Source organism: Thermobia domestica, chromosome 12 (genome assembly GCF_964235325.1).
Source record: "Thermobia domestica chromosome 12, izTheDome1.hap1.1, whole genome shotgun sequence".
In the NCBI taxonomy this organism is placed as follows: domain Eukaryota; kingdom Metazoa; phylum Arthropoda; class Insecta; order Zygentoma; family Lepismatidae; genus Thermobia; species Thermobia domestica.
The window spans coordinates 99128139-99200227 of NC_137465.1; the positions used below are offsets into that span (position 1 = coordinate 99128139).

At 36.8% G+C, this 72089-nt stretch overlaps 3 protein-coding genes across 3 annotated transcripts; 2 read left to right on the forward strand and 1 right to left on the reverse strand.

The window, feature by feature from the left end:
* The first annotated feature begins 1427 nt into the window (after nt 1-1427).
* On the forward strand, nt 1428-40887 carry LOC145666052 (uncharacterized). Its single transcript, XM_081733150.1, has 6 exons — nt 1428-2802; nt 12249-12460; nt 12822-13181; nt 37737-37972; nt 39918-40089; nt 40856-40887. Exons 2-6 carry the CDS (start codon nt 12253-12255, stop codon nt 40885-40887), a joined length of 1008 nt encoding a protein of 335 aa, XP_081589276.1. The 5' UTR covers nt 1428-2802; nt 12249-12252.
* LOC145666544 (uncharacterized) lies at nt 9686-12227 on the forward strand. The gene has a single exon (XM_081733857.1). It carries the CDS (start codon nt 9686-9688, stop codon nt 11816-11818), a length of 2133 nt encoding a protein of 710 aa, XP_081589983.1. The 3' UTR covers nt 11819-12227.
* A 9880-nt stretch (nt 40888-50767) lies between the features above and the next one.
* Nucleotides 50768-52245, reverse strand: LOC145665757 (uncharacterized). Its single transcript, XM_081732885.1, has one exon. The coding sequence runs from the start codon at nt 52102-52104 to the stop codon at nt 50833-50835; it is 1272 nt and encodes a 423-aa protein (XP_081589011.1). The 5' UTR covers nt 52105-52245; the 3' UTR covers nt 50768-50832.
* Nucleotides 52246-72089: the final 19844 nt, after the last annotated feature.

Below are 72089 nucleotides of genomic sequence, written 5' to 3' on the forward strand. Positions count from 1 at the left end.
ATTTGCGTAGATGAAGCACACGCACATAATCCGTGATTAAGAAGTGCACGTGCACATGTGCATTAGCATGGATGAAGCACACATTTATATATATATATAACCAGTGATTAAGAAGTGCACGTGCATATGTGCATTATCATGAAGCACACATTTATATAAGCCGTGCTTAAGCTTTATATGCACGTGTGCATTTGCGTAGAATAGGCACACGTACATAACCAGTCATTAACAAGTGCATGTACACATGTGCACTTGCATGTATGAAGCACACATTTATATAACCCGTGCTTAAGCCGTTATATACACATGTGCATTTGCGTAGATGAAACACACGCACATATCCCGTGATTAAGAAGTGCACGTGCACATGTGCATTTGCATGGATTTAAAACGCATTTATATAAGACGTGCTTAAGCCGTTATGTGCACATGTGCATTTGCGTGGATGAAGCACACGCACATAACCCGTGATTAAGAAGTGCATGTGCACATATGCATTCGCATGGATGAAACGCACATTTATATAACCCGTGCTAAAGCCGCTATGGCCACATGTGCGTTTGCGTAGATGAAGCACACGCACATAACCCGTGATTAAGAAGTGCACGTGCACATGTGCATTAGCATGGATGTAAAACGCATTAATATAACACGTGCGTAAGCCGTTATGTGCATAAGTGCATTTGCGTGGATGAGGCACACGTACATAACCAGTGATTAAGAAGTGCATGTGCACAAGTGCATTAGCATGGATGAAGCACACATTTATATAACACTGCTTAAGCCGCTATGTGCACATGTGCGTTTGCTTAGATGAAGCACACGCACATAACCCGTGATTAAGAAGTGCATGTGCAAATATGCATTCGCATGGATGAAACGAACATTTATATAACCCGTCCTTAAGCCGTTATATGCACATGTGCATTTGTATAGATGAGGCATACGTAGATAACCCGTGATTAAGAAGTGCACGTGCACATGTGCATTATCATGGATGAAGCACAGATGTGTATATCACGTGCTTAAGCCGTTATATGCACATATGCAGTTGTGTGGATGATGCACACGCACATAACCCGTGATTGAGAAGTGCATGTGCACATGTGCATTAGCATGGATGAAACACACTTTTATATAACCCGTGCATAAGCCGTGATATGCACATGTGCATTTGCGTAGATGAAGCGCACGCACATAACATGTGACTAAGTTATGTATGTGCACATGTTCACTTGCATGGATGAAGCACACATTTATATAACCCGTGTTTAAGCCGTTTCGTGCATATGTGCATTTCCGTAGAATAGGCACACGTACATAACCAGTGGTTAAGAAGTGCACGTGCACATGTGCACTAGCATGGATGAAAAACGCATTTATATAACCCGTCATTAAGCCCTTATATGCACATGTGCATTTGTGTAGATGAGGCATACGTACATAACCCGTGATTAAGAAGTGCACGTGCACATGTGCATTATCATGGATGAAGCACAGATTTGTATATCACGTGCTTAAGCCGTTATATGCACATATGCATTGTGTGGATGATGCACACGTACATAACCCGTGATTGAGAAGTGCATGTGCACATGTGCATTACCATGGATGAAACACACATTTATATAACCCGTGCATACGCCGTGATATGCACATGTGCATTTGCGTAGATGAAGCGCACGCACATAACATGTGACTAAGTCATGTATGTGCACATGTTCACTTGCATGGATGAAGCACACATTTATATAACCCGTGTTTAAGCCGTTTCGTGCATATGTGCATTTCCGTAGAATAGGCACACGTACATAACCAGTGGTTAAGAAGTGCACGTGCACATGTGCACTAGCATGGATGAAAAACGCATTTATATAACCCGTCATTAAGCCGTTATATGCACATGTGCATTTGCATAGATGAGGCACACGTACATAACCCGTGATTAAGAAGTGCACGTGCACATGTGCATTATCATGGATGAAGCTCAGATTTGTATATCTCGTGCTTAAGCCGTTATGTGCACATATGCAGTTGTGTGGATGATGCACACGCACATAACCCGTGATTAAGAAGTGCATGTGCACATGTGCATTAGCATGGATGAAGCACACATTTATATAACCTGTGCTTAAGCCGTTATGTACACATGTGCATTTGCGTGGATGCAGTACACATTTATATAACCCGTGCTTAAGCCGTTGTGTGCACATGTGCATTTGCACAGCTACTGCACATGTGTATGACACATTCGTAATACCGTGCAAGTGTATTTAGTTTCATTCTGCTAATATTTACATTAAATATGGCTATAGTATTTTTAATTGAAAGTTCAATTTTTTAAAAATTATTATATTACTCATTCTAAATAAACAATATAATGTAACCTGCATTTTTCGAAGGCTTAAGTACATTCGAATAAATATTCAATCAGATAAATCGACACGCTATAAATAGGCTCTCTCAGTAGCATAAAAAATGTGCAGTGTTCGCTTTGATGTAATAAATGACGTGAGAACCGAATAGACATGTGTCTGATTATATACATACAAAAAGATATGTAAATATAATAATCTTAATAAGATTATTATTGTTTGGAAGTAAAATATTATTTTTCTCTATTCGTTATTAATTTAATTTTTATTTCGAATCACGCATGCGCACTGGTTGGAGCTGTACAGCTGTACACGTGTATTAGCCATGCACGGCGCGCTTATTTGTGTGGTCGGGTACGAGCTGTGGTGTGGTGGTGTTTGTCCAATGTTGTTGAAGGCGAAGAATTCAACATTATATTATAATCAGGTGAGTGATGAACTTAATTTTACTGTAATTTGTAAAATTTAATAAAGCACCCGTTTAAATAATAAAATTGGTGTTAATGTTGCCGTATACACATGCATCCTGTTCTTCTCAAGCAGTATTTATTAGTTGACATTTTATGTTTTTGGAGGGGACAGATGAATAGAATAGAATAATTTTATTGTCGTTAAACAACATTTGTTGCACGGTAATAGTATACATGCAAACCCCCTGATCTGCGTTTCTTCTGTGTTCTATTACCACTTCTACATGAAATACCATAAATTTTCTACGTAGTGCAATAGTAAGAAGTATCCATGTGCACAAGACATGCGATATGCGTTAAATCCAGTGATGTAATGGGGCGTATACGGGAGTATACGGCGTATACCCACCTACAATTTTTGCAGTCCAACGTATACTCACCTTAAATTTATGACAGAATGAGCATATATTGGGGTGCGTATACGCCAAATAGTCTTCCGTATATGCTAAACTTTTGAAAACGATCGAGCGTATACATACCAAAAATTATAGCATTACACCACTGGTTAAATCCCCCTTCCTCCACACACACATAGTCATAGATAAAGTACAAAGGCACTACACATGCAGATATGAAGTACAGGTACGTTCATTATTATTTCCGTATCAGTCGATGAGTAAATAAAAGTCGCTTTACCCCCTTCGTAAGTTCGTACATACTCACTGAATAATCCCTAAAAATATGAGCGTCCTGCTCCTTCGGAAACTGAAACCGCAGCTTCATATATACTATATCCCACAGCTGTTTGAATAAGCCAATATTTACAGTGTTTCTCAGTTTCTATTACACATACCACGATTTCTGTAGGTAGAAGATTATACATCTTCATCGCAGTGTATTTATAACTCTTTTGTGTTTTACTTAACCTGAAATATGGTGTATCGAGGTCATCTCCGTATCTTGTGTTATAGCAATGAATTTTATTTCGGGTACTGATATTTTCCAAGTTTTCTTTAATATACATGAGACAGCTATAGATATACATTGAAGGCACTGTCATGATTTGCATCTCTTTAAAGAAAGATCTGCAAGAGTCATTATCACGTAGTCCTTTTAACATGAAATAAATTATGCATACATAACCCTACATTTGAAAGGAGGTAGTGTTCCAACGGCAGAACCTCCGAGATAATTTACAATCAAATCAAGGTATGCTAGTATCAATACCAAATCCAGAATGGGAATTAGGGGTAATAGTTAAAATAGGGAAGGTTCTAGATTACTGGTCCCCCATATAGATTAGTAGCTGGGTAGGTTTCTTTCTGTACTAAGTTTATGCATTTAACTTATACAGTATTGCCGAGCGAGCGTTAGCGAGTGAAGGCGGGTTAGAACCCCGCAGGGCACGTTGTTTTCTGTCTTTATTACTGCTCAATGGGAAGGGACCAGTAATCAAGAACCTTGCCGTTAAAATAGAACCTGATCGTATGCATGTATTTTTCTTGAGCCATCTTTTAAGAAAGGTATAAAGGCATTACTCGAGCAAACGGTTCTATGAAATTTACACGCATTTATTGCATTTTCCGGTTTCTTTTTGCAGAACATGCACTAAATGAGGAGCTAATGCATAAACCACGAACCAACTTGTCTAGGTGGCCACTAAAAAGCACGAATGCTATCTAACCGAATCAGGGCAGGAGCGCAGCAGGAGGCCCGAGCGGATCAAAGGGGTGCGTTCGTAGGGAGCAGGCGGGTCAGCAACAAGGGCATACGCATAAACGAGGATAGTGAAAACATACATTAAATATCTGCAATAATTTTTACCTTCAAAAGCACTTATATAATAGTAGTAATTCTTAATTTCAAAATGGCTTCACTGCTTTCCCGCGTACAAATGGTCTGCTGCGAGGAGAAATTCGTATGCTCTGAATTTTTACTTTTCTACACTTACCATGACGCTTGAAAAACTATAATACGACGCTCTTTATCACACGTATCGACGCTCTCTAATCGTATGCTTACATTATATCTATCGCAGTCGTCCATTGCTAACACGAACGGAACTTTCCCGCAGTTTATTTTCACCTTCTTCGCATTCTTGTATTCTTCCGCTTCAGTAAATAGTTACATGTAGAATACGTTCACTACCATTGAAAATGTATTTCAATATGATATCCACTGACAGAAATTACTTATATTTACACTCTGCTTCTTTTACGAAAAGTGTTTCACATCGTATTTTACCTATAAATTTTGTTTTCGGTAGAACCGCCTGCTCGAGTGAACCCATACAAGCATTTTTTTGAAGACCTTACTGCAACATGCAATATTTAAAAAGGATATCTGAATATAGATCGAATTGATTCAGGATATAGCTTAAGGGCAACTCTTTACTGTAGGTCTCACATGTAACATCTCCACTGTGACTTACTTCACAAAAGATAACTCGGCGAGGCAGGGTTGGTTTAAACCAGCTGGTTTTTCAGAGAAAAAAAATGGTTTAAACAAGAAAAAAAAAAGAAAAATGTTTAAATCGTGTGAACTTTATGGTGACGTTTCCACATATCAAACCATCCGCATTACGTTTATCTACTTTTCACCTTTTAATCGAGGGGTCCCGTGTTCAATTCTCGGTCCATCTTTCAGGTGTAAAGCAAGTAGCAATTCGAGGTGTCTCTTTAAGCGAAAGTCTTCTCCGTGATAACGTTGGTATTTCATAAGGAATTTAAGCCTAAACATACGAAATGAAACCAAGTTATATATTTCTACTTGTTTTATAAAGAAGCCAAGGCTGCTTAAACATATTGATAGAAATTGGCAAAATTTATCAACTGCCTACGTAGCTTCCAACATCAGCTTGGATTTCACTTTGTTTTAATTTTATTGAATATCTACATACCCAATTTTTAATTTAATACCTCAGTTTTAGCCTAGTGATTATGATATGTTGACCTTCAAATTTTACACACAAATACATTTAAATAACAGGATTTTCCCAATGGAGTTTCCCGATTTATATATATAATTCTGTATAATGTTTTTACTTGTGTAACTGTTTGTCTTTTAGTCCTTCTGAAATGACTCTTGACCAGGGATGGCCACAAAGTTCCGGTTCCAGAACCGGTTCTTAGGAACCGGTTTCAGACTTGGATCCGAAAGCCCCCAAAGACCCGTAAAGGAGCCACAAATTTCACCTTCAAAACACTGCAAAGAGGACCATGCGCTTGTGCTCTGCCCGCCCAAACTCTCTTGTGCCCCCAGAAAAAAATTTTGGTCCACCAGTTTTTTTTTGTTTTTATTTTGGTCCACCAGTGTTTTTTGTTTTTATTTTGGTCCACCAGTGAGTGTTTAGCCAAATGAGTTGGCCAATTTGCCTGTTTAACCATTAAGTTTGCCAGTTACCCAGTTAATTTAGCTAAATGAGACAAGCGGCCGCCACCTGGGTGCCTGCCTGTCGCTTCCACCATTTCATCTAGCACACTGTTCACAGCCTTCCAGCAGCTCGTGTTTAGTGTAGGGATCGTCACAAAGTTTCGGTTCCAGACCTGGATCCGAAAACCCAGTTCCAGAACCGGTTACAGACCTGGATCCGAAGAACCGGTTCCGGACCTGGATCCGAAAAACCGGTTGTTGAACCGGATCTTCTAGAACCGGATCCGTTCAGACCCGAAAAACTGTTCCAACAGGAACCGGTTCTGGCCATCCCTACTCTTGACAATTATAGCTATTAACAAGCAAGCTTATGTAAAGATCAGTACAACGTATTTTTATCAAGAGTCCTTCGTGAGTGAGTCGGCAATCACATTTGTGACCAGTTAACCCCGGTTTCGTGTCCAAATGGACAATTTCTCTTGGATGTCTTTGAAGCTAGAACAGCTGGGGGATAGCCCAGTGCCTAGAATAGATAACTTGGTTTCAAATTTTATGCCCGAATGCAATCTCTTTGTCAAACCAAGGACCATGGGAGGGGGACCTCTCATAATTTGTACGTGAGAGATACTGGCGACCATCATTTTTGTATTGGCGAGTGAGTCTGACTTTGAAATTTTGCGCCCTGTTGTCTGTTATGCTATTGTCATTTTCTCTCTCTCTCTCTCTCTCTCTCTCTCTCTCTCTCTGTAATAATGCACGAAATTTGCACTTCACAAAAAAATCAAAGCTCTGTTCAGTCATGTCTTTAACCCGTTATGTAGATTCTTACAAAAAATAAAGTAGTACGAGAAAAAGCACAATCTTATCAAAAAAGAGCTGAGTTTGAATGATTTATGAGTGTTATCTAGTTAGGATATTTTTTCCTTCACTGCTATTAAATTTTTCATAGTCACTTATGAATCTTTGTAAATAGTGAATTGAAAAAATGAAATGAAATCTTTGAGTTTTACGTCCCACGGTTATGCCGGTTAGGCTAAAGGAGACGGTGATAATGAGAGATGAGTAAAATGGTGGAATGAAGAAAGTGGGAGAAAACGGGAGTACCCCGAGAAAACCCACGAGCACGGTGTTTGTCCACCACAAAGCTCACTTGGCGGGGGCTGGGATCGAACCCGGGACCCCAAGCACCAGAGGTGAACGCTCTACCACTGAGCCACCGCGCCTCCCAAATAGTGAATTGAAACTAAATTGTCCACAATAATGTAAATGGATTGTGTGTGCTAGATTTGACTTTAAAACTTGTTTTGAGAACACACAAAATTTAAATTTGAACATATTACAAATGTGATTTGACGCGAAATAACTGTGTAGTAATATGTAAGAATGATATGGTAAAAATTGAAGTGTTTCCTTTCATAATACTTTCATTTTCTTAAATGTGGGAAACTAGGTCGTATCTACATACTATAATTTTTCCGCTATTTTTGGAAACTAATAGGAAGTTTTTAATTATGTATACGACAAACGCCATGAGATATTTATTATTTGTCCACACGGGCCAGTTAATTTATATATATTAGTATGGCGCTAAATACGTTGTACAACTGTTAGGTGTTACACTACCGAAAACGTGAGAAAATTAACTTTAAGGATCCATGGCTCCAGTACTATGGGACCAATCGTGGTCGGGTCAAAGCGTCACATAGGAACTAGTATGTGTCCTATCCAAATATCCACGTTTCAGAATCGTGCGGCATTTGCGCATCAATTTCTGTACAGGCAGTTGATTAGTACTTCAAATTTCCGGAGCATTTCCGAAATGCCTCTCTAAGCTTTAATGCGCAAATGCCGCACGATTCTGAAACATGGATATTTGAATAAGGCACACACTAGTTCCTAAGTGATGTTATGCAGGGCTCCCAGCTGTCCTATTTTCCTATTTTTTCTTATTTTTTTGGAAATGTGTGTATATTTGTCCTATATTTTAATCTTTTCCTATATTTTTAGTGATTGCATTATTAAAAATACAAGCCAAAGACAGTTCCAGTGATGATTTAAGTTGCTACATATTAGCAATATGCTAAATAAGTCATAGCATTTTTTAAGGGACAAGTCACTAATCCTCACTATTACTTTTTTTTAAGAAATTTGCTCTTTACTATCCTCCTCTGTTCATTTTTTTTTCTGTTTCCTATGTGCTTATTCTTCCTCAATGAAGCTTAGCTGAGGAACCTTACCGTGCTCCAGACTCTTGTAACGCAAGCTGTGTTAGCATTTTCTTTCAGCAGTGTGTGCAGCAGTATTGTTTCGGCATTAAGGTGTGTTGGTATTCACCAACATATCCCAACGTCTTCCAATATTGCTGTACATAATATGCAAGGTCCACACGCGTCCTGGAAACCCTGGAAATAAAAGTGTTTCGTAAAAACGTCCTGAAAAGGTCATGGAATGCAGAAAAATAGTGAAAATCCTGGAAATGCCCTGGAAATTATTTATGAAATGGAAATGTCCTAAAATTTGTTGTATAACAGTTGTTAGAAATGTGTATATATAATTTGCAGGGCTATGAAGAATAAAATGCTGTTATATTATTTATTTTAGAGGGAAATACATTGATCAAATAATTCAATATTTAATTAGATTCAAGTATTTCATTACACAGTTATTTTTTATAATAAACATTGCTTTGTTTAGTAACTTTTTTTTTGTTCAAGTTATTTAGATAGCAAAGCTAATATGAACCAGCTATTTATATATCAAATCATTTATTTCAATCATTTTTTTTTTCAAAACAATAGCAGGTCTACTAAAGTAAGACTATCCATGGCTTTGGATTGATTATTTTAACAAAAGAAACACTGATCAAAGCTTAAAACACACTTTATTTTAAATTATAATAACTGTTTCGGATATCTAACATATCCTTCTTCAATATGGAAAATAAATGAAAATAAAGGTCTACTAAGCTTAATAAGTAAAATGTTGTATATGCTCTTATTCTGTATTAATCTAAATCGTGTTTCCAGTTGCTCACTGGAGTGAAGGGTGGCCTTTTCTTACAATACATTTATTTATTTATTTTCGCTTCAGAGCACAATGTTCTATTGTATAAACCAAACTGTTCTATTTTATAAACCAAATTGTCCTATATTTTTTCAATGTCCTGCTTGGAGGGCTGTGTTATGACCCGACCACGATCGGTCCCATAGTAGTGGAGCCACGAATCCTTAAAGTTAATTTTCTCGCGTTTTCAGCAGTGTTCAACACCTAAATGATGCATTTTTCGCCCTATGTTTATTGGAACTTTTTCTTTATTTTGCTCTCAGGAATCACCCCTCTGCTTTTGTACAACGAATTTAGCGCCATATTTTGTATATATATATATATATATATATATATATATATATATATATATATATATATATATATATATATATATATATATATATATATATAATGTTTTCTTATTAATATCCATTATGTTATGCTTGTTTTCTTCTAGTTGCTTTTTCTTCCTTAACAGGCACAATGTTGCGAAAGAACTTCACTGATTTGTCTCGTTCTGGGAAGAAACGGAGGCTGGAAAAAATAAACTCAATTGATTTCCCTCTTTCTTGTACGACGCAAAATATTGAAAGTGTTGCCTCCAATCTACAACAGAATATTCTGGAACCTGCAGAATTTCATAACCAGCCTTCAACTTTAACCCGTCATTCACAGACAGATAACTTTGAAGCACTTTTGCCTTCTATTACGAATGATTCATTTCCCGAATTCTACCACCATGATTTGTGTGATATCAGTTCTCAAACCCAGTCTCTCTGCCAGTCTGATTCATCTCACTCAGAGAAATCCAAAGATAGTGATTCTGATTCTCAATACAATGATTTCGTTGTGAATAATGAATCTACATTTATGAAAGAAAAGCTGATTGAATGGGCAATTCAATACAAAATACATCAAGGGGCACTTACAACTCTTCTCTGTATACTGAAAGCACACAAATGCTTTACTGCCTTGCCTTCAGATGCCAGAACTCTATTATCCACTCCCAGAAGTGTTGCTATTCATGCGATTGAACCGGGTAATTACTGCCATATCGGTTTATCTGTGTTTCTGGAAAAAATTTTAGAGAAAAAGACTGAAAATTATATTTCTCTCTTGGTTGGTATTGATGGGCTCCCATTATTCAGAAGCAGTAGAGGAGAATTTTGGCCCATTCTTGTGTCTATTTCCAACACACCAACCTTAAAGTCAGTTGTGTTTCCTGTGGGAATATACTATGGAAAGGGCAAACCTCAAAGCTGCGCAGAGTTTCTTCACAAATTTATTGTGGAAATAGTACATTTAATTGAAAATGGAATGTTAATTGGAGATAAACTAATAAAAGTTGTAATAAGTGGTTTTGTTTGTGATGCCCCAGCAAAATCATACATTTTGGGAACGAAAGGACATACAGGCTATTCTTCATGTACTCGGTGCAAGGAAGTGGGTGTCTGGTGTGATAATAGATTGGTATTTCCACACTTGAATGGTCGACCAAGAACACACGAAGGCTTCTTGCAACAAGAAGATGAGGACTTTCATCGTGCACTTTCCCCTTTGGTACAGATTCCAGGCTTAGATTTCATTAAGAGTTTCCCTTTAGATTACATGCATGTTGTATGTCTCGGCGTAATGCGAACGTTACTTTTTAATTGGGTTTTCGGTGCTGCTCCACAGAAATTCCCAGCGAGAATTCAAAATGCAATCTCATCATCGCTTATATCAGTTTCAAAGAATATCCCATGCGAATTCAGCAGAAAACCTAGAAGTTTAAGTGAATTGAAAAACTGGAAGGCAACGGAATACAGGCTATTTTTGTTATACACTGGTCCTGTGATATTATCAAAAATACTACAATATGAATATTTGAACATTTATAGACACTTCTTAAGTCTTTCAATCTCAATGACTATATTATTAAGTCCTCAGTTGTGCTTTCGTTATCAACAATATGCAAAAGATCTTCTGATTCATTTTGTTAAAATGACGAAGCAAATTTATGGATCCAGACTTCTAACACACAATTTCCATGCTCTATTACACATTTCTGATGATGTTACAATCTTTGGGGCTTTGGACAATTGTAGTAGCTTTCGCTTTGAGAACTTTTTGCAGTTCTTTAAGAAACAGATTCGAAAGGGTGAGAAACCTTTATCACAGGTTGCTAAAAGACTTGGAGAAATTATCCATTCGGGTAAGTGGTATAATTCATCTTCACAAAATTTTCCAAAATTCACTGCTCCACATTCTCTTGGTCCCATAATAGAAGGATGCGATTCTGCTCTGCAGTTTAAACATGTTGCATTTGAGTCCTACAGAATAAGTACTTCCCCTCCAGACTCGTGTTGCCTTTCATCAGATGGAAGTATTGTTGTGGTAAAAAACATTGTTTATTCTAAAAATTCTGAATCTTTTGTTATATTATGTCAGAAATTTGAGGACAGAAAAGACTTTTTCAAAGATCCATTTTCTTCAAGCTCCAGTTTTGGAATTTATAGTGTTAGTAGATTGTCAGACCATTTATTTGAGATACCCATTTCTCAAATCTCTCAGAAAATGATACTGATTTCTCATGGTTCCTCTCAGGTTGTATTTTCACTTATACATACATGTTAATGTAGGTAAATCATAAGGCCACTTTATTTACAAAGTTATTTGCTCAGAAAAAAAAATATATTTTTACTCTTCCCTTAGTACTTCTCTAAGATTTTGTTTATAATTTTCCTAGGTTTATTTCTTTTAACTTTTTCAAATTTTTTATATGTTTATTTTTTAGCGTACATATTCCTTTAACTGTAATGGTCTTGCAAGATGTTTGTCATAACCAATTTCTCACGTCATGTCTTGCTGGGTAATAGATTTCTCACTTGTATTTTTCGTTCATTATAGCAGTTTTGTTACTTATACGAATTTTAACGAGTGCAAAATGAAAATCAAATCTTTTATTGGATGTGTGAAACTTCAATTTGTAATCTGCATATACAAGTGTATTAAAAATAAATTTCAGTAATAGTTTTTACTTTTTTCTGGGCTTATTTATTTAAAGGAAGATGACTTTCAAGAATTATGCTCTTGTAAAATTTATTGAAGAGGATGATGCACTTGGAATTATAGCAGGCCTGTGGATACACGAGAGTGGCACATCTTGTAAATACCCGAATGTTCGTTCCAATGATAGCTTGTATAAGCTTCTAAAGAAATTATCTCCTCCAGAGGATGATTGGGCTCCATGCGCAATTAAAATTCTAAAGGAGTATGGTAAGCCACCTTTGCCATTTTTTTCAAGACATTTATTTAATCTTGTAAATTTATATCTGTGAATCTTCCAGATGTTATTTCTAAATCGCTGCGTTTTCCTAAACATGACATTTAAGAAAATTGTGACATATCAAAACTAAAACTTGGCTTAATTATTTTACATTGAATGTGCTTTTTACATTTCCAATAACTAATATTGAATGTGAGGAAAGAAACTTTAAATCATCGTTGAGCAAGGAATTTATTTCGTTTCACTTTAATTCTACATTGAATACTAATGTGAATTCATAGAGTATTTCAGCAGAAGCCTTTGTCTTTTCGTACTTTACAAATAGCGTCTCTCTCTCTCTTCATTCATCAGATACATTGGAGAAAGCAAGGCAGCATTTGAGTAAAGCAGAAGAGACCTCTCATCTTGAATCAGATGAGGAGGAATACAGTAGACTCAGAAAGAGAAAGTTGAAACAAGTGATTTTACCTGGGGAAAGTTCTTCTGATGATCATGAGGGATTCTTGATGCGAGAATCAGTAAATGTAAAGAAAATAGATATTCCCTATCCAACTCCACCAAACTCTTCTAGCACAGCAGAGGAAGCACGTGCCTGTAACTTTCCTCACTCTGGTGATGCAGACCAAGTATCTGCTTCAAGTGGTACACCTGCAAACTGCTTCACATCCTCAGAGAGAAGTAAGAGTGACCGTTCATCTTCAATATGTGAAGGTTAGTTCAAAGTTTTATTTATTTTTTGGAGCGTCAAGCTTTTTCTAAAAGTACGTAAAGCTCGCGGTTCTCATGTATTCCGCAAATACAATGGGCTAGTTATATTTAAGCTGCTCATACTTAAAGGCTAATTAATTATATTTTTCATCCCATTTAATTAGCCTGTCAAGCTGTGCTTACGTATATTTCATCAAGTTACCTTGATGTAGCTTGGCTCAAACAATGGAGCACAATCGTAAAAAAAAAAAAAAAAAAAAAAAAGTTGAAATGTCTTACAAATTAGAAAGTATGTCTTCGTATATATTTTATTACGATCTTGTAACTTTTAAACCAATAGACACGAAGCACTAAAATTTTGCACCCTTAAAATATCGGCAAGGAACGGAATTTGACATTGTAGCTAATACCACCAGACTAAGTGTTACCAGCCCAACATAAAGTTACATTTTTGATGTGGCACTACGTCAGCTTATTATAAATTTCAAATCTACATACAAAATCAAAACATTCAATTCTGCATTTTTTGTTCAGTGTTGCAAACTAAGGATGCTACGATGTCACAATAAATCCGAAAACATCTCAATTTTGGTGGTCTGTAGAACCGTAACAATGGAAATGAAATGGGTGGGGCAGTGCACATCGGAAGTTCGTTAATGTAGAATTCTATGATCAGGATATGGCGTCTTTCTAATAAACAAATCAGTTAAAAGGAATTAAAAATTTGATCATTTTCTAAGGGCTTTATTTCGAAAAAGTGTTGAGATAAGTATCGTTGATTATGATGGTTACATATTTTAAAAATAATGCCGTTTATAGCAATTTGATATATTAAACCGTTCCGGAGATATAATGATTGTTGTTAAATTTGACGATACATCTTAAAATGACGTAGTTGCAAGAGTTTTAAAATGAGCGTTGCTTTTCTTAGTTTCTTTGACACTTAACCAATAGTTTCTGGCAGCTGTTACTAATACAGGTTCTTGCGATTTCATGATTTTTAGCAGTATTGTCAACTTTATTTATGATATTTCCCGAACGATTAGAAATATACAATTGCTGTAAACGGCATTATGATCTTTAGATACTTTTGGAAAGAATCTACGTAATTAGATGTGATACTTATCTCAGCACTTTTTCGAAATAAAGCACTTTGAAAGAAGTCAAATATTTAATTCCCTGTAACTTTGTTTCTGTTCATTAGAAATGCGCCATATCCTGATCGCAGTATTCTACAGTAACGTACTTCCGACGTGCATTGTCCCATCCGTTTCACTTGCGTTGTTACTGTTTTGGGGGCCTCCAAGGTGGTTTTTTTTTTTTGACACTGTAGCGTCCTTAGTTTGCAACACTGAACAATAAGTACGGTATTTTGTGTTTTTATTGTGTATATGGGTTTGAAAATTGTAATTACCTGAGGTAGTGCTATTTGGAAAAAAAGTACGTTTATGTTGGGTTGGTAACACTGTTAGTCTGGTGGTATTAGCTAGTATGTCAAATTGTCACCCTGCCGGTATTTTAAGGGTGCAAAATTTCAGCGCTTCTTGTCTATTAGTTTAAAAGTTACAAGAGCCTAACAAGAAATGAACCACCCTATATCTACCTATCTATAGGGAGTACAAATTACTTCAGTTACAAAAGATGTCTCTGGCTGTTTCATAGTGATAGTTTCTTTCGGTGGTTTCAGAGGTTAGACATCTGTCAGTACTTTTCAGTTTATAATGCTTTGTTTGTTGGGATTCATGCAAAACCCCGATTGTCACTGTTGAATATGGGAACTTCTGTGGTAACTGAGCAGCATTTGGGGGAGGTGTTAAGTTTTCTGCTTTAATTGAAAGAAAAGTGCAGCTGAAGTGCATCGAATTCTTGTAGAAGTTTATGGTAACAATGGTCCAACTGATAAATCATGTAGGGATTGGTTTCGACGTTTCAAGAATGGTGATCTCAACGCTGAAGACAAGCCTCACTCTGGACGGCCATGACAAGTCGAAGACAAATAATTAGAGGGATTACTCGATGAAGATCCGAGTCAAACGCAAGAGGAACTTGCAGAATCATTAGGAGTTACGCAACAAGTAGTTTCCGTATAGCTGAAATCCATGGGAATGATTCAAAAGCAAGGCAGTTGAATGCCTTATGAACTGAAACCGAGAGACGTTGAAAGGCGATTTTTCACTTGTGATTCAAAGACAATAAAAAAAGGGTTTTTACATCGGATTGTTACTGGGGATTTTATATCGCATGTCAATCGCTGCCGTTGACCTCAACATCAATGCCAAAGCCAAATATTCATGGTTCGAAGGTAATGCTGTCTATCTGATGGGACCAAAAGGTGTTGTCTACTATGAGCTGCTACAACCTGCGATTTCATTACGGGTGATTGGTATAGGCTACAATTGATTCGTTTGAGCCACGCATTACGAGAAAAACGGCCGGAATACGAGCAAAGACATGGACAAGTTATTCTTCTGCATGATAATGCTAGGCTTCATGTCGCAAAAGTTGTGAAAACTAACTTGGAATCCTTCAAGTGGGATATTTTACCGCACCCGCCGTATTTCCCAGGGGTGGATAACTTAACGTAACTGTAACGTAACGAAAATAGTTCTCTGTAACAAAATTATTGGTTATTTAATGTAGGTAGGTACAAGGTATAACACCAATTTTTGTTACGACACCGTAACGTTATTCGAGCATGTAACGTTATTGTACCGTAACTAATTGAAGGAACGAATCTGTTTCGGGTATTCCTTTCACGCTTGGTGGGAGAAAATCAACAACTGGTACCAGCTGAATGAGATTCTTTCCTCTGCGGGTATCTAATGGAACGAAAATGTGTGGAACAGAAGCTATTTCGTTACAAAGACTATTTGCCACACGAGTAACACAGATGAACAGACAGGTTTGGTAAAGGTATTGTGTTCATCAGTTACAGATCTTATCAGATCTTTGGATAGTTCCTCGGACATGGTATCAATTGTATTGTTCTTCAGAGGGTGACACTGAATTTCGTTCTTCAGGTGGTGATTCATATGTTGTTATTGCAAATATGAAGTAGAGACAGGGAGAAAAAAGACATCGATTTCTGTGAATATCATAGGAGGAAGTCAGTCACATACAAGGAAAAAGGCAGGTGGAAGGGGATAGCAGGGTCAGGGGGAAGCACAGAGTGAGACAAAAGTAGCAAAGGGGAGGGAAAATAGACAATCTCTTTCATTCTTCATCTTGCTTTGTTTTCATAGCGCTCTTCGCTGTCCACAACAAGAGTAGGATTAATTTATGTAAGAACTGTTCCATGAATGGTGGGCGCAAGCCTCTGAAAATCATATTAGTATTATTAAAACAAAGCCCACAAAATAGCTAGGAAATTGTGTGATGCATGGCCACGTCATTGGCTATCAATCTGCATTAATTTTTGGATATTTCACCGTTGTTTGCTGATTCTTAATCCAGGCACATCCCCAATTTGTTCACTATATTGAATCAAACTATATTATTATTATTATTATTATTATTATTATTATTATTATTATTATTATTATGTCTAGCGAGCATAGCCTAGTGGCTAGCGTTCTTCCTTCGCAAAAGGGAGATCCTGGGTTCAAAGCTTGTGGCCTGCTACCGTGACCGGTTTTACCAGCTTTTTTCGTTGTTTCACAAAGTGAATGTCGGGATGTTATCTTTAAGCATAAATCCTGCCTGATTTTCTCCTTTCCTTTTTCCATTATTGATGTTAAAATATTCTGTTGTAAATTGGCCTTAGAAGCTGCATTTGAAATATTTTACATAAATAAATGAATGTTTAGAGCACGCCAGGCGCGCGCCCAGAATTTTTTTTGTTTAGAGGGATCCGAAGATTTTTGCAGGTCTAATACGTATATGTAGTATTTAATCTGTGTTATTCAACACCCGAAAAGACGACAAGTAATTGTTAATTAGTGCCTCTTATTAAACATGATAGAGCTAAAGATATTAAAATTGTTAGGCTATGTCAATCATTTCGATGACAAAGAAGTATACTTATAGTAAGAAAGTTCACAAATATTCGTCGATTTGCGAAGTTTTGTGGGGAGGAATCTGAATCCTGTGGATCCCCACATAGGCCTTGGTTTCGATTCCCAGTGGGAGCTAAAGTACTTTTCCGGCGTTGATTCGGTATCTTGAGACAATGGAAAAGCTTACGGTAGACTAGCGGAGTCCGGTTACGTGCTATGTGCCTTCCTTTTACTTAAGGAATAAGGATTGTTGTTTGAGGTTGCAATTCATCAAGTATAAAAGGGGGAAGGGAGTTAGTAAAATCAATCTCATGTTGAAAGTTTACACATGTAGGCCACATGGAAGACAATATTTCAATATACACTATGTAAAATATTTATATGTCAAAACTTGGTGTATATTTTCGGGTCGCGGACATAAGCTCACCGGCATTAAGCTGACCTATGTTAATGCAAAAGCGGACAAAAGCTCCCCGGACATAAGCTCACCACTAATAATATATTTGTATTATAAGATATTTACGAAATAAAGAATACAATAATGATAAGTAATTACATTTATAGATTAACTAATTTAATTGCAAAGGAAAATAAACCTGAATAAAATAAATAAGCAACGAAAAAATGACAGACGGAAAATATGACAGAAATTAAACTAGACTTTGAATATTAATATGAAGTAGATTTTTAATATTAAAATATAAACTGAAAACAGATCTGGACAAACAAAAGAATACTACTTCCTCTTACTGAAGAAAGCAATCCAACTCCCTCCCCTGTGCTGATACTTTCGTGCAGGAAAGTTTGCAGCACAGAAATATCGGTAAACGAAACTTTGGTGAAAGGATATCTCCTTGTTATTTTTTTCCACACTGGCTGAAAGTATCTCAGATATATCTCATTTTGCTTTAGAAAAACGTATGCTGGGTATGACGATTTATTAAAATATAGACTTTGACTAGTAGTAGGGGCCTAAGTCAGTAGAAAATAGCCCGGATATTTAAATGTGGGCTTTGACTACTAGTAGCCCTAGTTCCTCAATAGAAAGTAGGCTATATAACTAATGTCATATAGGAGTTATCAGACATCAGAAGAAAATATTAAGATGTTGCAGAGTTCAAATCTTAAGGCTGTCATCATACTTGCAGACCAATACTTATCAAATGAATCTCTTTCTTATTTACTAAGAACAAAACAACAACTTATGAACAATAAAAGAAAACAAAGAAAAAGAAAAAGAAAGCTTAGTGTTAGGAAATAAGAAAGGATCTTGCATCGTTTGGCCTAATCCTCGTTTCGCCTAACCAATTATCTGACACTTTTATGACAGATAAAAGATAAGCTTTATGTCCGCCATTTTAGGCGAAATAAGGATCCTCGTTTGACCTAATCCTCGTTTTGCCTAAAATGGTGGACTACAAAAAAATCTGGAGATAAAACTGGAGGGAAATTGTTCGAAAAAAAATATTCCCTATTATGTGAAGAACTGAGAAATACAAATTAGTTTTCCCATAACTAATTTGTAATAGGACTATTTGCTTTCGGAAAAAATGTTTCGACAATTGTACAGTTACTTTTCCGTTCCATTTTGAGAATATTAATGCCCCCACATGGTGTGACTATATTTGAGATGAGAGAAACAGAAAAAGTTACACCTGTTATTAATTTTGTTTAAAGGTGAGTGCTGTTTAAAAGTAACTTTTAGTTTGCAGTTTGTTTCCAAATATCTGATATTGTCAAATGGTACTGCTAATCGGTACGTTAAAGGAAATATAGTTTGTGTGTTTCTTCTTATGTAGGTGCAAAAGTTCTTTTATTGTAGATTTTGCTGATCTTTCAGACGATTTCATTCCAGTTTCAACGCTTTTTTGAAACTGCTAATGCATGTAAGAGATCCGATTGTGATTCTATTATAATTACAATTTGTATGAAATTTGTAACTATTTCGAGCTAGATCTGACAAAAGATCCCTAAATTTGCTCATAACTGAACAATGGACAATTATGATCGCAATGAGTGATTTGTGATATTCCTTTGCTGACAAATTACTCTTTGGATAATTCCACAATTCAAACATCTCAATGTGTTACTGACAAAGAAAGAAGAAAAATATATTTCATTTCTTATTATTACTTTTGAAATTACAACTTTTGAGCTGAATTTCCACTCGTTTCACATACTACAGGGAATGCCCATAGCATAAGTCTCTGAGATTCACAATGAGATTGAAATCCGGGCTTCTCGGTGGTTGTTGCAGCAGGAAGAAGTTGAATGCTCCTCCAAACAGATGGTGGCCAACCGGGATCTGTTACGATGGTGGTTGTCCTGCTGGTACACTCCATTCCCACTCGTATGACAGAAATAAAGATATAGTTGACTCTGGTGATCTTCGTGCTTCGATACAATACGGGTAAATAGTAGGTACCAAAGGTCCAAAACACTATAAATCAACATGGTCTCCGTTATCTTGTACAATTCCAACCTGACATGATTTCGTTGGGCTAGCACCAAATTATAGATCACTATCGGCGTGATGAGATTGAAATCGAGACTCATCTCACCAGGATTTGCTGGTTTAAACCAGCTGTTAAAAAAAAATGGTTTAAAGCAAAAAACGAAAAATGTTCCTAAAAGTGTAAGTGTTCGTAAAATCTTGATGAACACACATTTATGGGTTATCATGTTTCACTCCCGTATATTATTCGTATTATATTCAGACCTAAATTTTCCATTCATTACTCAAAAAGATTATACTACCAAAAAAAAAGCAACGTTTGTATTTATTTAATAAGTTTATGAATGCTTCTTTTGTGATTTTTTTATAGTTCATTATTATTGTTATGCAATTTCAAAGAAAAATTCTAAATATTGTTTCCTTTTAGTAATGTTTACTATTGATAAAATACATCGAAATGCTGTAGTTTTTTGGGGGAAAGGAGGGTTCATACAAATCCCACGAGAGGCATTTATTGAAATCAGAAGTATCTTTGGTATTTATTTATGTATAAATGGGTCAGAGCCGAAGTGGAATCAAATAATTCGTATCTTTATTCACTTTTCTTACAGATATGGAAATTAAGTCTATTTCTTCTTGTTGTTGTAATTCTCTATCTTGGACTAATAAAAGTCGTAATCAACTAACTTGGACTAAATTAGTTCTTCTGTACTCTGCAGCATTTTGAAATTGTCCATATGTAATTCTGTATAATGGTTTCACTTGTGCAACTGGTTATCTTTTTGTCCTTCTGAAATGACTCTTGACAGTTACATTAACAAGTACCTAAAGATCAGCACAACGTATTTTTACTAGGAGTCCTTCATGAGTGAGTCGGCAGACATATCGCATTTGTGGTCAATTAGTTCCGGTTTCGAGTTCAAATGGAGGACAATTTCTCTCGGATGTAAGCCCAGAAGCGGTTTGATTCCGCTTTAAGCTTATGTGACCTCTTCCAGCATAACCCGGTAGTTGCACAATAACACCAAGATGAAACAAACTTATTTCTCTCCATATGATATAAATACATACAGCAAATTATTTAAACAAAAAACCTGGTTTAAACTCAAAAATACCGGGTTTAAACAAACGAAAAAAAACGTGTTTATTTAAAAAAAAAAAAAAAACATGGTTTTTGCCAACCCTGCATCGTACCATGCTACTCGTTTTTATGGTCCAGTCACGGCATTCTGTTGCCAGTGTAAAACATTAACCGTAGTGACATATAATAAGTAGTAACCTTGTGAGTTATCGGCTTCTGAAGTCCATACGATGAAGCGAACGTTGTCTACTAACTATCTGGCTGAACCCCTTGTTCAGTTGGGTGTCCGTCTTGACTAAGGTTTACTGGTGTTCGGTGCAGTGAGCAAAGTTATGAAAACATTAATACCTTGTTCTCTTACATGTGAGTTTCTTTTTACATTGTTAAATTACTGTAGATTTCCAAATTATGCAGATTCAATATTAAAACCGGAAATATATTTATAACTTCCGGTAGCAATAGAGTGATAATGTGAGACATGCAACCTGTTTATCGGAAACTGAATTCTCATCAAAAACGATTTCTCATCATCTCTTACGATTTTTAATATTTAGGAATCAATGTTGAAACCGAAAGTTGTACTTTAGTTCTTACTTTAATAGAAGACTCAAGCTGAGATAAAATCTATTCTTAAGATTTGGAATCCATACCATAAATCGTTTGGATCGTTAGAGAACGTGTCGATATATATACGATATATTAGTAGGCCAATCGCAAAACGCGTTAAATTCACTTAAAAAAAAAAAAAAAAAAAAAAAAAAGAGAGAGAGAGATAGTGGTTGCTCTGGAAACTTTAGTTGGAAAGCTATTATTTCCAAATAGTATTCAGTAGAAAAAGCCATTTTAACTAGTTGAAAATTGAGATTGAAATATGTGCCAATTCAGGCCGGTAGCCAGCCCAAAAATGTAGGGGGGCGGCTGAAGTTAGGGGGGCCCAATCCAACCATACTATAGTTTATCATCGTATTATAGTTCATTTGCAAGCCTACCGTAAAAATTTTAGGGAGGGCAGAGAAAATTTAGGGGGGCCAGACCCCCCTAGACCCACCCTGGATACGGGCCTGTACCAATTGCCAAAACTTGTTAAATCCATCATGGCAACAGATGCAAAACCAGTTAAATCCCTCTTCCACATTCAGTTTCATTAACTGTTAAATCCCAAACCTGCAAATAACCTAATGAGAAAAGCAGAATCAAACCCGGTTAATTACATATTTCAAACAATTTGAGGTTTCGTACTGTATAGGATTAGTCTAGTAATCTGAATATTTATTGCAACTCTTCGTAATCATTCGAAATTTTATTTGGCAGAATTTGAAGTGTGTGCTTTCATTATTTTTTTTTAATTTTTAGACTGAAATTTGAAAAAAAAGAAAATGAAATCTTTAGTTTTACGTCCCACGGTTGGGGTAAAGGAGACGGTGATGATGAGAAATGAATGAAATGGTGGAATAAAGAAAGTGGGAGGAAACGGGAGAACCCCGAGAAAACCCACGAGCACGGTGTTTGTCCATCACAAAGTCCACATGGCGTGAACTGGGATCGAACCAGGGACCCCAAGCACCGAGCCACCGCACACCCTGGACTGAAAATAGAGACACTATACGTCTTAACCTAACTGTTCGTGAAACTTTTCTGTGCTTATTTGCTTTTCTTTAATAATTACAAGAAAAATGCACACAAAGTCGAAAGAAAACGATACTCTAAGCAGCGATGGTCATAATTTTGTTATCAGACAACACCAAAATTGTCTAGAAAACGTACAAGACACATGAAAAACTGGAAACGAAAAGTAGCCAAAAAGACAAGGTGAGTGGACTATCGTTAATGGTTAAAAGTCGTTTGTTTTGTATTTCAGGGTAACTCTTTACTATGAACAGAACATTGTTGGATTAGGTTCTTCTCTAAACGGTCTCTTCAGCTTCAGCAGAACCTCTTTCTTAAAATGTCTCGTGTCAATGATCATTCAAAATTGTAACATGCTTCTGGTACAACATGTCAAAAATTTTTGCCACTTATTTACCATTTCTGATTCTTTTTATGCCACTGATTTGCTCAAACTTAACATTTGCACATTTTGTTTTGCTATATTTCAAATTCATATATTGAGATAATTCGCAAATTAATATTCACCCTATGTTAGTCCATAAAAGGTTACAAACTCTTCCAAAATATAGTCATTCAGTTTAGAAATGTATACGGATAGGTATAATTAACTCCGGTTGTAGTTACGAAGGGTTTGACTATTGAAAGAAGCTCAAAGCTCACGTTTCACAAAGAGGTTTTCGAGGAATAGAAAACCGAGAAAATGGTGATGCACCAGAGGACGACGACGATTTCCATTTAGTGGATGATGATGGAGAGGAGGTTAGATAATTCATTTTTTTGCACATTTGGATCCATTGTTTTCAATTTAGAACAAAATTAATGTAGCATTTATGTATCCATATTCATTTGTGCCAATCTTGTGCAATGTATAGTTGATAATACATCCCCTCCAATATTTTAGTAGGCATAATACTGATTTCTGACTCGGACTCCCTTTCTTTTTGATAGGTTTTGTATCTTGAGCCTCAACAAAAATGGCCGCTCGTCCAGATGCAAAAGCTGTTATTTCCATCCTGTAAGGGCAAGCACTAATATGTGGGTTCCCAGAATTTAAAATCTCAATAAAGATCTGTATTACTTCTAGAAGCACCAGTTGGTGTTTAGTGGAAGTAGGGCGGGAGTTAAATTTATTTTATAATTCATCTTAGTTTTTTTTTTTTTTTTTTTTGGTATGATGATGGGGCATCAGCATCATTAAATTATTTTCAGTTCTTTTGGAAATAGCATCGTGGGGCCATTCCATTCTTTAGGAGTTAAATTGAGAGGATAATATTTAACTCAACTTAAAGCATTAAGAAAGATGTATTATTACTGGGGACTCTAATAATTTTACTGAAATGGGCTCAGATCACATTTCAGCAGGATTTATGTGCCTATGTTTATGGGATGTGGTGAACCTATTCCATGCAACATTTATACATTCATGTTAGTATTGTATCATATGGATTTTTTTTATAGAAAGTTTTATTTTCGTTTTATTATTATTGTTTACTGCTCTTTTGACATGAAATTTGCCACATACATGTCTTTGTCGATACACATACAAACATTATAAGAAATACCGGGCGATTTTGTTATCAAATTATATTCCTAAAACAACATATTTATAGACATGCGACAATAATTTTGGACATCACATGAGTGTACATACTAACGATAAAATATGAACGCTTTTTCCTTTCCTGCGCAAACCCGCGAAAGGAAAAACACATCTAAACATTTTGTAGCTAACTCCGTAAGTGACAATATCCCCTTGGAATTATTAAGCAGAGATTGTCGAATACGTCATATCAATATGTACCATTAACTTGCAGCTTTGTACAACAGCTAAACAGGAATGAATCCAGAGGTTAGGCTGATGAAAAATACCCCAGAAGTTCAGAATTCTCCCGGGAAAACCATGTAACAATTTTATATTATCTAGGTTTCAGTTTTATGTGTTTTACACCGAATGAAGCAAAAATGTAAAAAGTAAAATTTCTGTTACTCTATCTACATTATAGTAGAATCTTAACAGATATGGAGCCAATTTATAGCCACTATTATTATACTAGGGTATCTCCGAGATTTTACTTTATGCCCGTTGTTTCTAGAAAAATGAAATTCTATATTATTTTCTAAGGTTGCTAAACACATCGATTTATACAGAACACACACTCCTTGCAATAGTATTCTTGGCCTGGACTGGGTTGATATCGTCTCGAATTATAAATTTATCTCTGTCTCGTCTCGACACATCGAATCTCAGTCGAGACAGTATTGTTCGTCTCAGTATAGGTGCCATCTTTGCTTTGAAGAAAAGTGTTTTACGACTCGTGTTTATTAGAAAGTTTGTCTCCTTTGCTATAATGAAGTACATTGCATACTTGTGTATTTTTCTTCCGCAGGCTGTATATAATTGCTGAGTGTATGGCTACCAACAGTATATAGCTATGAAGATGACAGTGCCGTAACTGGGAAGTTTCCCTGGAAGGGCAAGAACTAATATTTGGGTCCGCAGAATTTAAAATCTCAATAATGATATGTATTACTTCTAGAAGCACCAATTGGTGTTTAGTGGAAGTAGAGCACGAATTACATTTATTTTACACTTTTTTTTTTTTTTTTAAGATAATGTTGGTCTAGCAGCAGTATTTTAAATTATTTTCAGTTCTTTTAGAAATGGCATAGTGGTTCCAGATAAGATCATTGAAAATATTCTCTACAAAGTGCTGGAGGCAGAACGAGAATGAATTGGAAAAGGTCTTGAGAGGGGGGAGGGAAATCCCTGCCTGTAAGCAGCACATCTGTTCGCAAAGATCAAATTGGAGCCGACAACCTTCAATGTTACCAAAAAATGTTCGTTACTCTTGATCTAAAATTAAGCGTAAAATTGAAACAATCATCCAACTTCTATTGCTTTTCGGTGTACATTTGGAGCATTTTTAGTTGTTGACTACCATACTTCATTAGATGTTCATGAAGTAAAATTTACATTATCTTAGGAGGACTGAGAAACCAATGGTAAAAGGTATAAGATCCTCGATATTTATTAGCCGAAGCGCCTTCCGTGATGCACCTTCACGATTCTGTTCAATGACAGGGGGTTGTGGTGACTCAGTGATGGAGCATTCGCCCCTGGTTTGTGTGATCTTCCGTTCAATCCAAGCTCGCGCCAAGTGGGCTTTTGTGGTGAACAAGCCTTGCGTGCGTGAATTCTCCCGTTTCTTTCCACTTTCTTGCCGTTGAACGATCCGCAGTGATAATTTCTCCTCGACACAGAAAGACATGATCTATCACCTCCACCATAAAACATTATCATATTAGCACCTTCTGCAGGTCGGTGGTGGTATTGGAAAATATGTTCCTGAAGTGATCACAATCCAACTACTGTCCTGACTGTTTTCGATTGTTGTCTAAAGTCCTGATTGTTTACAATTGCAGATCTATTTTTCACAATCTAATGCAGGAAAACTTCTCGGTTATTCCATACACTCAAAGAATGGCATACGTTTTAACGGCGATATTAGCCGATGTGACTTATGTAACCATTAATCCAACTTTTTCTATTTGCTGATTGTATGAAACCTCAAACAATAGTGTCATGATCTGTATCAAATTCGTTTACAATTTTAGGAATACTTTTCCGAAGATCTGCTTTCACAGTCATCCTGAGGAGCTCATCAGAACATGTTGTTGGTCGGTGGACGCGGGGTTTAGTTTTCAATGTTTTCACTGGCACGAAAGTTTACAAACCAATACCATATAGTGTGTTCATTCACCACTTCTGGAGCAAATGCACTTTGTATTTCGCGGCTAGATGTGAAGAATATTTTAACTTGAACTCTTGAACAAAATACCAATCGCATTTATGCGTTCTCCATTATGTATTTTCACACGATCCTGTTCAACGACAAAGGACCGCGTGGCTCAGTGATACAGCATTCACTTTTGGGCGTGGGCGAAGGTAACATGAAGTTATACAAGAATGACAACGCATTTTGGGAGTATTTGGGAACTGTGTCGGACATCTTAGCTCTTGTAGACTGGGCTCCTTTGTTGCTAATCGCCTATTTCAGCGTTCTTTATAACTCGCACACAGTGACACACCAACGGGGTCCAACGGGTCTGGAGCCCCCTCAAAACATCCTAACTCTCTATATATTTATACACTTTCTCAATAAAACTATATTTGTTCAACATGGAAATGATTGATATAGCACAAAAATTTGATTTTACACTTCATCTGTACTCTTTCTCTTATAAGAGGCCGCGGTGGTTCAGTTGCAGAGCGTTCACTTCTGGTGCATGGGGTCCCTGGTTCGATTTCCGCTCACGCTAAGTGAACTTTGTGGTGGACAAACACCGTGTACGTGGGTTTTCTCGGGGTTCTTCCGTTTCCTCCCACTTTCTTCATTCCACCATTTCATTCATTTCTCACCATCATCACCGTCTCTTTTAGCCTAGCCTAACCGTGGAAGGTAATACTGAAAGATTTCATTTCTTTTTCTTCTTTATTATTATTATTATTATTGTTATTATTATTATTATTATTATTATTATTTGCTTGTTTGTTCGAAAGCAGTGTTCCCAGAGCTACACTGACATGCTTCCGGTGTAGCACCGAGGCTACAGGAGATGCAGAGCAACAGTCTAAGGTAGGATCTAAACCATCGTAATGCCTTCAACCTCTTCCACCAAAAATCGTCCCGGGACCACGTCCATCAAAGGAGCGGGCTCTAGGTTTTAGACTAGCAGGAAGAGCATAGGCGTTACTAAAGAGGAACTACTCCCAACTAGCAACTGCTCGTTACTCCAAAGAAGAAGAGCTACTATTATTATTATTATTATTATTATTATTATTATTATTATTATTATTATTATTATTACAAATTGATTAATAATAATAATAATAATAATAATAATAATAATAATAATAATAATAATAATAATAATAATAATAATAATAATAATAATAATAATAATATTGTACAGGTGTCATAAAGGTTAGTGGTAGCCCAAGCCATCAAACCAGTATACTCCACTGTTATATATTAGTTTCCCTAATTCATAATCCTTTGTTCAGATGGGCTACTCCGTTTGACTTAGTCAAGCTTAGACAGTACTGAATGAGCAGAGTGGTAAATAATCTGTGCTCTACTGATAAATCATTTGTAAAACTAGTTTACGTATGATGTCCAGTTTGACTTATTTCATGTTTTAAAAGAAAATACATGTTAGGGCTACTCAACAAAGTAAAAAAAAAAAAAGTTCATAAAACAAAGTAGGTTTCTGTAGTGCAATATTTTCACAATTAATATTGAAACCCCAAAAGGTAATAGATTTCTTCCACTTCCAATTTTAGTAGAGGGATTAGAATACAGACGAAATGTATATTTTTGGGACGCTTAACTGATTGCAGAAAACAGCTTCTTGTTATCTATTATAGATTTATTCTATTACTCTCAACGTTAAAACAGGAAGTTTCTGATTTTCGACCACTTCCGGTCTGAATAGAGGCCCAAGACAGAAGATGGCAGCTATTTTTAGAACGCTGAATAGAATGCAGAAAACCGCTTCTTACTGTTACAATTCCTGTTCTATGGATATCACTATTGAAACCGGAAGTGGTTCATTCCTACGACTTCCGGTTTCAATTGAAGATCACTAGAGGACATGGAAGGTATTCTTGCAGTTGCGTAGCGAGAAACTCATCAAGGGGGCGTTCACACACAAGCATTTCATATATATATATATATATATATATATATATATATATATATATATATATATATGCATGGGCGCCGATCCTGGGGGAGCAAGGTGACCCGGGACCCCCCCAAAGCACATGTGGGCCCCCTTATTGCATTTAAGAAGATATAATATTTGGAATAATTTGAATGCAATTTGTTTCAAAATCCTGATATATGCTTTCTCCATCTAAATGAGGCCCCCCATTTTACAGAGAAATCCGTGTATACAGGTGCGGATCCGAGGGAAGGCTATAGGAGCTATAGTCCCCCCTTGACGATCAGGTATACACTGGTTAAAATGGGCTTCAATTCTGCTTTACACTGGATAAAGCTGCAAACTATGGTTTAGCCCCTTCCTTGTTCATATCCTGGAACCGCCACTGTATCTATCTATCTCTATCTATCTATCTATCCATCTATATATATATATATATATATATATATATATATATATATATATATACAGGGCCGGATTTAGGGACTGCAAAGGTGCACTTCCCCCCTTTGTTGTAAATATACACTATCTAAAATGAGAAGCGAGCAGTGAAAATAGCAACACATTCCGAAACTTTTTGCCATCATGTTTCTGTTTGGGGCTTAAAAGAAAGCAGAGCTTTGCAAAAGCATGATTTTCTGAAGGTTGAAGGAAAAGAATTCACCAAGCAAAATAATATAACTTTTGTCAAGTAAGTAAGAAAACATAAGGCAAGAGGAGAGAAGGACATTTTTGTCCTGCATTCCACTTGCATCCCTGTTTAAAATATTTCGGCCAGTAGTTACTGAAAAAGAAGATACAACGTACAAGACAAGTTGAGTCGAGACTGTCGGCGACCGAGCCCAGACATAATATATAATGATCTTTATTCCTTAAGCGATAATTGGAAACCAAATTTGATTTAAATCTGACCAATAGTTACCGAGAAATATAGTACCACATACAAAAGAGCCGAACCGAGCCTGTCCTTTGCCGAGTCGGCCACCAAGTATAGAGATGTTTATTCTTTGGATAATGGGCTATCTGCACACCAAATTTCGATTATATTTGGCCAGTAGTTACGAAGAAATAAAATAGAACATACAAGGCAAGCCGAGCCGAGCCTATCGCCGACCAAGCTCGGCCATCACATGTAGTGATCTTTATTCCTTTGATGATTTGGTACTTGTACATCTAATTTGGTTTAAATTTAGCTGGTACTTACCGAGGAATAAAGTACTACATACAAATATACTTAATTACATCTGGAGTAAAACTAGAAGCTCCCTTATGCTTACTAAGGAAATTAAAAAGAAATGTTCTAACATTACAAATGGAACATACTTCATGTAAGCAGAATCCACTTTCAACATTACAACACTAATGGGGAGAGCTTGAGGCGGGTGAGCCCCCCTGACTACGCCACTGCACTTTTGAGACACTTGAGAGCTATCCGAATGGGGAAAACTGCTTTCATCTACCGCTCTTGCTCTATGTAGACCAATATTTATTGAAACGAGAAATTATAGTTGAATGATCCACTTCCGGTTTTAGTAGAGAGTTAATAATAGAGATTAAATATGTTCTTTCGAAACAGAAACCCGGATCTTAATACGTATTACGTTTTCAATCTATGATGATCAATGATCAAACCGGAAATGGTTTATTTAAACCACTTTCGGTTTGAGAAGACTATTTTAATAACAAACTCACTTCCTAATTCTTGACTCTTTGTATTTTTACCAAATTTGGTGATGATCCATGAAATACTTTATTTATTTACTTTTTGTCACACATTGACACACGCGAATATGGTAAATATATAATGGTGCTTTGATAAACCACTCTAGTTATTCAAAAAAAAAACACACACACACACACACACACACACACAATGAAAACTTGATTTTTGCCATCCCTGCACACAATTAATCCGTTCTAACAACAGAAACATCGTACTGTGTGCATTTTTGTGATAAATATTATAAAATGAAAAGAAATCTATCCTCCCATAAAACAAAAGATATAGGCAAATATATAAGAAACATTTAGACTTTTTTGGTTGTACATTTGTGAGTGGAAGAGATTAAAGCTACTGCTTCGAAGGAGAATCCATCCGTTTCAACCAACAAAAGATGTAGAAAACCATTTGGAAAGACATTCCATACTGAGATTTCAAAGATCATTATCTTTGTTCTACGAAGTATTTTGTTGACACGTGAATCATACCAACTTACGCCGAAAAAGCACATTCAGATACAATAGTTGCGTCGTAAAGTTGTGGGAAATCAGTAGGAAGTGGGAGATGGGAGTGGGAAGAGAGACTGCTCAAGGCATAAATGATTATGAAACTGGAGGGGTAGACACGGGTTTCACTTTTCAAATTGTCATAATACATCCCTCCTCAGCATTTGTTCTTCGAAGAATGTCATCCATAGTAATTCATAAGGTTTGCAAGTGGTCTTTTGACTCTTTACCTGCAGTAACTCAATACGGAAGAATGCATTACAATTAATCCAAGTAATTATGTGCAAAATTGTGACAGTCATCTGAATTGTATTACTCTTTGGCAACAAAATTACCAGTTCCTAAATGCAGTATTTTCTAAGATATTTATGAATTAAAGTTTACATGTTATCTTATGAAGATTCTGAAGCCTCTGATGATGGGAAGACATCCCCTTAAGCTGTAGGTCATGTCTGACAGTGGCGTAGTCAGGGAGGATCACACGGCTCAAGCCCCCCTCCATTAGTATTGCGATGTTGAAAGTGGATTCCGCTTACATATAGCATGTTCTATTTGTGATCCTGATGTTAGGACTTTTCTTTTTAGTTCCCGGCGTAAGCTGACCGGATGTTGTACTTTTACTCCAGATGTACTGTAATTATGTGTGTGTGTATGTAGTACTTTATTCCTCGGTAACTATCAGCTAAATTTAAACCAAACTTGATGCGAAAATACTCAATTATCTAAGGAATAAAGATCACTACATGTGATGGCCGAGCTCGGCCGGCGATAGGCTCGGCTCGGCTTGCCTTGTATGTTCTATTTTATTTCTCCGTAACTACTGGCTGAATATAATCGAAATATGGTGCGCAGATAGCCCATTGTCCAAAGAATAAAGATCGCTATACTTTACAAAGCGACAGGGCAAAGGACAGGTTCGCCTTTACAACAATAAAAGAACTACGAATATATTTTGTTTGACGGAAGGTGAAGGGGCTGAAGTATAAACTTGGGTGTGAGAATGTGTTCATTTGGCCCTGTACATTGTCAGTTATTCGCTTCAAACGCCATATTTCTTACCTTTTCATGCCGGCATATGTAATGACTTCTATATATTGATTTGCTATATATTACAGGCACGCCACGAAACCTCAAGTCTGAATCCAGGAACAAGATCATATAGTTTTTTTCTTTCTTTCTTTTTTTCTTTCTTTTTTTGCAAGATATAATTTACGCAAATGTCTATCGCCAAACTGAAATATTCAGTCATCATTGGCGATCTGGCGATCGAAAATTCCAACCTGGCGACCAATTTGGTACATGGTTTTGTTCTATAACATGTTATTACTTAGGCACCAGACAAGGGTTGGAAAAAATAGTTTTATTTTTTTTTTAAAGAACAAAACATGTGTTTAAAACATAAAAAAAAGACGTTCAAAACGTTTTAAACATGTTTTAAAACAGACGAAAAAAACATGTTTTAAACATTTTTAACAGTTTAAAACACGATTTTTAACATATTTCAAAATCATGTAATAACTTATTTCTTAGGACTTTTTGCTCTTTACTAGCAACCGACCTTTTCATTTATTTTATCCTGATTTATAACACTGTGCTGGGTACAGAATATTTCAGTATAGATTAGTAATTCTCAACTTATTTCATATTCCAACCCCTTTTTATTACACCCTCTTGCGAGTGATTCTCATAAGTACTTTCTTGGTTGTAATTAGCTTTTTAGGTAGATTTTAAAATCTACCTACTGTGGAGATTTCACACAATCTATCAATATGCATGGTGAAACAAAAGTCCTCACCACCCTTGTGCGTTGAGAACGGGTTGAGGGAGAATGATGAAACTTTTAAGTGGTCTGACACATCAGATAGTGCTATCAAGCATCATGGCTGCCATCTTTGATTGGAATTCAAAATTTCAAATACAAATGGAGTCATGTTAAGTGTTTTAAGGCTAGAACTTTAGCAGAAATACGCTTGTGTGGTTACTTTAGCCTTTAAACAAGTCATTTCGGAGTTACTGCTTCTGAAAATTTCCTAATTATGCTCTTAGGGGCTAAGATCGCGTTTCATGGAGGCGGGTGTGAATTTTAATTGCAAACATTTGATTACTATTTCAGAACACGCATGCTAATAAAATTATCTTAAAATAATAAATTTTCGAAAGGTAATGATAGTTTGAAGCACACTTCATGTTGTGCTAACTTTAGAATATTTTCTGCAAGCCTATGTAATTGGTTGTTTTTTAAGTCAATAATTGATTGAAGAAAAGTAATATTTGAGGCGTTCAGAGCACTATGGATCCAAGTCCATTTTCAATAAGGTTCAGGTTTGCTCAGCAAATGAATTCTATTTCCAAACGTAATATTTTCGCAGTCAAGAGTCCGCAATAAGTATAACTAAAACCACGTTAAAGGCCGTGGGATAGTTTCATATGACAGCCGCTAGATAGAGGCGTCAATGGGGCAGGAGGCATCCGCCCCCACCTCACCCTGAATTTCAGACTTTGGGGGCAGTAAGGCAGTTTTAAAAACCTTTCGATAAGCAAGATCCAACTAAAAAAGTTTGAGGTCCTTACACCGAATAAATAAGGAGGAAATACAGATGATCGAAACTGGAAAGTTGTTCCAAATTATGTCGTTTTTTCTTCCTGTAAAACTAATGTTAAGCGATTCCAAGTTGTACGGAGACTGACAAGGTACATTCGCGAAGTGTCCCCTCGGGATTCGTGTAACATTGATTCAAATGCAAAGTTCTCCGTGGCCCAATGTGTATTGTACTAATTTAAGCGGCCCATACCGGTAATTTCCATATTTATGGGCCTTCATATATCCGGAATTCAATCATACACTACTATAACACTCGGACACAAAGTTGCTTTTAGTTTCTTTAGATTTCACTGGACATGAATATGGGCATATGCAAAACAAATTGAATCAAGTACTCCTTCTCTGGCATATGTTACTCACCTTGGCCGCCATCTTGGATTTAACTTTCGGTTTTTCAAATGGCAATAGGTTCAAATGATACATCAAATTAATGTAAACTTTTCTCGGAATTTCATTGGTGTACTGAGTTTTATCGTAGCTTGTATATACCATTAAATGTCAAGCACTTCATATTGAACCAAATAGAAAGTTATGCAGGGCCCCGTGTGTATGTGCAATCTTTTATGTGTTATCGTTGATGAAATATTCTCTGAACTTATATACATGCAGACACACAGATGTCAATACGGAAATGGTAGGTCTTCACCCAAATCTGGTCGTATCTGGATCTACATTAGGCATTTTGACAGTAATACAATACTTCCTTATTATAGTATAACATGGAAGTAATAACAATCACTCATGGAAATGTAATAAGATTATGACACCTATGTTGTAAGGAGTTTACCAGTTAGAAATTGTTTTGATTTGTCAACATCAAAAACGTAAGCGTAACTGATATTAACCTGCAATGTCTATTCCGCAAAGTGGCTGGAGGGAATGAACATGTAATACCTTCCAAATGGTACAAGCTACGGTAAAATACATTACACCAGTGAATGTAAACGTAAATGTCCGATGTAACACTTGCACCTATTTCCATTTGAAAAACCAAAAGTAAAATCTAATATGGCGGATCTAAGATGGCGGCCGGGATGGGTAACATGTGTCAGAAGCAGTACTTGATCCAATTTGTTTTTCATATGCCCATATTCATGTCCAGTTAGTAACATCTAAAGAAACTAAAATAAATTTTGTGTCCGAGCGTTATGGTAGTGTATGATAGAATTCCGGATATATGAAGGCCCATAAATATGCCAATTACCGGCATGGGCAGCTAAATTTAGTACAATACACATTAGACAGCAGAGAACTTTGTATTTAAATCATGTCATTTAAATCATGCATTTTCCTCTGTCATGTTTTGATTTGGGCTTAAATCAAAGGGAAATTTTGCAAAATCGATAGTTTAAGTCAATTTTCTAAGCGTTCAAATCAATTTTACACGAATCTCGAGGGGACACTTTGCGAATGTACCTGGTGAGAACCAACATGTAGGCTACTATATCAACGAATGCCTGCGATACATTAATTTCAGAACCGCAATTTAGAACCGCAAGAACCCTATGTTTGTTTTCTGAATACAACATGAAAAATTTATTTCCATGATAATTCTTTTATTTACTTTCTAATATCAGTTCTACAAGTAGTACAATCTTCGACTATGACACTTTCTCGCAAGTTCACTTATAAGCATTTAAACAATACAATGAACATTAAAAATCAAAGGGAGAAAAAGAGACAAAATAAACTGTAGATTACCACATTGCCACGAGAAGTCAAAACATTCACATGAGAAGAAAATAGTCTTCTGAATGGGTAGCACTTTTTGACAATTTTCTTTCTCTGGCAGATTTTTTTTTTTTTTTACAAAAATAAGATAAAATAGAAATATGTTTAAAGGTGCAAAGGCGCACGTGCACCCCGTTCCTTGTAAATATACACAACCTGAAGTGAGAAGCTAGGAGTGAAAATAGCTACACTTTCCGAAATTTTCCCCTGTCATGTTTAGATTTGGGCTTAAATCAAAGGGAAGTTTTGCAAAATCGATAGTTTAAGTCAATTTTCTAAACGTTCAACAAAAGGATTCACCGAGAACAGATACTTAGGATTTCCAGGGCATTTCCTCATTCACACCACAGGTGCCTAAAGGCATTTAAAAAAATCCAATTCAATTCAATTGTAGGCCTACTGGTAGTTATTGGTGCACCCCCGCAGAAGATCTTTTCTACCAAATCTTGTGTGTTGCTCCCCCTTGATGAGTTTCTCGCTACGCCACTGATGTCTGATATGTATTTGATTTATAAACTAAATTGCTTGCAAGCAAATGAAATGTCCTTCCTGCTTCCCTGGGGGCCAGTATATGTGTAACTTTGGTGTATGTAGCTTCGGGTTCGAGCCTTGTTGGGAAGTGAGCTCGAGCTTCAACCACATTGGTCAGTGCAAGACTGTTGTAAAATAAACATATATGGTGACTACCGGCAGTGAGCTCCTTCATGCCTAAGCGCTCAGCGTACGCGCCTTTCGCCTGGAAGACCCGGGTTCGATTCCCGGCGTGAGCACATGTGGTTTCGATTCCATGTTAATCAGTAGGTCCCGTCTCATAAAGCCTCGCTGCCGAAAAGGACGCTAAACTCCAAATCAACTCAACTATCGGCAGTGTCATCACAAGAAGTAAAAATCTTATCAATAAGCTTACATTAAAAACTTCACTCTTTGATCATTTCTCTTTTTCCTCTTTTTAAATACAGAGCAATCAAAGTAATGCTATTCTCAAAGGACATGTGCCTGAGGGCCTAAGGTGTTTACTGAATCTTAAGTATGAGGAAAAAGAAAACAGACTGAAGAATGTGGAATTTATTTGCTAGTATAATGGAGATTCTTTTAAAGCCAACCTTAGACTCCCTGTCGCCAAGGATGTTTAAACGTTACTCAAGCGTACTCCAAGACCATCTGAATTGAAGAAGATGAAATACAGGTACAAAAGGTAACCGATAAAGAAAAGAGAAACATAGAAATGGTACTGATCATAACAAAAATATGTCTACTTACACAAAAATGTTCTGCAGAATTTCAATACGTTTCATATCGCTAAAATCAAGGAACAAAACCCTTTGGGTTCGAGAGAGAACTGGTATTCAGTGGAACCAGTTTTATCTTAACAATCTCAAGCAGGTACGACATACGTGGGTATTTCGAGTAACGCTAATCCCTTGGTGACCGTAACTACAATACCAAAATGTAGAATGTTCCATTGAGTAACGTTACTCAGCGTAACATAATTCAGAGCGTACCATTTTAAAAGTTACACTGACTAATACCGTTATTAAGTAGGTGCAGAAATGGGTTACAAAATAGTAACCGTAACAGATAACAAATTGTAAATATTGCACATTTCGTTAAGTTATCCACCCTTGGTATTTCCCGGACATTGCTCCTTCCGGTTACTGGTTGTTCCGACGGATGCCGCACGATTTGGCAGGTCACCGGTTTACTTCTTTCGCAGGAATCGAAAATTGGCTCCTAACTTGGATCCCTCAAAGGACGAGATTTTTAGATGGAAGGCGAGAATTGCCTGAGAGGTGGGAAAGGGTAGTAGCCAACAATGGGCAATACTTTGATTAATCTGTTTATTCTTTTTGTTTTGAAATAAATGTATTTTTGATCCCCCCCCCCAAAAAAAGGAAAAAAAAAAGACCGAACTAATTTGTACTCCCGATATATATATATATATATAACTAGCATATATTACCCGCTTCGCTGGGTTGAAATGAAAATTTAAATGCACAACTCCATATCTCATGTGTTTAATACCCGTGAAATATGCTTGCAGTAAATGTTAACATTATATCGCCTGTCATTTATGTTAACCCGCCGAGTGACACGGTCATGCGGGTTGCATATAAATACGTTTATTTTTATACCTATGATGAATAACTAACAAAGGATTTGTACGTTATGGACACTTGAATGGTCAATTATCTCAAGACACTGGTAATTAAAAATTAAAGTGATATGATAAAAACCATCTAGGGTCCAAATCCTAATAACCCCCCAAAAATAAAAGAAATTGGTTCAGCCGTATTAGCGTGATGAGGGAACAAAGGATTTTGTACGTTCTCTTTTATATATAAGACTAGCAGCGTTCACCCCGCTTCGCTGCGGTCACCCCGGAACGCAATAAACTTTGTTACTTAGATAATTTTTACTTTTTCGCTTTCAAGTGATATGATAAAAACCATAGAAGATTGCAGTAAATGTTAACATTATATCGCCTGTCATTTATGTTAACCCGCCCCGCTTCGCTGCGGTCACCCCCGAACGCAATAAACTTTGTTAATTAGATAATTTTTACTTTTTCGCTTTCAAGTGATATGATAAAAACCATTATAACGCCTGTCATTTATGTTAACCCGCCGAGTCACAGGGTCATGCGGGTTGCATATAAATACGTTTATTTTTACCTATGATGAATAACTAACAAAGGATGGACACTTGAATGGTCCATTATCTCAAGACACTGGTAATTAAAAATTAAAGTGATATGATAAAAACCATCTAGGGTCCAAATCCTAAGAACCCCCCAAAAATGAAAGAAATCGGTTCAGCCGTATTAGCGTGATGAGCGGACAAAGGATTTGTGCGTTCTCTTTTATATATATAGATATATCGGGAAAATGTATGGTATATTTTTTGGTGATTGTTAGATTGTTTTTTCGTTCCCTAAATTTTGTTTTGGTGAAAGCATTAAATTTTGATGTTCAAACATTAAAAGGTATGGAATACCGTTAAATGTTCATGTATTGAACATGCACTTTTCAATATGACAGGGTATGAAAAATTGTTGAAAGTCATCTTTCATGTATTGAACATGCCTTTGTCGTAACAATTTTGTATATCTAATACATTATTCTGTATTCTTCAGGATGTTGCAAGTTGACAAATTCTGTTGTTCAGCTGTTGGAAATGGTATCTGATCTCAATGAGAAGATAACAAGAATAGAAGCAAAAATAGACTTCGGTCTTGGGGGAAAGTCTTCATCAGATGAAAACTGTGATGAAGGATTTGCAGTACTATCAGGTCTCCCACTTACAACAGATGCTAGTTTTAAAGAGTTCGATGCAAACATTGGGGGCAATTCTAAATTTCAACGGAAATGTGTAAGTGTCTTTTAAAATTGTTTAAACTTATTATTTTTAAAAACAAAATTTTGTGCATACTTACAACATTTAGATGTCTTTTGCTAGCTGTTTCTAACCCATCCAAATATAAGAAATTGTTTCATGGCATATTCGGCACGGGATGTACGCAAACCTGGCCCCATAAAGTGGAGGTGATCTATATATCTGCGGAAACCTTAGATCAAGGTTTGATCAAAACCAATCACCAAAAATGGGGTAGTCTCACGCATTTCGTTAGGGGGCGCTACATAACTAATTTCGGTGAAAACCTATAATTGACATTTTGAAATGTTTCGCAGTATCTCTGGATGTCTAGTTAAATAATGTTTTGATTGCTTATTATAGGTCGCCATTTCAAGGAATTTCGTGGATTTTCACCATTCTGTCCTGTAAAGGATACTATATAGAGCTTCTAATAACTTTCAGAATTTCGATTGTCTTTCATTGACTTTCAGTGGAAATTCTGAAAATTCCAGAAATTCTAGATAAGTTTTCAAATGTTATCATTTTGAAGAGAGCTTTTATTAAAACAATGAAAACTTGACGAGAACTTTCTGGAACTTCAAGATTTCCATTGAAAGTCAATGAAAATCCTCAATGTTGTTAGAAGCTCTGTTGTATCTTTTCTAGAGCACAAAGGTGAAAAATCCAGGAGTCTGAAATAGTTACCTATAATGAGCAACCAAGACAATATTACGTGAGTAGACATTTATAGACTTTATAACATTTCAGAAAATAAATTGTTTTCACAGAAATTAGTTATGTAGCGCTCCCTAGCAGAATGCTCCCGATTTTTGGTGACTGAATTTGATCTAACTTTGACCTAAGTTTTCCGGAGATACATAGATTATCTCCACTTTATAGGTTCAGATTCGCGTACATCCTGTATGAGATTTACCATTGTTATTTTTTTTTCCTACTAGATAGCACCATTAATACTCCTCATTGTGAATATAAACAACTAAAAGTAGTACTGATGGCACAGTCCGTCAATCTTCTATTTCAGTGTTCTAACTTATTAAATTTAAAAAAAAAAAAATCGTCGCTTTGCATGAGTAAAGTTGTGAATTTACGAAATACATATTTTTCTGAAGTCATGGCAATTGTATTAATTTGAAAGGGATGTTTGTATGATACTTTTTATATTGCTACTCTCACTATTTCATTGTAATAATAGAATATTGAGTGTCTGTTATTTATCTTATTGTGCTCTGAAATTAAACTTCACTTTCTGCTCACTTTTATATTGACTGTTCGCTTCTATATTCATGTGTAAGACAAAAACTTGACATTTACAACATTGGTGCTGAATACTAAATTGTCGTAAGAGTTGACATTTTGAAGTTATTAAATACGTTTCATCCGTATGCATGTTTTTTTCTATAAGTTAAATTGTGTAAAAAGTTTTCAACAACTAAGAATGTATGTGTATATTGACTATGTATATGTATAATTTTATCAAATTTGCAGAATTAAGACACATTCAAAAAGTCACACATTAAAGAATTATCTTCTTTAGCGATCATGGGAACTCGGATAGTACTACATTCCTCCACATGCTCTATGAAGTAAAAACAGTGGAGTTGGCAAAAAATGTAATGCATTTCCTAGGTTGGTTTCTTCAGCAAACAAACGAAAGTAACATTGAAAAAAAAAACTACCAATAACATTGATTGTTTAAAAGTAAGATGTATTAATCTATCCAAATTGGATCCTAGTTTTCATCAGATTTGCTGATTTATTTTTGCCACCACATTTCACATCATATAAAAGATATGTAACCTTGGCAGATAACTTAATCACAAGAAATAATTTATGGTGATTATTTGCTCTAACATTAACTAAATATTGAAAAATATTATTTATATGCATGAAATTTTTTCGCTGCATTAACACAGCACAATCGATACAATGTTACTTTCAGTTTCAAATGTTGGCGAGTGGTGGAAAAACTCCAAAACAACTAGCACAGAATATTCTTCGTCGTGTCGTGGTGGATGAAGTTGCTGAGCTGTATAGCCTCACAGGAAAGTCGGGAATAAATTGTGTGAGGAAGCTGTCGTTTGTGGAGACACAAACCTACAAGTTTATTGTTGGTAAGATTTTTTTGTGCATTTTTTTTTTAATCGTGATCGCATTGTCTTCAATGCTTGATAGTTTATAGGGTGTTTATTGGGAAAGGGCAATAATTAGGTTGTGCTCAAGCATGTCCAGAACAAGAAGTCCATATAAACTTTGTTTCAGGGATATTACTATATGAATTTGGTACATGTGGACAAGGAAATGTGTACATTGGAGTTACGTTGAAACAGTTTCATTCATTTTATGTTCCCGCTGTTATTTACCAACACTGTACACCTTTTCTTTCAACCACCCATACAGTAGCCCAAGGGTGTTAGAACAGGTGCCTAGGTGGCCATTAGACTAGCCCAAAACATCCAATCCAACGACTAGTATTTTGCGTGAAGGCACTGGGTGATAGTCGAGTGAAAACGGTTCACCGTCCATTTGGTATCACATGATGTGTAGAAAGAATACTATCCTCCAAATACGGAGGGAAAGTATTTTGCAAAAGATGAAGGTATGGTGCACTGTCAACACGAAAGTTCCATCTGGTAACTGTTCGCATGAAGCATGTTGGTTTTCCGCGGACCATTGGTGCCAATTATGAGTAGTGTTAATCCTGTAGTATCCTCCTCAGTCCTCTTTACATTAGTTACCATTCTCGTGTCTTATAGTATCACAGTACGCATTTCAACATAATTGCAGTGTACCCTTGTCACCATGCATTAAACTTCATGTAGTGATAATCTGAAACAAAGGTTTAAAACGTATATGTTTATGTAAACTTTATTGTTGTAGTCGACAAATCTGACCGCCTCTCAAATTATTGACCTTTCCTCCTGAAGCACCCTGTATATTGTTTCTTTTTGAGTAACAAATTGTTCTTTGATATAAAATATACTGTTTTGCAATAGAATGTAAGTTGAGTGTTTGTAGTAACACAGACCCCACCAAAAACAAAACAAACAGAAGAAAAGTGAGATGAGTACAGTTATGTTTAATTATTTCAATAAGTGAGGAATTTTTAATTTGATAGGTTCTTTTTCTGGCGTTAGTAGAAGCCATAAAATTCTACTATATTTACTCAATTATACCGCTGAATTGTTCCAAATTTTATTACCTTAAAACAATGATTCTCATTATAAACAATAATTTTGAAAGGCATGTGAAACATGGCCGTTGGTTCAATTCCAGATCACACAAAATATTTCCAATCCTCTCCCCACATTATTTAAACTTGTAAGACGAAAATATCATACGTCGTATATGCTTTGTAATGACTGCACTTTTTTATTTACTTAAAAAGTCACTGACAATTGCTGCAAATGATAAAAATGTCAATTAGATTGAGAGGGGAGTCATTGGTGTGGTGAGTGACTCACTGCTGGGAATGACAATTTCAGCAATCTTCAATACAGAGAGGCAGTGGGAGGGGGGGAAATCGGAGCATAAACTTCTCTGTATGCTGTATGCGAAATAGTTTTTCTTTATCTGTTCCGTATAAAAATTGCGTGAAGTATTATACTCTCGTAAATACAGCAAATATCTCATTACCAAGGTATCATTCAGACGGAAAAGGATTGCATACCAAAATTGTTGTTAGGGTTTCTCTTTCTCACTTTTGATGTTCTTATTTTAGGATTTAAGTTTACTAATGAATGTATAATTTCATATATATCAACATAGTCATATGTACATTTTTTTCTAGCATCTGCAAAAAAATTATATCCTGAGTGTTCGGAGGAGCAAATCAGGGAAGCGATAAGTGATTGGCTGCACCACGCCAAAACAAGGAGGTCACGAAGGTACGTATCACCTCTGATGTTTGGTTTTCATGTATTCGTAAGCCTTTATTTTAATATTTACATGCAATTTTGCAGCAGTTTTCAAAATAAGAACGGTTAACAAGTGGTCTCCAAGCTTTAAATTGTCACTATAATCTACATCAGAAGTCGGCAACAGGGCGGACATTTTTGCATACTTGGGACCTAGCGGGCAAGGAGGTGCGGAACTGTGCTTTTACCTTGAAATATGTGCGAGTAGCTAACGGAGTATAAAATGTGTTTGCTCTCGTAGGTAATTTATAAGCAGAAAAAAAAAAAAACCTTTGACGCAGTCATTCTTTCAACTTTATTCTCTATAATTTATACGCACCTATTCTCAACGTGTATATTAACGCTCTCCAGCGGCGTTCTCATTTTCAAAGGGGACACTAGAACAAAACTGGGCGATTCGGGGGTGTTTGAGATTTCATGATCTTTAAGACTTTTTTCTTATTCTGCGAGAACGATTATGTATTTTACAAACTATTAGAAATTTGTAGACTTATATGACACAAACAAACTTTTTCTTTTTTTTTTTTAAAGGTTAATATCGACGGAAAAGAGAGGAACATTTCATTTTTTTTTTCGTCTTGTACAGTGTTCAATATAAATATCGCAACTCGACTACAGTTTTAAGATTTTATCTTATGCAATACATTTGAAATCAATGTTCTGCAGGTTGCTGCATAATCAATCTAACCTTAAACTAACGCCTGATAGGCAGGTAACCAGCGAAATATTGATTTCAAATGCATAAAATAAAGTATTGTACTACTATAGAGTTGCGATATTTATGTGGAACACTGTACCACCTGATGATAAAAAGAAATTGACTCATTGATAGTAAAAGAAATGTTTCTTAAGAATCTTACTAGTATTGTTTAAATTCAAAATGTACATTATATTAGTTGAAAAAAAGAAGAAACCTTTACGTCAGGATTGCAACGCTGAGTTAGGAAGGAGGATAATCCGATGTCCCGTCATTGCACTATTCGATTTACAGGCACGCAGACAGAGAATATGGATTTTGCCGATCGCTTATCTAGGATATAGGATCTTTTTTTCTTACACAAATTTGCCACTGTGTTTTTGCATATTTTGGGTTAAATTTTAAGCAGTACTTAGTCTTCCAGTGTCTCAGTATCTAGTAACATGACTTGAAATATGAATATCTAAAAAAAATTATTAATAATGCCATTGTACTTGATAGCAATAAGATTTATAAATTTGTTTCACTGTGAGTCATATAAGTCAGGGGCGCACTGACAGGAAGTCCGTCGGATCTGAACCCCTATAACGTTTAATTTGTATGAAAATGAATATAATTTCAAGGGCAGGTACGTAACTTATTTGCATTTCATACTCTAAACCATCCTCGGCCGCTCGCAGAGAGGAATACAGAGTGCACTACTGTATATACTTCTGCCTATCTTGCATAACGTGGTAGAGATCAGCCAGTTATATACAATTGATAATATGGAAAAGGCAACGTTTTTATTGGTTGTTCATGCCACAAAAATAAATCTTTTTCATCTTGCTTGCTTCTCTGAATATTGTTTCTTACTTTCAACCCACTTCCCGTAGCTTAGGTAACATAAAACTTCCATTTGTGCTAGATTTTTCTTCGTTATGCGTTGCCTCACAGCTTTCGTCTTCATTTTGAACTTTTCAGAAGGCATTCGAAGTGTAGTGTTTCGATCATCCGTGAACATTCACCTCAATTTCTCTACCAAATTCACTTCTCATAGTTCTTACTGCATCCAGTCTTGAGTTTATTCTCATCCTTCACTGTCCGTACGAATGAGCACGGGGTGAACAAGCATGCTCATACATTTACTCCTGTTGTAATAACTCAGTTTTACGTGTACTTAAACCCACACTTGTCAATGTCATTCAAGGTCAGTGCATTTAGTACCATTTACTCATGAGATGTTCTACCAGTGTTTTCAACACACGTTTGCACAGGATTGCCACCTGTCGATAAAAAGCCAGCCTCGTTTTCAAATTGCTAATTTAAATACTCTTACTGGAATTGATTCAATACCCTAAGAAATCTTATTTCAGAGATGTTGATGGTGGTGATTTATTGAGCTTAAATGGTAGTCTTTAGCTTTGTTTCTGGAGAAAATGGTATGGCATGTATAATTTGGATGGACCATATTTAAATTCTCAATCTCAAACTATGCTAAGAATATGACTGTGATTTAGTTTAAATAGATTGATTTAGTGTCTGCACTTACTGTATTACTTTTAAAACTTCTCTTTACAGGATGCAGAGGACTGAGGCCAAGGATTTATCGGAGAAAGTAAATTAAAAGAAAGAAAAAAAAACTACAACCATCTTGTAGATTACTTTTTATATTTAATAAGAAATAAATGTATAGATATATATATAATCAGTTGTTATCAATGTTGTAATACCTACTATTTCCATAAAATTACAGCGGAGTTGCACCAAGTTACGGTTAATAGAATATATAAACATTTTTGCACTTGGATTTTTTTAAAATCTAATTTCACTTGTGATTGAGTTGAGGCCACTTTGCTTTATCAAGCATATATTTTAAATCTGAAATAGCTCCATGATGGCTTTTGATGAAATCGTACTATGTAAAAGCTATGTTGACAAACCAAGCACTGTATTAAAAGAAAAAAATATATATGCAAACCACAACTGTTTAAAAGTTCAGAACCTAATTATTCAGACAAGTATGAGTTTTTTCTTTCTTAATATTTTCAGTATCATATATAGGGGTCGGAAGTTAAAGATAGTTTTTCCCAAGTGCCCGAAGGTAAGAGGGACACCATAATATATGTTAATTTCGGGTCATTTTAGGCCAGAAAATGCTTAGTTTTAAGTCATATTTGGCTTATTGGTCCCCATTACCCTTTAAGTCTTAACAGCTGGTTTTGGTACTTGACCTTTTTTTCAACTACAGTTTTGCTGCCCATTCTCAATTAGAAACTCTTAAACATAGTTTTCTGTAATAATCTCTGACAATAGGAACCCTTGAATGACTGGAGCAGATATAGTAGGTATGACCAGACAGTAGATGCTTGTGAGGATTGTCCTCCAAGTAGTTCAAAATGAGCAGCAGAAACAGGGCGAAGAAAATGCAAATTTGCAAATTTTTTTTCTGTTCAACATATCACCAGAATTGTGTATTATTTAAATATTATACACATTAAGTGTATCATTATTGATTTTATCATATTTTAAGTATTTTTTTCCAAATTTAGGTCATTTTCTTAATATGTTTAGGCTTTTTAAAAATTTTTTTAGGTAAGGTCTTCAACTTCCAGGCCCTAATGGTACGATACCCAATATGCTGCATAGCAAAATGAAAAGTCTATAATGATATATGTGTAGGAAAAAAGAAAAATATTGTCTAAATGCTCGTGACAGTGGTTTGTTAATATATACGCTACTGATAAACAAAGTTTCGTCAGAGTACCATATTGTCTCGTCTTCAGGTGACGAGAATATGCTGTAGCTGCCTTTTGAGGGGGGGGGGGATTGGAATATAGAACTTTGGGATTACTGGCCTGGAACGTTAATGGTGCGGTAGAGTAGTGCACGAGTCAGTAATTTTGGGTAAGTATATAATTGCTTTTTCGTTACATGTAACTCTGTTACTTTTCAAGAAGACGTTTACAATGTTGTATTTGAACTGCGTAAGGCACCAAATATATAAACTCCTTTTTTTTCGTTGTATCTCTAATATGCTTTTACATCACCTCTACACTACGAGGAAATCACCTGTGTCCTACATGAAAATCCTCTCGGTACTGCGTGTAAATCAAATGTGCGGAAGGTGTAAATCACTTGTGCAGGACGTGTGCATGGTAGGTATTGCGCATCCGAAGATGTTGAATAGAACCTGTGACGCTTATGTGCATCACATGTACAGGCGTACATTTATACAGATGATGCACATGTTGCATCCGTGCAATTGTACATGTACTACATGTAAATCACCTCTGTCGTTCATGTAAATCAAATACGTGCTACGTGTAAATCAACTGTGCGGAAGGCGTAAATCACTTGTGCAGGACGTGTGCACTGCACATGTACTGTGCACGTGAAGATGTGGAATAAGACCTGTGACGCTTATGTGCATCACATGTACAGGCGTACATTGATACAGATGATGCACATGTTGCATCCGTGCAATTGTACATGTACTACATGTAAATCACCTCTGTCGTTCATGTAAATCAAATACGTGCTACGTGTAAATCAACTGTGCGGAAGGCGTAAATCACTTGTGCAGGACGTGTGCACTGCACATGTACTGTGCACGTGAAGATGTTGAATAGGACCTGTGACGCTTATGTGCATCACATGTACAGGCGTACATTTATACAGATGCTGCACATGTTGCATCCGTGCAATTATACATGTACTACATGTAAATCACCTCTGTCCTACATGTAAATCAAATACGTGCTACGTGTAAATCAACTGTGCGGAAGGCGTAAATCACTTGTGCAGGACGTGTGCACTGCACATGTACTGTGCACGTGAAGATGTTGAATAGGACCTGTGACGCTTATGTGCATCACATGTACAGGCGTACATTTATACAGATGATGCACATGTAGCATCCGTGCAATTGTACATGTACTACATGTAAATCACCTCTGTCCTACATGTAAATCAAATACGTGCTACGTGTAAATCAACTGTGCGGAAGGCGTAAATCACTTGTGCAGGACGTGTACACTACACATGTACTGTGCACGTGAAGATGTTGAATAGAACCTGTGACGCTTATGTGCATCACATGTACAGGCGTACATTTATACAGATGATGCACATGTTGCATCCGTGCAATTGTACATGTACTACATGTAAATCACCTCTGTCGTTCATGTAAATCAAATACGTGCTACGTGTAAATCAACTGTGCGGAAGGCGTAAATCACTTGTGCAGGACGTGTGCACTGCACATGTACTGTGCACGTGAAGATGTTGAATAGGACCTGTGACGCTTATGTGCATCACATGTACAGGCGTACATTTATACAGATGATGCACATGTTGCATCCGTGCAATTGTACATGTACTACATGTAAATCACCTCTGTCGTTCATGTAAATCAAATACGTGCTACGTGTAAATCAACTGTGCGGAAGGCGTAAATCACTTGTGCAGGACGTGTGCACTGCACATGTACTGTGCACGTGAAGATGTTGAATAGGACCTGTGACGCTTATGTGCATCACATGTACAGGCGTACATTTATACAGATGCTGCACATGTTGCATCCGTGCAATTGTACATGTACTACATGTAAATCACCTCTGTCCTACATGTAAATCAAATACGTGCTACGTGTAAATCAACTGTGCGGAAGGCGTAAATCACTTGTGCAGGACGTGTACAATACACATGTACTGTGCACGTGAAGATGTTGAATAGGACCTGTGACGCTTATGTGCATCACATGTACAGGCGTGCATTTATACAGATAATGCACATGTTGCATCCGTGCAATTGTGCATTTACTGCGTGTAAATCACCTGTGTTCTACATGTAAATAACCTCTGTCCTACATGTAAATCACCTGGGTATTGCGTGTAAATCACCTCTATCGTACATGTAAATCACCTATGTGCTACATGTAAATCCCCTCTTTCCTACATGTAAATCATCTGGGTACTGCGTGTAAATCACCTGTGTGCTACGTGTAAATCACCGCTGTCCTAGATGTAAATCACCTGTGCACTACATGTAAATCGAATACGTGTAACGTGTAAATCACCTGTGCGGAACGTGGAAATCATTTGTGCAGGACGTGTGCACTGCACATGTCCTGTGCACGTGAAGATGTTGAATAGGACTTGTGATGTATATGTGCATCACATGTACAGGCGTGCATTTATACAGATGCTGCACATGTTGCATCCGTGCAATTGTACATGTATTACATGTAAATCACCTCTGTCCTACATGTAAATCAAATACGTGCTACGTGTAAATCAACTGTGCGGAAGGCGTAAATCACTTGTGCAGGACGTGTACAATACACGTACTGTGCACGTGAAGATGTTGAATAGGACCTGTGACGCTTATGTGCATCACATGTACAGGCGTGCATTTATACAGATAATGCACATGTTGCATCCGTGCAATTGTGCACTTACTGCGTGTAAATCACCTGTGTTCTACATGTAAATAACCTCTGTCCTACATGTAAATCACCTGGGTATTGCGTGTAAATCACCTCTATCGTACATGTAAATCACCTATGTGCTACATGTAAATCCCCTCTTTCCTACATGTAAATCATCTGGGTACTGCGTGTAAATCACCTGTGTGCTACGTGTAAATCACCGCTGTCCTAGATGTAAATCACCTGTGCACTACATGTAAATCGAATACGTGTAACGTGTAAATCAACTGTGCGGAACGTGGAAATCATTTGTGCAGGACGTGTGCACTGCACATGTCCTGTGCACGTGAAGATGTTGAATAGGACTTGTGATGTATATGTGCATCACATGTACAGGCGTGCATTTATACAGATGATGCACATGTTGCATCCGTGCAATTGTACATGTACTATACGGATACTGTACGTGCATTGTGCTGTCTGGGGTAATATAGGAAGATTGCAGCAGGAATGGTCTAAGTGAAAAATATCTTCTCCACTTATTTTAAATATGAGCCATAATATGTTTTAACAACAAGGAGAAATTGAAATCATTGGGCATCCAGTTCCGTTTCCGTTTAAGATTGCACATTGCTATATAGTAAGTCATGCTTGCGAATAAATAGAAAACTCTATTTTCAATTAACTACAAGAAGTGTCCAAGTGCTTCGAAAAGACTCGTGAAAACTTATTACAATAATGTAACGCCATCTGTTGACATCAACAGTTACAAAATACTTGAAATTCAAATAAGTAAAATACATTAAGATCATTAATAAGTATCACTCAAAGCGCTCGAAGTGCAAACCAGGGAAGACATCGTGTCATTAAAAGTAAATATCAAAATTATTAATGGATAAAAAATACGAATCAAAATATAAGGATTCTATATTGTTTTTTGTGCTTTGGAGAAATAAAATAATCATCAGTATTTGCCGCAGGTTATTTGTGAAGTGTGCCGAGTACGCAATGTCAAACGAGAAGTACAATCGTCTGGTTCAAAAGTTACAAGTCTCAATTTAAGTTAGTTTCAAATCCTTTAGACCAAACTGTATAGTATAAACGTTCTTCTGTGTAGTCCAGCTCCTGTCATTAACTGAGTGCAGTGGCGTATTTAGGGCTCAAGCCACCCGAAAACACGTACAACAATAATCCTTCTTACCATTTCTAAAGAAAAATGTAATTGTTTATTCACGTGTTGTGCATAGCCCTCCCGAAACAAAATCCTAAATAAATATAATATAAACCCAAATACTTCTGTATGTATAGGTAACAAGGTCAGTTCAAGGAGTCTTCGTAATGCATATTTTGAGTCTTGTGGTATAGCACCATGCTTTTCTTGTTATATCAGTAATTTATTTTCAACATATTGCTTACGTTTAAGTATAAAATGCATTGGTATACGAGGGAGTACCTTGAAGTTTTCATTATCATAGTAAAATAAATAGGATACAGGTTTGTTGTGATTTGTAGTTGTTGAGTTGAGTTGAGTTGATTTTGAGTTTAACATCCCTTTCAGCAGCAGGGATATATGAGACGTGGAACTATTGATTAACGTGGATCCCGAACCATATGACTCTAACCGGATATTGGAGTTGTAAACCCATCCCTATGTATTCGCCATCCAGAATTACACAGTTTTCCAACGTTCCTGCACTTTACGAATACTGTCATTGTAGAAGTCCGCACATTGTGCTTTGAACCACTCTTTCACCTCATGAATGACATCACATGTGTTGTCGAAATGTGACAATGCAACGGATTCTTCATTTAGGGAAACAAGAAAAAGTGACTGGGTGCGAGATCGGGAGAATAAGGCGGATGCTGCAATACCTGAAAGCCACATACCCTTTCATTGAGGACAGGAACTTGAGATAAATGAGCTGGTGCATTGTCAGCTAGGATAAGAACACCTTTCTAGAGCATGCCGTGTTTCGTTTTAAGAGTATCGCGCAATTTGTCCAGGAAATTGCTGTAGTAGTTCCTAGTGAAGGTTTGTCCTTTTGCAAGGTAATATGTGATCTACAAGAATCCCCCAAAAAATGGACAGCATTACTTTCCCCCCTGATTTTTGCACCTTTCCTTTTTTGGGAGGGGGAATCGGCATGCTTCGACTGCATGCTCATGGTTTTGGTCTCCGGATCATACTAATAAATCCACGTTTCATCCATGGCTATCAGATGTCCCAAAAAATCCTCTTCATCCTCTTCTAACAGTGTTAAGATCTGTTGAGGAATGTCACGTCGTGCTTGCTTCTGAAAAGGTGTCAGTAGACAAGAAACCCAGTGCGCACGTACCTTAGACATGTGAAGTTCGTAATGGATAATTTTACACACACTTCCATAACTGAGACCAATCTCATTCATCTCTCTAATCGTTTGGATGGTTACACGTCTGTCTTCCAGGATTAAACACTTCACTTTCTTCACAGTGGCCGCATCGTCCTCAGGGATGGTTTTCCAGGCCAAGAGCTAATTTTCTTAACATCATGCACATAAGAACCAAATATAATACTGACAAAATTTCATCATTATATTATAATAACTTCCTGGTGGTAATTAAAACTGCACGATACACCCCTTACATGGACAAATAAATTAATGACGTAAGCTATATCATCCTACTGATCAGTGATATGAAGGTTTAAATGGGATTTGACTTACAAAACTAATGATAATTATATTCAACTAAATCATTCAGTTAAACTATTAAAAAAAAACTTCTCAATATTATACTTCTTTTCCACCATATACTTGGGTATCCGAAAGTAAAAGAAAGGCTAAAATCAAATATTCTAAACACTGAAGCAGTCAATTAATATGTCACGGCTATTCACAGTTGTGTTGACTTTTACATTAGATTCGTTGTCTACCACTTGCTCTTCGTTAATAATATTTTTTCGTATGCTCGTCTTCTTAACTACTCTACATAGTTGGAAACAATTCAACAAGCCTGAAAATCCACCACAATCGGATCTCTCCTTCATTTTTAAATGCACATGAAATCCTCTGTTCTTTTTAATAGTCTTATGTGTGTATGATGCACTCTCTGGTAGGATATGGTCCCGCAGTAATGAACTTCCCAACTTTACTGTTCTTTTTACATTAAAACTTTCTAGGAATGTTCTTAAAGGAATGGATATTGAGAATTCAAAATTGAAGATACTCTTGTAACAATTTCTAATTATTTGGCATTCATTACAGGAACACGGCGTTGAAGCAGATGAGTTATGAGAATTATCTACTGATATATACTCTGAAAAGTGTTGGGTCCTGTTGAATAAATATTGATCTAACTTTAATAAAATAATGTAAATGTTGTATGCGGATATGAAACTACTCAAGGTGGTTGGCAACATATCTATGTTAAACAACGTTCTCTTCATTTTTATAAAGTTCACGGCAAAGCATTCGAGAAAACATATAAGTTTTATGTCAATTATTATATGAAAGGTACATTTATTTCTTTCTATATCCACGTGTTCTCTGCTGTCGCTACCAAAACAACACTTCAAAATGTCCGTGCAAACAAATAAAGCATTGTGCTTCGGAGAACTGCCCACACAACGACGAAACGTCTTGTAAAATATCTCATTAAGCTTAAACATTGTTTCAATCTGTGACACAATCGATGCATGTGACGTCATTTTCGGTCTTGAAAACTGAAGAATTTGCAAGAACATATCCAATATTTCCCCAGCATAGAAGCAACATTTATTTTGTTCAATGGCCCTCTTGCAAACTGCATTGAGCATTTGATATTCTGACCTCAACAACTCCACCACAAGACAACGAGTAATAATCAACTGTTGATCCTCCGTTGCATCTTCGGCTTCAGAGTCATCTTTAATTGTTCTTAGATGCTCCTTTAAAATTTGTTCTAAACTGTGAAATTTCTTGTTTAATAGATAAGATCCTATATGATCAAATCTACGACAAACTGATCGTAGTTTTGCAATCTGTGCATAATTAAAATATTTAAAGATATTCTCTAAAATTTCAGTCGGAAGAGCAACTATTTTCAATAAATTATTTCCAAATGTTCTGGCATTTTCATTTGATTTCATATTGCAATCATATTTTTGTTGTCTTTTATATTAATTGCCAGAGGAAATTAATTACAAACCTAATTTAACCTTACATGATTGGTAATCCAATACTTTTTCTAATTTTTAACAACAAAGGAAAAGATAAAATTTCTCTATTGATTTACCTCAATATTTTTTACTGTTACTTGACAACTTCAAATAACAATACAAACTAGAGACAATACGCCAGTTGATGATAAAATTGTCACTTGTTTATAGCAGTAGATTTAATGTTGACAAATCCTCGTTACAGACGGATATTTACACAATATGAAGATGATGATGTGTTTTCTCATTTCTGGGCACTTTTTTCGTAATTTGTTCCCTCTTGATTCAGCTCCGACAAAGTTCGTAGGCTACTGCGGTGGATCAAGAAGGTGAGTACTGATCGCTAAAGGGGAAAATAATTCTTTTCGTGCTGTTTCAACCGTTGAAACGACAAAATCTTTCTTCTGACAATATATTAGACCAATAAAATGTTCTGAACCTATTGTTACTACAAACTTGCTAATATCCCGAGGTTGCAGCAGATGATATTTTGCACTCTCTCCAAATGTTCCATCCTTTTGCACAAGAGTGAACAACCCTCTGTTGTTTAACGCGTATTCAAAAGTGGCTGCTAGCGTCCGATTCCCTTAAGTAAAAATGTAACTTCTTTTGTGTTTCTTCAATCAGACGAGACGACGAAAATAATTTACTCTGTCACTATAATGAAGCAATAATCTGCTTTCAATATATTGTTACCAGAAACTAATATCCCCACGCTTTAAAGAGGGTAATATTTTGCAGCCTTTCCAAATCTCCCATCCTTTTACGCAAGAATGGAGATATAAAAGTTCTCTGTAGACCAGCATCGAGTCCTGTAGGGATCACACGCCTCTCCAGAAAAACCTTGCTCTCTAGTGTTCTTTCTGCGAGAAGAGACGAGGAATGTTTCCTTTCGTAATACATTCAACCAATCTGTTCTCAGTCTATTGTTAGTCTAAACAAACTAGTTAACATCATCAACTGCTTTAGTGAGTAATATTTTGTGCTTGTTCCAAACTTATCATCCTTTTGAGCAAGAATGAAGAGAGACAAACCTGTAGCCCAGGGCAAATATAGGGGCAATGGATGAACGCCCCTTGAAGGGAAAGTATATCACTTTTTCTGCTTTTCAACGAAAAGATACAACAAAAGTACCAATATAATAGACCAATAATCTGATCTCCGTCTATTGTTAGTCAAATAAGCTATACCCCTAAATATTTCCTTGCTCAGAAATGAGAAAAATGCATGGTCAAAACAAAATAAGTAATTTTTATTCATATTTGAGAAAATGTCTCATAATTTTCAAATGTGTTTTCATTTGTGAGCTCAAGGCAAATTTTCAGGTTCCTATTTATGAGATTTGCTCATTTTTTAAAAATGAGAATGGAATAGTGCGTATGATCATAGATGATGCCAACATCATAGATGATTTTATTCTTTAAAATCGCTCTATCACCTCTATTGCTTACATTGAAATGGAATAAATTAAATTCCAACTTAAAATTCCCACACATATATGGTAATACGAAAGAAAAATATTCTAAATATCAAAAGAAAAAGATTTTACTTTAAAAATATCGAGATTTTTATGTAATTTGAATTAATTTTCCTTAATGTTTTTCAATTTTTCCACTTCCTTAAAGAATGTAAATAATAAGGGAGGCATGAACTTACTGTATCCTAGAAGATATGTTCCTCGGAAACATTCGATTTTCAATGAAGTTGAAGTATGTTTTCTTTGAGACAAAATTCACTCTTATTGCTTATGCCTTTCCTTTCAGGTTTAAGAATTACTTCTATTAAATGAAATTGAAGTCAGTCAAGGATAAAGCGGATTGGAAGATTATAATTATCAAAAAGTATTCTCTTCGAGTCAGATTTCACATTTCCTGTTGTCTATATAATCACAGGTAAAAGCAACTAGCTACTCTACCTATACCCTATTGGCGCACGTGCTTCGCCTAGCTAAATGCTAAATGGCCGCCAATCGTAATGCAATTGAGGCCTATTCCGGAAGAAGGGTACATAGGCCTATGTGCTCTTTTTCCGGAAATCATTGAAAACAAACCGCCATGTTATACTGTAGGTCGTGTGAAAATTTCATTTCGATATCTTTATTTTTGGCAGATTGGCGATGTTGTTTTTGTAAGACTTCGCACTACTGTTTGGGCGCACAGCTGACTTCAGACTCTAGTAGCGGTAGCTTCTTTCTTATTTTGCTTTAAAAAGAACCTCAGCAAGTTTCAGAACTAAGAACAGTAGTATTGTTGTCAGATGCTATAGGTGGACAAAACAAACACTACAATAACAAAATTTTGTTCTTGGTTCGCTAAAATTCATAAAGTGAAATAATTTGTTTATATCCTGTGCGTGGACACTCGTTTAGCCAGTGCGACCGCAACTTCGGGTTTGTTCGAAGCAAAATAAAAAAACTTGGAGCGAATCGGATCTGCTAAGCCATGGTTAGAACCCATAGTTACCTGTCGACAGAATCCATCTCCTTTTGAACTGACAATGGATAAAGATTTGATTTGGATTGGGACTCAGCTCTTGATCCTTTCTTTCGTTCCAACCCATCATCAAAAACTTCAAACTACACCATTATGTAATATGTAATAATAAAGTACACTGTATCAGGCGTTCTGCTGTGTTCTATTACGTACATGCCAACTTGCCAACATCTTATCTTTCAAAAACTAATATCGAAGCATTGAGCAATATTGACCCTAAGCCTGTCCCTTTTGTTGGAGTGAGCGAACAGAAATAGAAAGGTGTTCGGTCTTTAATGAAGTTTTTGTCAGCTGAAGACAGCAACTGGATTGAATATATATTGAATGAGTATGAACAGGACTAAATCCATAATACATCTATTGTCATGGGTAATAGCTTATATTTGCTTTATTTAGAATAAAGACATTATTGTGATTCATTAATAGTTTGCTATTTCTTCAACCAACAAGGATTTTCGAAAAAAGGGCACATAACATTTTATACAAATACGTTTATAAATATATAAAATAGTATATATTTTTCATTTAATACAAATTATTTATTAGTCAAGTAGATCTTTTATATTAAGAAAGCCTGTAATAGGTATTTGCAAGATTACATTATTTGTTATACACTCTGATAAAATTTTTAAGGCTCCTTTTCTCCATTCACGAAAACGGTCTATGTGCCCTTCTTCCGGAATAGGCTTCAATTGCTACGTAAATGCAACGCATATTTTCTGGCAGAATACACAGATAAAACAATCAAATTTATATATAAAACACACCAAAGGAGTATTCGCTATCCACATAGCCACGAGGGAGCTCGACAATCAACTACTGTTGATAAATAACAAAGTAGTAAAGCTAAAAAAAAAGTAACTAATAATATTTGAAATAGTGTATATTCCTGGCAAATACTATATATAAAACATTGTCGTGGAAAATATAAAGGTAACGAACAAAGTTCTGTCGCTTTTGTGGAGGTCTTTGTTCAATTGGTCCTTAACCTTGGGTTGAATGTTAATGGAGATAAGGCGAAAGTCAGTTGTTGGTGTGGGTTTATCCAACATACTACGTGGTTGTGCAGTTCAGTTACACCGTAAACTTGTGTAAGGACAGAGTGAACATAGGACCTCAACAGAGCGTCATAAGGGCTTCTATGCTGTACAAGTTCAAACTGAGCTCAAACGCCGATGCAGCGAGGCGGAAGATAAACCAGGCATTTGGTTAGGGTTTTGTGACTACGTGGACAGTGCAGCGGTGGTTTAACAAGTTTAAGAACGGTGACAAACAGTCGAAGACGCACCACGTGCCAGAAGATCAACACATGTACAAAACGAATATCTTTATTCAGCAATTGAGGCAAACAGTGGCCAGGCGTGTGAGGAACTGGGACTACAATTCAGTGTGAGTGGAAAAAACATTCGGCACCTCCATCAACTTGGGAACCACTACAAGTTAGGTCGATGTGTCCCACATGATTTGACTCCGGGCCAGAAGGCAATGCGAGCAGACACTTTTGTTTCTTAGCTGTCTCGTCTGAGGAAGAGGCCATTTCTGGACAGGGTGTTGACATGTGATGAGAAGTGGGTTCTGTACGAAGCTTCACGACGGCGTCATCATTAGTTAGCATTCAATGAACTAGTTCCAATACAGCCGAAACCAGCTCTGCACCACAAGAAAATTCTCCTGTGTGTTTGTTGGACTGCTCTTGGCATCGTGCATCGGGAACTGCTACCAGTTGGTCAGACCATCAATGCAACTGTGTAGTATCAGCAGTTGAGCCGTGTTCAAGAAAAACTCAAAACTCTGTAGCCAGCACTTCTGAATCGTAAAGGGATCCTCTCGTTATAGGACAACGCTAAGCCCCACGTGGCGATCCGAATCACCATTCTACGCCTTGGGTGGGAAACACTTTTGCATCCGCCATACTCCCCGGACGTTGCACCGTCCGATTATCGCCTGTTCCATTCCTTGGATTATCACTTTAGAGGACGCCAGTTCAAATCCATAGTAGGAAATGCACTTGATACTTTCTTCGCTTCACGGCCTACCAAGTTCTACTTCGATGGAATCCATGGAATTCCAGAACGTTGGCAGAAGGTCGTCGATTCTGATGGGCACTTTTTTGATTTTAAAGGTAGTCTTAGGTGATATATCGATGAAGGTGGTGGGTTAAAAAAGAACAGAACTTTCTTGGTTATCTTTATAGTTACACTACCCCTATCCTACTAACTTGCTTCGCCTACCAATACAATGAATGAACGCCAATAGCATTGCTACATAAATACAACACTTATCTTCAGGGAGAATACACAGATAAGACAACCAACTATTTTTTTTATTTGAGTTCATTATCCCAGTCATTAGGAGGTTATATGAGACATGAACCTGCGATCCAAACTAGATGAGCTTTCACCGGAAATATAACCCGGATCATTCACAACAAAGGTGCATACACTATCCACAAAGCCTTGAGGAAGCTCAACATTCAACTAGTATTGATAAATTACGAAGTACTAACGTTAAAACAAAAAGTAATCAATAATTTTTGAAATATTGTATATTCCTGGAAAATACTGCATATAAAGCACTGTCGTAAACAGTAAAAAAAAAAAAAAAGAAAAAAAGAAAAAAAGAAAAAAAGAAAGAAAAAGAATAATATTCTCAATAATAAGATGACGGATTACTTTATTTATTTTATATTACCTCTTTTCAATGTTGTGATCTTATTCTTTGCTATCTATTACTCTTGAAATTTAAAATGAATGTGATGCTACTAATGTATCTGCTTAGCTGAATATCGTTGGAGAAAATTAAACTTTAACAGCAGGAAAATGTTTTTACCATTACTAGTCATTAACATCGATTACATATTCCAAATTATATTCAAAATGTATTTTTAGAACATAATTACAATACCTACAATGATTTTCATTTGTGAAAACGTTAGTAGTTTTCTATGCCTCGTCGAAACGGGTGGTATTTCCTGCTGCATTGGCACCAGATTGGAAGCAAAGTTGCGGAGTACGTGGTTATGTGGTCTCAAACCGCACTACAACTCTACGGCTGCTCCAACACAACGACACCAATTTGTATCATATGGCCAGATGATTGCTGGATCAACGCGCTTTTAGAAATACACCTGAGTCTCATTTTAAATATTTCTTAAATTGATCACTTTACACAGGTCAACACGTTTCTAATAAAAAAAAACTGTAAGTGACAAATAAAATGTCACAGCATTCATTTCTAATGAATTGTTAACATTTAAATCTTCATGTTAAACTTTTCTTTAAAAATACGTACTTGCAGACATAAATATAGGGTCCATATAGAAGGTATTTCCCCCTCTTAACTAATATAAAGAATAATTAAGTCCAGTGAGAACAAACGGATTTGTCGGAGTGGAATATCCTCATTTTCACTTTCTCTTTTGTATCAAAGAACATCAAGAGATAAATTATGAGTACTTTAACTAATATTTATTAAACTTATCTATGGAGATATTTACCTATGAAAATGGAAAATTATATTTGATATGATTCCTAAAGAATTTGGGGAATTCCGTGTGTTTACAGAAAAAAATATGTGTATATTATCATAAAAATTCTAATATGTGTGTAAAAGTCCCTAAATATGAAGCTCAGTCTTCCAAGAATGTATGAACACAACAAACTGTCAGTAGGAAAACAATTGAACGTCGACGCATATTGTATGATGCATTCAACTTAACAATACTCTATGGCACTTTTCAGAGCATTCTAGAAAACCCGAGGAAGCCTGAAGCATGTTTCTGGACTATAACATTGGTCCAAAGAGCAGTTTGACAGTATACTAGTGCCATCGGTTTGACAGTGGAGAAGTGAGCCTCTCAGTATAAGTCGATCATCTTTCGTACAGTACATGATTCCATTTACTTGCTGACTCAGTACATTCAAAATGTACTACAGCGTTGTTCGGTCGATTGCTTTATTTGTTAGTCGTTCCGCCGAAATTTGTATTTGCCCAAAATATCAATTTTTACATATAGAAATAGACCATTCTTCGTAATATTATTCACATTGAAGTAGTCGTACTTAATTTACAGTTAGACATTGGTCAGCGCTATAACCAAGAGTAAACAGAAGTCATAAGCGACAACCTTTCACACGTAAGATATCTAATAAATTTTCGGTAACATGGTTTCGTTTCCCATATTATTATAAGTCGTTTTTCTTTTTTAAAACTGTAGCCACAATAACATAACTATAAACCTATAATAACAATATTGGTTACTTGAAATTATTATTATGTAAGAAACGAGCAGAAGTCCGTTCTTCGTATGAAAAAAATAAGGTTTATGGAAAATACTTGAAAGAAATATACTCTCATAATTTTTTCTGGGTTCAAAATAGTTAATACAATTTCTGTTTCATTAGAGATGCGTAAAGGTTTTCCCTCGTTTTCTTCCTTACAGATTGCATTTTACAAAATCTCGTCTTAACACTTATGCAAAATGTCAAGGTTCCACGAAAGGCCCACGATGGATCAGTGGAATAGCGCTTACCTCTAGCGTGTGGAGTCCCTTGTTCCATCCACGGCCACATCGTGCTCCTAGGTTTTATCAAAGTACTCCTGTTTCCTCCCACTTTCTCATTCCACCAATTCTTCCATAATCATTCATTTGCCTTACTTATTCTCTCCTTTAACTTAAAGGGCATAAACGTGGGACGTTAAACTGAAATGTCAAGGCTCTGACCATTTACTATGTATAGGGTGGACCATTTATCTTGATTTACCCTTGTACGTCCTAAACTAATGGATTTTAAAAAGCCGAAATTTTGTGCCATGCAAATATCAGTAGGGGAACATTGATATACCCTTAGATACTACAAGGTTAACAAAAATGCTAACCCACATGAAGTTGTAGTTATTTTGAAAAGTGAAACTACGTCAAAATGACTACGAAACTAATGAAGTTACATTTTAAATCTATGTGTGAAACGAAAAATTGATATCATAATTATTATGCAGTGTTGCATACTAAGGACATGGCAGTGTAATAAACATCTAAAAGCAACACAATAATGAAGGGTTAAGTATAATAACGCAAGTGACACGGCAGAATAATGCACTTCCAAAGTACATTAATCTTGAATCCTACAATCATCATACAACGTATTTCAAACATGTAAATTCAAAGATACGCGGAATTGAAAATTTGACTTTTTCAGAGGTCATATGCGTTGACAGTAATTTAATATGTCAAACCATTCCGGAGACATGAAAAAATTTCTAAAATTTGATAAATTGCTTAAATGGAGTATTTATGGGAACTTTTTAAAACATTTTTTTATTTGTGTGCCTTTATATAATTACAACAATATTTCTAGTAGGTATAATTACAATAAGTTCTCTGAGTTACATCATTTGAAGCATAGTTCCAAACTTTAACAGATTTTACCATATCTGCAGAACGGTTTGAGACATCAAATTGCTGTAAACGACATTCTTCCTATCTCTTAAAAATCATCCATGTAATTGGATGAGGTACTTATTTAAGCCGTTTTTCGAAATAAATGCTTTTGAAAAAGTCAAATTTTCAATCCTTTCTAACTTTGTTTGTATTGATTCGAAATTCGTCGTATCATGATGAAAATGTTAGACGCTAAAGTACATTGCCCCTTCTGTCTCATTTCTGTTATTACTGCTGTAGAAGGAACAAAATTTGAACTTTGTGATATTGTAGCGTTCTCAGTTTGCAACGCTGGTTAATGAATGTAAGATTGGAGATTTTCGCTTAACTTATCGATTTAAAATATGTAATAACCTGTCGCAATACCAGCTGAAAAAATAAACCATTATGTTGGGTTGGCAACATTGATAATCTTGTGCACCACAGAGCATGTTAAGCAATGCTCCTCTGTAAATACTTGCAGAATACAAAATTTCAGCGTTTTTCTGTCCATTAGTTTAAAACTTACAAGGGTGTATCGAGATAAATAGTCCCTGTACATATGTGTAAAAGGAAAATATATAATACCACACTCGCTATCCAGTGTTGTTAACTACGAACGCTACAATATCTCAAACATTCAAATTTTGGTGACTTCTACAGCAGCAATAACGCAAATGAGAAAGAATGAGCAACGCACGTCCAAAGTGTTTAGTGTCAGTATTATGACCATTGTATGAGGAATTTCGAATGAACACACTTACAAGGGATTGAAATTTTCACTTTATTCAAAAGCCTTTTTTTTTCGAAAAACTGCTTAGATAAGTACCTCGTTCAATTGCATAGACAGTTTTCAGCTGTCAACATCCTATAAAATCCTTTCAAATATTCTATTAGCAAGATTGACCCCATACGCAGATGAAATTATTGGAGATTATCAGTGTGGATTTAGACGAAATCGATCAACTATCGACCAAATATTTACAATTCGCCAGATACTCGAAAAAAGTGGGAATACAATATCCCTATACATAAATTATTTATTGATTTTAGAAAGGCGAACGACTCGGTTAGGAGAGAAACATTATACAACGTTCTTACAGAACTTGGAATACCGACAAAGCTAATTAGATTAATTAAGATGTTTAAATGAGTCCCAAAGTAAAGTCCGGGTAGGAAATTTTTTGTCCACGAGCTTTCATGTCGAAAATGGGCTGAAACAAGAAGAGGCGTTGTCGCCATGATTATTTAACTTTGTGCTGGAATACGCTATAAGGAAAATCAAAGATAGCAACCAGGGTCTAGAGTTGAACGGTATTCACCAGGTTATGGCATATGCTGATCATGTAAATTTAATAGGGGATGATAGGAGAACAATATAAATAAATGCACAGGTCTTACTAAACGCTTGCAGGACATGGGTTTAGAAGTAAATGCTGAGAAAACTAAGTACATAGAAGTGCGTCGGGACCATAATACGGCAAATTGTGGATGAGTTAAAATATTAAATAATACTTTTGATAAAGTGGATACTTTCAAATATTTAGGATCAATATTAACAGACGAAAATCATATTCACGAAGAAATTAAATGTCGACTAAAAGGAGGGAATTCGTGTTACTACTCGATTCAAAATCTCTTGTCGTCGCGAATCCTGTTGAGGAATTTGAAGCTTAAAATATATAAAACGATAATCATGCCTGTTGTTCTGTATGGTTGCGAAACATGGTCGCTTACTCTGAGGGAAGAACATAGACTGAAAGTATTTAAGAACAAGATCCTGAGACGAATATTCGGACTCAAGAGGAACGGGAATGGGGAATGGCGGAACCTTCATAACGAGGAACTACATAATTTATAAGGTTTACCAAACATTGTTAGGGTCGTTAAGTCTAGGAGGCTTAGGTGGGCGGGTCAAGTAGCTAGAATGGAAGAAAGTAGAAACGCTTTTAAAGTCTTGACTGGAAGACCAATCGGAAAACGACCATTAAGAAGACCTAGGCGCAGATGGGAGGACAATATTAAGATGGATCTCGCAGAGATAGGAATAGAAATTAGAAACTGGATCCAATTGGCTAAGGATAGAAGTCAATGGAGAGCTTTTGTAAACGCGGCATTAAAATTCCGGGTTCCATAGGCCATAGAGTTAGTTAGTTAGATGTGAAGATCATAATGCCGTTTCCAGCAATTAGGTATCACAAACTCTATTGAAAATGTAGTAAAAAATGTTACAGTTTGCAACAATGATTAAAACCATGATATTCGGAAAACTTATTGTAATTACATCTAACAAAAAGCTTTGTTGTAGTGTTTTAAAAACAAAGTAAATAAGAAATGTTTTATAAGTCCACACAAGTATGTAGTTTTAAGCAATATATAAAAGTTAAGCACTTTTTCATATCCTGAATAGTTTGAGGTTATTTAATTGCCGTAAACGGCATTATGATCAATATGTGTACCGGAAACTATATATTTAATTCAATATGATACTTTTCAAAACATTATTTTTTTTCGAAATAAGGTCCATTGAAAAAAAAATCAATTTCTGGTAACTTTGTTTCTACTTATTCCAAACACGTTATATGATGACCGTAGTATTTGAGATTATAGTTCTTTGAATGTGCATTACTTCATCTGTCTCACTTGAGTTATTACTGTTGTAAAACCCTCCAAAACTTGATTGATTTTCGAAGTTTGTGATTCCATAGCGTTCTTAGTTTGCAACAATGCATAACAAGTGTAGTACGAGGGCCACTATATTTTGAGCCTTGGCAACACTGATTGTAGTTAGGTGCCATTTTTTGTTTACATAGAAACGTGTGACATTGTTGACTGTCATGTACTTCAAATGTTTAGTCAATAGCTTTATATATGTTATTTACGTTGACTTGAAGATTGCATGACAACAGAAAAATGGAATTAACTCGTCAAAATTTTCGTGTGTTGATTTATTACGATTTTCGACTTGGATTATCAAGACAAGAAAATGAAAATGAAATGAAATCTTTAAGTTTTAGTTCCCACGATTATTCCGGTTAGGCTAAAGGAGACGGTGGTGATGAAAGATGAGTGAAATGGTGAAATGAAGAAAGTGGGAGGAAACAGAAGAACCTCGAGAAAACCTCGAGCACGGTGTTTATCCACCACAAAGTCCACACGGCGCGAGCTGGGATCGAACCAGGTACCCCAAGTACCGGAGGTGAACGCTCTACCACTGAGCCTCTACGTCCCCTATCAAGACAAGAGTGCATCGATCAACTTACTTCCACATTTGGCGATGAAGCAACATCCTTTGCCACTGTGAAACGTTGCTTTAACGATTTTACTCGTGGCTACCATTCGCTCACTGACAAAATTCGCGAAGGGCGTTCAAAATCAGTTGTTATTTAAGAAAACATTGATGCTGTGCAAAACCTAATACTGCAAGATCTCCATGTGACATACTGTGATATTGAGGCAACTCTAGGCATTATATATGAAATATTACCACCAGCATATATAAAATATTACATGACCATTTAGCTGTAAGAAAGGTCGGTTCTCGCTGGAGCCCACATAATTTGACAAAAAAGAGAAAAAACTCAAAAAGAAGATCGCGTCGATTGGTGCACACAAATGCTCAATAAATACAATGGCGGTGATTCAAAAGACTTATATAAGATTGTAACAGTGACGAATCATGGGCATACGAGGCCTGTCTAAAAAGTATCCGACCTTAATTTTTTGCACGCAAAGTAGTGATTCTCAGGCGGCGCCACCGTGCACAGTGGAAGGAAGAACCTTAATGCGCATGCTTGAATTTTTTCACCGCGTTCGCGTGTGCCAGTCGTGAGCTGGTGGTCGCGAAGTGAGGTGCTGTTGGTAGTGTTCGTCGGATTTAGTGTTTCTCGCAAGATGACTGAACGAATTGAGCAAAGATACTGCATCAAATTCTGTCAAAGGCTGGGTGATTCTCAAAGCCAAACAATTCATAAGATTCAGCAGGTGTTTGGAGAAGATGCGATGGGTGTAACACAAATTAAACAATGGTTCAACCGATTCAAAGATGGCCGCACATCAGTCGAGAGTGAGCAGCGTAGCGGCAGGCCCCAAACTGCTCGGAATGCAGCTGTTGTTGAGCGGGTGCGAAATTTGGTGATGGCAGATCGCCGTTTGACAGTGCGGGAGAATGCAGAAGATGTTGGAGTGAGTAAAGATTCTGCACATGCAATTTTGCGTGACGATTTGAACATGAAACGAGTGGCTGCTAAATTTGTACCCAAGTTGTTGTCTCAGGAACAAAAAGACACCCGTTTTGACGTTTCACAGGACCTTCTGGACACCACCAACACTGATCCTGGGTATCTGAATTTCGTGATAACTGGAGATGAGTCATGGGTGTACGGGTACGACCCAGAAACAAAACAACAATCATCTCAATGGAAGCATCCCGATTCTCCAAGGCCGAAAAAAGCGCGGCAGGTGCGAAGCAAAATCAAGGTGTTGCTGACTGCTTTCTTCGATGCCCGTGGAATTGTGAATCACGAGTACGCACCGGAAGGGCAAACAGTGACAAAGGAGTACTATCAAGATGTTCTCAGGCGACTCCGTGACACAGTCCGGCGCAAAAGACCAGACATGTGGACAGCGAAGAACTGGCACGTCCATCATGACAACGCCCAAGCACATTCATCCCAATTGATCCACACGTTCTTAGCCAAACATGGAATTACAACCGTTCGCCAACCTCCCTACTCTCCAGACCTGGCTCCTTGTGACTTCTGGTTGTTTCCAAAATTGAAGACGCCTCTGAACAACATTCCAAAAGAAGACTTCCAGCGGTGTTTCCAGCAGTGGAAGGATCGGTGGGCTAAGTGTGTGGAAGCACAAGGGGCCTACTTTGAAGGGGATTAGGGTCCCAAATCTGTCAGGTATTCGCAACTATTTTTCTGGCCAAAGGTCGGATACTTTTTAGACAGCCCTCGTATAAATATGAGCCAGAACGTAAGCAGCAGTCGACTGTATGGGTGTTTCAAGAAGAACCAAATCCAACAAAAGTTGTTTGCGCTCGGAGCACATCGAAATAAAATGGTCGCCTGTTTTATCGGGAGAACTGCTCATGTGGTAACTGTGCCTTTAAAGGAACGTAGAACGGACAACTCTGAATTGTACACAACAATTTGTTTGCCAGAGGTCTTTGGTCAAATACGGAAAACAAACAAGCTCTGTCAGATCATTCTTAATCAAGACAATGCGAGCTCTCAGACATCTCGTCTAACAACCGACTATTTGAACACTCAAAAAATCGAATTGATGGGTCATCCACCGTACAGTCCTGATTTGGCACCCAGGACATTCTTGACATTCGGGGACTTCTTCTTGTTCCCGAATGTCAAGAATAAATTGCGTGGACAACGATTTTCATCGCCGGAAGAAGCTATTGATGCGTTCAGAAACCATATTATGGATGTTTCTCAAGAAGATTGAAAAAAATGCTTTGGCAAATGGTTCGATCGAATGCAAAAGTGTATTGATCATAAAGGAGAATATTTCGAAAACCAGTAAATCAGTTTTCAATGACAATTTACTGTTTTCTCATTGCTAGGCTCAAAATATAAATAGTGGCCCTCGTACTATTTGTTTTCATTTTACATCTAGAGTTGAAATATTTAATAACCTGACATAGTACTATTTTTTTAAAAAATACAACTTTATGTTGTGTTGCCAAGAATGTTAACCTTGTGGTAGTATTATTGAGTAAACTAAACAATGTTCTCCTGCCGATATTTGCATTGTTCAAAATTTCTGCGTTTTTAGTACATTGGTTTAAAAGTTACTAGGGCATTTCAAAATATATATGGTCCACCATATTGTGTGTTAATTAACTTAATCAACCAACTGTAAGAGGTGACTAACCACATCAAAACATGGAAAAGGAAGTTCATGTGGGTATTTCAAAAAACAAAGTTTATTTATGTAGTTTCGGAGCTGCAACTATCCAAAACCGTGAGAAAATACGTTCAACACAAAAGACTATGTGCATAAGAAACTGCCTGTGTATTTCGAACACACAGAACCGTAGATCTGGCTATCAATAACCACTTACAGAAAGTCACACCTTCGCTGTTCAAATTTGCATACTTTAGACATGTGCAATAGGTGCACAAGAAATTCCCAGAAATGGTCGGAAGTAAAACACTTAAGAAGGAATGCGTTGGAGGAAATTCGATAGTGTAAATAGAGGTAACATAGAGGACATTTTATGCGAACAGTGAGTCGTTGTAAAACAACCCGAGTAACGATAATTTAATGATTCCTTAATACGATTTCCATGGTTTCCCTCAGTCATATCAGACGATTTTACACCTAGAAGGGTATCTGACAATTTCGGTTACCAACATAAAAGGTCGCATTATGCATTAAGTTGTAGATAGTAATAGGAAATATGACAGGTGGCATTGCTGGTCAGGTATTATGATAAGATGTCATTGAAGACCAGACAAGATCAAATCATCACTTACAGTTTCATGGAAGGACACAGAGCATATGTGAAAAGAATATGTACAACCTACATTGTAAACTATTCCTCTTCCTACTACTCTCTAACTTTTAAGGTATGAATATAGGAATCATCACAGGAACAGCAAAGACAAATTGCAAGTAAATAGAGTACACTGTGTGCAATTATATAGTACACAAATAATGGGAGGTATTACTATTACTTTCTAGTTAAAAGTTCCCAGTTCGATTCATAGGTAGACAAGTGGATTGAGTCAATGGGAAATTGCAGTTGTTGTTCTTACAGTGGTAATCCCGGTGCTGAGAAAAAACTAAAACTATAACATAACGAGTACAGTAACAAATATACGAAAATAAAGACAATAAGTGGCATCTTCCCTCGCCATGCTGTCCATTGAATGTGACTGTCATGGTACATACAGAAATGAATGAACAGACGTGAAACTTAACTTACACACATTTAGCATTTCAGTGTTATCACATCATGTAACAGCTATAAATATGAACATACCATAGCCACACATAATATTTCAAAATGGAATGGAACCCGAAACCTCTTGATTCCGAGGGAACAAGTGATACTACCTACCGAGTACGTACTATGTGAATACATCTGTAATCGGGATGTACAGGAAATCCATAAAGTCCTGCAGGGAAGTAAAACTCTAGAACTTGGAAACTACGTAATGTATTATCAAATACTTTTTGGTGTACTTACAGAAAGGTTCAAAGTTTTGTTCCAGCTAGTTAAGGTTCATCGCCAAACCTCCAATTGTGCACCATTCACGTCTAAACACTCTTTGCAGTCTTTTTGGGAAACCAAGAATTGCGTGTTGGCGGTGCTAGACTGGAATGTTTAAAATCACATCAGTTATTTTATTCTTGAGATCGTGCAGATTAGCTGGCTTCTGCGAATACTCCTTGGTATTCATGTGTCCCCACAGCCAATAGTTACAAAGCGACAAATCTGGTGATCTTGCAGGCCAAGGTGTGGGTCCTCTTCGGCCAATCCATCTCTCCTTACATTCTTCGTTAAGAAACTATCGAACTTGAAGGGCATAGTGCGGCGGTGCCCCATCCTGTTGCATGTAGACCTCATTAAGGATGCCTAATTTAGTAAGTTCTGGCAAAAAGAATGTCTGTAGCATGTTCAGATAATTCTTACCATTTACCGTCTCTTCCTCGAAGAAAAAAGGGCCGATAATGTGGCCCATTGAAACAGCACACCACACATTGACTTTGGGACTACCCCGCTTGTGCTTCTGGAATTCACGTGGATTTTCCACCCCCCAAATTCGACAGTTGTGTCTGTTCACTTTACCCGACACATGAAATGTGGATTCACTTGAAAACATAAATCGAGACAGAAGGTCATCATCTTCTTGTAAGCGGGTAGGCATTGACTCACATAATTACATTCTCATGTTACAGTCTTCTTCTATCAGCTCGTCCACAAATTTTAAATTCTTGAGGATGATCTTGTGTAACGTTGACTTCGGTATTCCCAGTTGCAATGACCTACGTTTAAGAGACTTCATTGGACTCCTGGCTACGCTGTCCTGCAACGTATGAATCACATAGTCACTTGTTCCTGGCCTTCTACTCCGTGATAAATCTGACACACTTCCCGTTTCTTTGAACTTGTCGTACTTGTTTCTGCTGGGGGTGTTTTCCCATACGTTGTTTGGAACTTTCTCCGCACTGAAACGCAAGATTTTAATTCCGCAAACTACAAAACACATTGTGCCTTTTCTTTAATAAACGCCATCTTAAGTCACGTGATTACCAGCGCAAATATCATCGAGCATTGTGGCCAGAACAAAACTTTAAACTTCCCTTCTTCCAACCCCCAAAATGTATACACATAAACATAACGGTTTCCAAGTTATAGAGTTTTACTTTCCTGCAGGACTTTATGGACTCCCTGTATTCAATTTACCTGCACATCTTTTCCAATTTCTTTTCGCTCTTCCTGTGGTAATTTTATGTGTTCATACCTCAAGGGTGGGATAAAGAAAGGGGGATTGTGTTCATTAAATATTGTACTTACTGTTCCCAGATAGGTCCGCGTACTCTCCTATTATTATTGTAAGCAATATTATTGATTGTATCTTATCTGCACCTAATCATCATCACCAAATGCCATACGTATTTCCAATTACTACTTAGATAGTCACCCACATGCACCACGCGATCTTTCTTAGTTGCTGAAGTTTTGCGGCGTGCTTCCAGCTGTTCGGTGTAACTGAGCGAAATTACGAAAATTCTCTGTCAAAATCCTAGAAATGTCGCCTAAGTGTTTTTATGTAACCAATCACAGTTCGTATAAAACTTGCCTCTAGCTACGATATCGACTTCAAGCCAACACATCCTGTGTTCAGTGCTGTCAACGCTTCCTTTCTATCTACCTCAGACTCACCTTCACGTCCAAGGGAAGTCTGAAGATCCATTATGCTCTCGGAGAATTTTTAGAGCACCTATTATGCATTGATGAGACACATTTTTTACAGTGTAGTCATGATTTCCTGTACGCGGTTGTGGACTGCCAGCTCGACGGGTTCTCATGTTCGAAATAACACATGTATGAAGCATTTTAACATAATTTTGTTTATTTATTAAGGGAAAATGCTCCCTACGTACATGTGTTATTTCGCAAGTTTCCATGTACATATGAACATTTTATTTTGATGCCTCGAATCATTCCTTACAATTTGTCGCTCTATTCATTAATACAAGGGCCAAGGTGGCTCAGTGATAAAGCGTTCAACCTCTGGTGTATAGGGTCCTTGGTTCGATTCCAGCTCGCTCCAAGTGAGCTTTGTGGTGGACAAATACCGTGTTCGTGAGTTCACTCGGGGTTCTTCCGTTTTCTCCTACTTTCTTCATTCTTTTTTCATAATCACCCTTTCCTTTAGCCTGGCCGGCTAAAATGTGAGATGTAAAACTTAAATATTTCATTTTTTCATTAATACTCTGCATATTACTTAAATATCCTATTATATAAAAGAATATTTAAGTAATATCCTATTATCCCATATATAACATATCCGGTATATATCCCGTAAGTAAGCCAGTGCTTACATTTTCCTATGTTTTCAGTCGATATCTATTATCACGCTGGGCTATTTTACGTGGTCCTCATATATATATATATATATATATATATATATATATATATATATATATATATATATATATATATACAGATGGTGATCAGAAAAATGGAAACACCTGTAGTTGGCAACACGTCAGATGTATGGGTTGGCAGTGGTGTCGTGGCACCCGCAGCGCCGGACCGCTGGTGGTGGTGTGTTAGATCGGTCTCCATACTATGTCAGGCGCAGTGGAACAGCACTGTCCAGTGGCTGCAGCAGACGAAGGTAGTGTAAATAGGGAGACCTCTCAGATTTTCAAACAGGGCAAATTGTTGGTGCGCGGTTATGTGGAGTGAGTGTGACGGCAGTGGCTACTGTGTTAGGTGTGTAGCGTGGGACAGTGTCGAAGGTGATGATGGCCTACACAACACACGGGAAAACAACACCGGGGAAGCGGAACAGTGGGCGGAAGAAAATCATGAGTGACAGGTCACGCCGGGTATTAAAGCGCATTGTCACGCCACTACGGAACAAGTGACGGAGGAACTCGATCAGCATATCCCCCACCCTGTTTCGACAATCACAGTCCGCCGCGAATTACATGACATGAACTTACGGTGTCGTGTTGTACGGGCCAAACCGCTCATCAGGGACCATAACGATTTCGCACGCCGCAAATGGTGCCGCGACCATGCAACTTGAACCGTTGAGGACTGGAAACGTGTGATATGGTCGGATGAGTCATCCTTCACCCTATTCCTAACCACGGACCGTGTTTATGTGTGGAGAACGCCCAAAGAAGCTTATGATCTGCAATGTCTCCGCCCAACTGTGAAACATGGCGGCGGCTAGGTGATGCTGTGGGCCGCCATATCATGATTTTCATTGGGTCCTGTGGTCACACTTAGCGGACGAATCACTGCCAACGATTATGTCGCAATTTTAGGAGACCACTTGCATCCTATGGTCCGGATGTTGTTCCCGGACAATGACGCCATCTTCCAGGATGATAATGCACCCATTCATACAGCTGGCGTTGTTGCAGCGTGGTTTGACGAACATCGGGATGAAGTTCAACACCTCCCCTGGCCCGCCCAATCCCCAGATCTCAACATAATTGAACATCTGTGGTCCGTCTTGGAAACACGACTCCGGCGATGATTTCCACCTCCATCCTCTCTCACAGAACTGGCCGATGCCCTGCACGAGGAATGGTTAAAATTCCACTTGCTACCATTCACGACCTCTATGCCTCCATCCCACGTCGCATCAAGGCTGTTCGGAAGGCAAAATGTGGCCCGACACCATATTAATCTGGTAAGTTGCAATTCCGTTCAGGTGTTTCCATTTTTCTGATCACCATCTGTATATATATATGCCCGGCCTGGTAATATCTGGTACCGACTGAAAACGTAGAAAAATGTAAGTACTGGCTTACTTGCCTGAATGCTAGAAGAAATGCTGAAAGAGACCTACCTTAGCCTCTAGACATGTCTGCGGACGTCGCAGCTTATTGACTGACTCTGTTTATAATAGTTCTTCATGGGTGATATTCTGGATGGTGTTGGTGATGTTTCACTGCAGTTCAGCCAAGGTATAGGAGTTACTTGTATACACCGTCTGCTTTAAGCATTTTGAGAGATAAAATTCACAATAGGACAAATCTAGAAAATGATGGAGCTACAACCTCTTGCTTAGTGTAGACTCTTATGTAAGCAGTTCACGCACCAGAACCAGAGATTCATTTCCAAGACTTTACCAAACGCTGACACGTTAATTATGTTGCACTGACCTGGGGAATAATAATTTGCGGATAGCCTTTTACGAGCTTCATGTTACCCGCTGCTGAATATTACGGACGACCTCATTACGGTGTGCATACAGCATTTCGTTTCCTTCTAATCATATTCGACACAGACCCGATTTGATAAATTTCTTGCACCAGGTCCTGAATACAGCGTTTCTCAAGTGTTTTTGTTCCTGGATATTAGGCAATGAAGGCTTCTTATGTGTTTTTAATTGATCCCGTATGCACATATTCTTCCACTATCACAATTCGAAGCTGTACGGAAAATACCATTTTCTGGAAGTGACTTGTTTACCAAAGGTGAACAGGCAGCGAATTCTAACTAAATTACTGTGCATCGGGCAGCATACCAGAGTCAACCAGAACTACTTAGAGAATTTCACAAAATTAACGGCTTGTCTCAGGTATTACTCTGCCGCGTTATATATTTTTATTTGAGCCATCCTGTATTAATTCATTAGATGCATAGGCCATGTAAAGTTTTCCTTTAAAAAGTTACTACATTCGAATCGCACGGATATTCACAGAAATTGCCTCTTGACTTGAGTATTACCACCAATTTTAAATTCCAAGTTTGCTTTAATATTCCGATTTTTTACATAATT

Bases quoted from the DNA above. Each gene is read 5' to 3' on its own strand.
- LOC145666544 (XM_081733857.1), top strand. From the start codon at position 9,686: ATGTTGCGAAAGAACTTCACTGATTTGTCTCGTTCTGGGAAGAAACGG.
- LOC145666052 (XM_081733150.1), top strand. From the start codon at position 12,253: ATGACTTTCAAGAATTATGCTCTTGTAAAATTTATTGAAGAGGATGAT. The intron at 37,973-39,917 runs GTAAGTGTCTTT...TGTTACTTTCAG, and splicing joins CTAAATTTCAACGGAAATGT to TTTCAAATGTTGGCGAGTGG. The intron at 40,090-40,855 runs GTAAGATTTTTT...TTATTGTTGTAG, and splicing joins AACCTACAAGTTTATTGTTG to TCGACAAATCTGACCGCCTC.
- LOC145665757 (XM_081732885.1), bottom strand. From the start codon at position 52,104: ATGAAATCAAATGAAAATGCCAGAACATTTGGAAATAATTTATTGAAA.